Genomic DNA, 72089 nt, shown 5'->3' with positions numbered 1-72089 from the left:
AGTCTGTCTATATCAGCAAAAAAATCTAAAAGAACTTGTAAACTTTAGATAAAACATCTCCACATTTCTGTTTTTCAACCTGTTTCTCCCTGCAGAGTTTTCAGTCTCTCTGTGTCCCTCCTGGATCTGATGCCTTACCCAGCATATCTGTCAATCCACACATATCTTTTCATTTTGTGAAGAATTTTGTATCTGAGGTGACAGAACAACTAGAGGATATCTGCAAGAAAGAAATTGCCAAACTGTCATGGGAAGGTAGGTGAGAAGTATCAAATAGACTTGTTTTTTACATGCCTCAAAATGAGCAGCAGTGGTTACCTTGAATGAATGTTGAACCATAGAGTTGACTGTAGTAATCCTTTGTATCTTGTTTGGGGTTTCTTGCATTTTCTTGCATTCATTTGTGTTGTTTTGATTGTGGTAAGAACAGTGAGCTCTCCCACCATCCACACTCACCATAGGTTCAAACATCTGTCTTTATAGAACACCTGATGTGTGTTTACCACCACCATCTGTCTGCCCCTGGTGGTCTGGTGTGTAATTGCCAAATAATAACAGATTATTAAATGCACCCACATTTTATTATGGGGACTTTCATTTCAATCTTCTGGGTTACTGAGGAATGGATACATAAACCTGTGATTTAAATAACTGTCAAAACACCAATTATCAAGCTGACTTAAATCAATCAGTGCATCTCTCCCTTAGCACCTCCCTCTGACTACTTCATGGATGCCATTCCACATACTTCTTATTACAATTCCAACCAATTGGCATGGCAGAGACCCAGCCCTCGCTGGATAACCCATCAACAATATTTTCAGAACATGCAAGCGACCTGCAGCACTGTGAGGCCCAATGTGTCTCACATGGTGACCCCTCATCGCATGGCCGCCCAGGTTGCACCTGCTGTAACCCCAGTGCACATGCCTCAGTACAAGTATGCTGCAGGAGTGCGCAAGCCTTCATACATTCCTACACTTCCCCAGGTTGTTAAGCAGCAGCCTGCTGTCCATGTGCAGGACCAGGAGCCTCTGACTGTCTCCAAGCTGGCTGCTGCTCCTCCTCAGGAACAGAAGGAAATGCTAGGTCAACGCCTCTACCCGCTCATCCAGAACATGCACCCCAGTCTGGCAGGAAAGATCACTGGCATGTTGCTGGAGATTGACAACTCTGAGCTGCTCTACATGCTGGAGTCTCCAGAGTGTCTCCGCTCCAAGGTGGATGAAGCTGTGACTGTGCTGCATGCTCACCAGGCCAAACAGGCAACAAAGAGACAAGAAAAACTAAAGAAAAGGAAATAATTTGATTCAGCTGGGTCCAGAGATCACCAGACAAAAATGGAAAATGGTCCAAATAAAACAGTCGGGGTATAATTACAACAGATAATGAAATTACTATGGCTGTCAAATGATACAAAAATGCAATTGAGTTCATCGCTGGATTTACTGTGATAAATTGCGATTTATTGCAAATTCTGAATTTGCTCAAATTGAGCCATATTTTTAAAACAATTGATACAAAAAGCATGACAAAAATATTGACATCTTGATTTTTTCCCAAACTAATGGTAAGTAGAATCCAGGTAAACAGATGAAGCACACTTTCTTTAACCGCAATGTCAACCTGTTTTGACATTACAGTGTTGTTTTTAGTTGAATATATTGTGTATTTTGGATGTTTTCAGTGTATTATGAACGCTTTCAGACAATACGATTAATCACAATTAAAAATCATTTGTGCACAAAAATTACAAACAGTTAACTGATTAACTCTGACAGCCCTAGAAATGACTGAAAGCATTCTTTTCTGGCACGTTATTCCTTTTAAATGTATGAATGCTTGGGATATTGAGAGTCTATGGCATTGTGAAATGTACAGTGCCTTCATAAATATAAGACTTATTCCACATTTTGTTGTGTTACAGCCTGAATCCATCTACACACAACACCCCATAGTGACAAATTGAAAACATGTTTTTAGACATTTATGCAAATTAATTGAAAATTAAAAATATAAATATCTCATTTAAATAAGTATTCACACCGCTGAGTCAATACTTTGTACAAGAACCTTTGGCAGTGATTACAGTTGAGAATCTTTCTGGGTAAGGGGTGGCAGGTTGCCTAGCAGTAAGAGCGTTGGACTTGTAACTGAAAGGTTGCAAGATTGAATCCCCGAGCTGACAAGGTAAAAATCTGTTGTTCTGCATCTGAACAAGTCAGTTAACCCACTGTTCCCTGGTAGGCTGTCATTGAAAATAAGAATTTGTTCGTAACTGACTTGCCTAGTTAAATAAAGGTTTTTTAAAAAGTCTCTAAGAGCTTTCCAGGTGCCACATTTGCCTATTATTATTTTGAAAACTCTTCAAGCTCGATTGTTGATCCTTGCTAAATAAACTTTTTCAGGACTTACCATAGGTTTTCAAGTAGATTTTAAGCCACAATTGTAACTCGGCCATTCAGGAACAATCACTGTCTTCTTAGTAAGTAACTCCAGTGTAGATTTAGCCTTGTGTTTTAGGTTATTGTCCTGCGGAAAGGTGAATTCATCTTTCAGTGTTTTTTAATTTATTTATTTTATTTAACCTTTATTTAACTAGGCAAGTCAGTTAAGAACATATTCTTATTTACAGCGACGACCTACCAAAAGGCAAAAGACCTCCTGCGGGGACTGGGGCTGGGTTTAAAAAAATAAAAATAACATATAAATATAGGACAAAACACATACCACAACAAGAGAGACAACACTACATAAATAGATACCTAAGACAACAACATAGCAAGGCAGCAACACATGACAACACAGCATGGTAGCAACACAACATGACAAGAACATGGTAGCAACACAAAATGGTAGCAGTACAAAACATGGTACAAACATTATTGGGCACAGACAACAGCACAAAGGGCTAGAAGGTAGAGACAACAATACATCACGCAAAGCAGCCACAACTGTCAGTAAGAGTGTCCATGATTGAGTCTTTGAATGAAGAGATTGAGATAAAACTGTCCCGTTTGAGTGTTTGTTGCATCTCGTTCCAGTTGCTAGCTGCAGCGAACTGAAAAGACGAGCAACCCAGGGATGTGTGTGCTTTGGGGACCTTTAACAGAATGTGACTGGCAGAACGGGTGTTGCATGTGGCGGATGAGGGCTGCAGTAGATATCTCTGGTGTGTCTGGTGGAAAGCAGACTGAACCAGGATTGCCTCTAGGATTTTGCCTGTGCTTAGCTCAATATAGTTTACTTTTTATCCTGAAAAACTCCCCAGTCCTTAACGATTACAAGCATACCCATAACATGATACAGTCACCACTATGCTTGAAAATATGGAGAGTGGTAGTCAGTAATGTGTTATATTAGATTTGCCCCAAACTTTGTATTCAGGACAAAAAGTTAATTACTTTGCCACATTTTCTTTGCAATATGACATTAGTGCCTTTTAGCAAAAATGATGCATGTTTTGGAAAATGTTCTATTCTTTATAGGCTTCCTTCTTTTTGCTCTGTCAATAAGGTTAGTATTTTGGAGTAACTACAATGTTGTTGATCAATGCTCAGTTTTCTCCTATCACAGCCATTAAACTCTGTAACTGTTTTAAAGTCACCATTGGCCTCATGGTGAAATCCCTGAGCAGTTTCCTTCCTCTCCGGCAACTGACATAGGAAGGACACCTGTATCGTTATAGTGACGGGTTCTATTGATACACTATCCAAAGTGTAATTAATAACTTCACCATGCTGAAAGGGATATTCAGTGTCTGTTTAAAAATGTTTTTTTTTACCCATCTCTCCTTTGTGAGGGATTGGAAAACCTCCCTAGTCTTTGTGGTTGAATCTGTTTGAAATTCAATGCTCGACTGAGGGACCTTACAATTATCTGTATGTGTGGGGTATAGAGATGAGGTAGCCTAGTGGTAAAATGTGTCGGGCCAGAAACTGAAATGTTGCTAGTTCAAATCCCCAAGTTGACTAGGTGAAATATATGTTGATGTGCTCTTGAGCAAGGCACTTAGTCCTGGTTGCTTTGGATAAGAGTGTCTGCTAAAATGTGAATGTTGTCATTCGAAAGTCATGTTGACCACTATTATTGCACAAAGAGTGAGTCCGTGCAATTTATTAAGCAGAATCTTTACTCCAGAACTTACAAAGGGGTCGAATACTTATTGACTCAAAACATTTCAGCTTTTCATTTTTAATTAATTTGTACAAATTTTGAAAACAAAATCCCACTTTGACATTATGGGGTATTGTGTGTACAGTGGAGCTTTCGTTAAAAGTTAGTGGTAGATAGTGGCATTCTGTCATTAAACCACGCTATCAAGGTGGAGTTAGAACGCTGATCTATCTGTGGAGGTGTTAATGGAGGTGTTTTCAGTCTGAGAGTCTCTCTTCTCTGGCACTAGAGTCCTGCATCAGGCAAAAAACCTGTCAGTGGTCCTGGAGCATTTAAAGCATATTGAAGCCTCTTAATGACTTCCGAGAGCCGATCTGTTATCCAACAATTATTATTATTATTATTATTATTAACCCTCTATTATAATTATATAAAAGCCCCTTAGATATTCTCACAGACCAGATTTATCCTAACGAAAAATGCCTCTTAGATATTAATTTAGAATCCTCCAATCCTCTAAATTTAATTAGACCTACAGTTTATTGATCTGCAGGTATTTTCATTTAGAAGCTGCCTCTTAATGAGTTCAATAATAGATTTGTACCACTGTAGATGCTGTCGTTTTATTTACAGTAGTGTATTAAGTACTCTAAAGTTTTACATTTCTATCTCCAAACCTCATACAACCGCAAAATGTAGGACAAAGCATTTAATGTACAGTATTTTTTCATCAACATCTTTATTTTTTCGTTAATAAAATATTGATAAAAATACTCTTTGGAAATGCAGATGTTTATTTCAACTACCATACATCTCAGCTACATAAACCCTAAATCTAACAGTATTTTTGAAATGTCTCCAGTAGATTTTTGTTCCTCCTGAAAGCCCTAATTGTCATGACCTGATCTGTTTCACCTGTCCTTGTGCTTGTCTCCATCCTCCTCCAGGTGTCGCTCATCTTCCCCATTATCCCCTAGGTACTTACACCTGAGTTCTCTGTTTGTCCGTTACCAGTTCGTCTTGTTTGCCAAGTCAACCAGCATTTTGTCTCAGCTCCTGCTTTTCCCCAGTCTCTCTTTTTCTCGCTTTCTTGGTTTTGACCTTTGCCTGTCCTGACTCTGAGCCCACGTGCCTGACCACTCTGCCTGCTACAGACCCTGAGCCTGCCTGCCGTCCTTTGCCTTTGCTACTACTCTGGATTATGGACCCCTGCCCACCTTGATCTGTTGTTTGCCTGCCCCTGTTAATGTAATACACATTGTTACTTCAACACAGTCGGCATTTGGGTCTTACCTGAAACTTGATAGTATGTACAGGCCATGACTGACCCAGCAGATTTGGACCAGCTCCGCAACGCCATCTCCTCCCAAGGAGCCACCATTAGTAGAGACGAGGAGATGCTTCGTGGTCTGATGGACAAACGTCACGGCCTAGCATTGGCCGCATCGCAGGATCAAATTCCGTGGGTTGCCTACCAGGCAGCCTACAATGACGGTAACGTCCCAGCCCCTCAGTAACCTGGCTGTTAGCAGCGCCGTCACCCAGGTTTCCCGGGAACCCCGTTTACCTTCCCCGTAGCGCTACGATGGAGATTCCAGAACCTGACGGTCCTTTCTCTCCCAGTGCTCCCTCGTTTTCGAGCTGCAGCCTTCTTCGATCCCCTCGGACCACTCAAAGATAGCGTGCATTATTGCGCAGATGTCCGGGAGGGCACTCGCCTGGGCCACGGAGGTGTGGGAGCAACAATCCGCCATCTGCCTCAGTCTGGAGGTATTCGTGGCGGAGGGGACAAAACATTTTCTAGGCTCCGGTGTCCAGGAGAGAGGCTGCCCAGAAGTTACTCCAGCTTCAGCAGGACTCCCTCAGTGTGGCCGATTATGCAGTGGATTTCCGCACGCTAGCAGCGGGGGGGGGCCTGGAACCCGGAAGTGCTGTTCGACACGTTCCTGCATGGATTATCGGGGGAATTAAAGGATGAGCTTGCAGCCTTGGAACTACCGACGGATCTCGACTCACTCATCACTTTAACGATGGTTGGCTACGGGAATGTAGGAGGGAGAAGAGGTCTGATTGTGGTCCCAATCGCTCACTCAAGGATCCCACCTTGCATTTAATGAACTCCGGAAGTCCCCTAGAGGATTTGAGCTTACCCGAGTTCCTTCATGAGCCTCCGATGACTGCCGATTTGCCTCTTCCTGAGCCGATGAAGCTCGGCAGGGCTAGGCTGTCTCCAGCCTAACACGTACGCAGACTTAACACCCAGAGTTATCTGTATTGCAGTACTGCCGGTCATTATGTGTCAACCTGTCCCTTCAAGAGGCCTAGCTCTTTGGTAGGAATGAGTACTCCGGTGGGTCTTAAGGATAATTTTTCTTCTCCCCCTACTCGCCCCCCTCTCCATGCCACCCTGCGGTAGGGCAACCAGTCCAAGTCTCTCCAGATACTCATCGACTCTGGCGTCCGAGCTGGACGTCCCCACTCAACCCCTCTCCATTCCCATGAATGTTAGTGTGCTGGACGGGCGCTCTATGGGCCGGGTCACCCACCATACCACCCCATCAACCTACGTCTGTCGGGGAACCACAGCGAGATGATCCAATTCCTGCTAATTGAGTCTCCGCAGGTATCTGTGGTATTGGGATTCTCTTGGCTCCAGCGACACAATCCCTCGATTGCCTGGTCTACTGATGCCATTCTGGGCTGGAGCCCATTCTACCACGCTCATTGCTGAAATCAGCCCCGGGACGTCTTCCTGGGGGCATGGAAATTGCCTGGGGGCATGGAAATTGCCATTCCCACAGAGTACCAGGACCTCCAGGAGGGGTTCAGTAAGGCCTGGGCCACTTAGCTTCCACAACACCGACCGGTACCCAAGGATGTTAAGCCGGGGGCGCTGGCACACCACTATAGCCCCGCGGCTACACCCCCAGAAGCTGAGACCTTTTCCCCCTGCTCCAGAGTCATTAGCCCCTCTGCTGTTCATCCTCTGTTGCCCAGTACCCTCCGTATACTTCCTACTTGTCATGTGTCTAGATGTAAACCCATGTCTCACAGCCCTTTGTCTCCTGTTTCCCATCTTCCCCATTATCCACTGGGTACTTATATCCGTGTCCTCTATTTTTCCGTTGCCAGTTAGTCTTGTTTGTCAAGTCAACCAGCGTTTTGTCTCAGCTCCTACTTTTCCCCAGTCTCTCTTTTTCTCGCTCTCTTGGTTTTGACCTTTGCCTGTCCTGAATCTGAGCCTGCCTGCCTGACCACTCTGCCTACTCTTGACCTTAAGCCTGCCTCCCATCCTATGCCTTTGGCACCACCTTGGATTATCGACCTCTTCCTGCTTGATCTGTCGTTTGCCTGCCCCTGTTGCTGTAATAAACATTGTTACTTCAACACAGTCAGCATTTGGGTCTTACCTGAATCATACTAATCTGCTCATTTAAATGAATAGAGATCCAGGTCATGGTGCTACAGTATGTTGTTACAGCATAATCAAAGTGAGGACAATCGGTGATCTGCTGTATACTTATGGCCTATTGTAACCTGGAGTCACACCTTTCCAGCACTCCTCACCCCACCCCAAACTCCACCCGTAACACAGTTACCATTCAAAAACGAGCTGTTTATCTTTGAAAAATGACATTGCGACCAAAGAGAACAGACTAAATGGACATAGTTTTCATCATGCCAGCTTCTGTGTTTTTGTTCGATGGCCAATATTAAAAACAGTCAAATGCATTTGTTAATTATTTAAGGCTCCTTTCTCTTCTCTGTGCTGAAGTTATTTTAAGAATACAAAAGAATCCTTCCACCCTTGATGGGCTATCGGCAGGACAATAGACTCTTGCCGAGGGGATTTCCCTCTCTCACTCTCTCCCTCTATCTCTCTGCCTTTCTCTCTGCGCTGGCTGACACCTCGTTCGTAGCCCAAAGGCTCTCATTCCGATGCGCTTCCTACATGATCAACCATACATACAAATACATGCATTTGTCCCTGGAGAATCTAGAACAGGCCCGCTCTGTTTTACTATGGGATTTCATGAGCTATGTCAAATGTAGATGACTGTCCGCAATGATTAAAATGGATACATGTTGATAGTCATAGTGTCACGCCTGCCCCCGCTCCCCCTCTCTGGTGCTCGAGGGCGCCAGGCTGCCCATCATTACGCACACCTGTCACCATCATTACCCGCATCAGCGCTTCATTGGACTCACTTGGACTCCATCACTTTCTTGATTGCCTCCTCTTTATCTGTCTATTCCTCAGTTTGATCCCCGTGTCAGCATTAATGTCATTTTGTTTCCCCTGTCCAGACGCTGTCCGTGTTCTGTTTCATGTCCGTTATTTATTAAATGTTCACTCCCTGTACTTGCTTCCTGTCTCCCAGCATCTGTCGTTACACATAGTCATATGTAAAACATATTTATGGAGTGTTTGGCGATGTGCATCTCCGACGTCTATTAAAGATTCATTCCTCAACTGAATAATGAGAAAATGAGTTATTGTTTCATGACTTGCCTAGTTAAATAAAGGTTAAATACATTTCTTTTATGATTTAAAAAAATATATGTTTCATGTTAAAGACATGGCAGCTTATTGTAATGGAGTGAATGTATTGTAATATGGTGAATTATACGGACTTGTTAAGCCAAGATTCTCTCTGGCGCCACCCGGCGTCCCACCTGCGCGAGCCAGATGGGCGCTGGACAAGCCGGCTGGGGGCGTAGAAGCCCGATGAACCGGCTGAGGCGTGGGAGCCTGTCGAGCCAACTGAGGCGTGGGAGCCTGTCGAGCCAACTGAGGCGTGGGAGCCTGTCGAGCCAACTGAGGCGTGGGAGCCTGTCGAGCCAACTGAGGCGTGGGGGCCTGTCGAGCCGACTGAGGCGTGGGGGCCTGGCAAGCCGGCTGAGGCGTGGGGGCCTGGCAAGCCGGCTGAGGCGTGGGGGCCTGGCAAGCCGGCTGAGGCGTGGGGGCCTGGCAAGCCGGCTGAGGCGTGGGGGCCTGGCAAGCCGGCTGAGGCGTGGGGGCCTGGCAAGCCGGCTGAGGCGTGGGGGCCTGGCAAGCCGGCTGAGGCGTGGGGGCCTGGCAAGCCGGCTGAGGCGTGGGAGCCTGTCGAGCCAACTGAGGCGTGGGAGCCTGATGGACCGGCTGAAGCATGATGTGGAGTGAGCGCCTGCCGAGCCCACCGAGGCAAGAAGACCTCTCAGCCAGCTAAGGTGTGGAAGCCCTCTATTTTTCCGTTGCCAGTTAGTCTTGTTTATCAAGTCAACCAGCGTTTTGTCTCAGCTCCTACTTTTCCCCAGTCTCTCTTTTTCTCGCTCTCTTGGTTTTGACCTTTGCCTGTCCTGAATCTGAGCCTGCCTGCCTGACCACTCTGCCTACCCTTGACCTTAAGCCTGCCTCCCATCCTATGCCTTTGCCGCCACCTTGGCAAAGGCATAGGCAACAGTCAAATGTATTCCTGAACTCAATCACTTCAGACGACATATTGAGGTTTATTCATTGTTTAAATATTCAAGGCTACCTTTGTTATTTCATTTTATAACAAAAATGCTTGCATGTATTTAAAGACATGGATGACTTCTACACTGTGTGATGACATGCACAAATGAATGAATGATTGATTGATATACTGTATATTGAAGTAGGTCTGTATGCCAATAAATAAGTTATGCTAAAACAGCTACTGTACAGTAAACAGGACTCTTAGGTCCACAGCTCCATGTCATTTCATTAACTTAACTTCTCAAAGATGCCCTCTGGTGGTCAAACTAGCATTAACTAGCATTAATGTCAACAATTGCTGACACTTAAATAACGTGCCATAGAATTCTGTGGCACCCAGTACCTGCAGTGTGATGCAACTTTTAAAGGAAGAACCACTGGAGAGGATGGTGAAGGAGGTGCAGAGGCTAAAGGAGACCGTGGAGCAGCTGAAGAGAGCCTGCTTGGAGTGCAGGATGAGCAAGATGGAGAGGAAGAGAGAGAGGCTGGGGGACAGAGTGAGGGAGAAAGAAGAAAGAGGGGAAGAAGGAGGTAGAGAGACAGGGAGACAGAGAAAGTAAGATGGAGATGGACAAGGAGGGAGAGGGGGCAAGAGACAGGGAGAGAACAATTGTGGAAGAGAGGGAGTGGAGAGGGCCAAGGAGATTGAGACAAAATCTCAATTTAATAAATGTTTTATTCAGGCTGTAACACAACAAAATGTGGAAAAGGTAAAGGGGTGTGAATACTTTCTGGAGGCACTGTATGTCTCTCTTTTCATTTGTGGGAATACTTGGGAACAGATTTCCTGAATTAACCTGTTAGATGTACAGTAATCTAAAACGATATATATGTCAGTGGTCCACTTGATGTACTTACACAGAATCATTCAAACAAACTCTACCAATGTAATCATTGTGGTTTTGACTTGTCTTTAAATACATTAAGTCGGGGGTTTTCAAACTTGGGTCCGCAGCCCCCTAGGTGTCCGCGGAGATAGCCTACTGCAGGGGGTCCATGAATGTAAAATACATTTCTTATGTGAAACCTTTTTTTTAAATTAATATTGCTAGCTGTAACAGAACACCATTGTGTATACAATTTTTACATTACATTTTAGTAATTTAGCAGGCGCTCTTATCCAGAGCGACTTACAAGAGCAATTAGGGTTAAGTGTCTTGATCAAGGACACAACAACAGATTTTTCACCTACTCAGCTCAAGGATTTAAACCAGTGACCTTTCAGTTACTAGGTAAACACTCTTAAATGCTAGGCTATGTCTCTGGGTCCAGTATGAAGGAAGTTAGAGGTAGTTTCACGAGCCAATGCTTACTTGCGTTAGCTCAATATCTGGAATTATACAGGAACCGTTAGCATGCTAGCTGTTCCTGTTCATCCGACTCTGGGGAAGTAGATAAATGGCTTCATTGTCAAAATCTCAAACTATCCATTTCATATGGAGAAAATGACTGTCATTTGAGCTAATTACAAGGGGGTTTCTGTATAGAACATTCTTAGGCGGGCCGTCAAAGTGTACATTTTTTGGGATGGAACAACAGTTTCAGTGTCAGCTTAAGAAACTACAATGAGACAGAAAGCATACATAAAAGATATTGACCTACACTATATATACAAAAGAATGTGGACACCCCTTCAAACTAGTGGATTCGGCTATTTCAGCCACACCCATTGCTGACAGGTGTATAAAATCGAGCACACAGCCATGCAATCTCCATAACAATATTGGCAGTAGAATGGCCTTACTGAAGAGTAACGTGGCACCGTCATAGGATGCCACCTTTCCAACAAGTTAGCTCATCAAATTTCTTTACTTTTAGAGCTGCCCTGGGCAACTGTAAATGCTGTTATTGTGAAGTGGAAACGTCTGGGATCAAAAATCGTCTGTCCTCGGTTGCAACACTCACTTTTGAGTTCCAAACTGCCTCTGGAAGCAACGTCAGCAGAACTGTTAAGAACTGTTAGTTGGGAGCTTCATGAAGTGGGTTTCCATGGCCGAGCAGCCGCACACAAGCCTATGATCTCCATGCGCAACTTTACAGTTGGCACTATGCATTTGGGCAGGTAGCGTTCTCCTAAAATCCACCAAACCCAGAATCGTCCATCAGAAATGCCAGATGGTGAAGCATGATTCATCACCAGAGAACGGGTTTCAACTGCTCCAGAGTCCAATGGTGTTGAACTTTACATCACTCCAGCCGACGTGGTGGAGTGGTGTAAAGGCTCATGCTCCAATGATGGAAAATCTTAGTGCTACAGTATACAACAGGGATCATCAACTAGATTCAGCTGCGGGCTGGCAGATGGTCGGGGGGTCGGAACATAATTGCAAATAATTTGTAGACTGCAAGAAGCCCACACTGATATGTTTGACTAAAACATAATAATTTCAAACTTGCTTACATATCTATACGATCACGCTGTGTCTCTCTATTATGTGTGGGAATACTTGGGAACAGATTTATTCAAGTAAAATCACTTGGAGCTGATTTCCTGGTGTTTTTTATAGTCTTTTATGTCGAACATTGAAAATTCCACACACATTTAAAAAAAAATGTTTTGCTCAGAAAACTTGGGGGCCCAAATAAAACCATGAGGTCCACACAGAAATGGTTTGTTGAGATTGGTGTGGAAGAACTTGACTGGCCTGCACAGAGCCCTAACCTCAACCACATCGAACACCTTTGGAATGAACTGGAACGCCGACTGCGAGCCAGGCCTACTCGTCCAACATCAGTGCCCTACCTCTAATGCTCTTGTGGCTGAATGGAAGCAAGTCCCTGGAGCAATGTTCCAACATTGCTGGTTTTGGTTTTGTGCGGGCTTATTCCTCTCTGTCAGTGGTAGATTTTTGTTTTGCTTATACGTATTTTTGCTGTTCGTTATTTTCCCTGGTTTTGGGGGACTTAACTGTTTATTGGTTGTTGTGCCTGTTAGTTGGCTAGACCCAGCTGAATAAATACGTCTACATTGGAAGCTTTGCTCTCTGCGCCTGACTCCACACCCACCACTCCTAGCTTTCGTGACATATATCTTGAACTGTATGGCGAGTATGAAATTAATAGCTTACTTTGAATAAGCAAACGCTACTGTAGGCATTGAGGCATGAAAAAAGAAAATCATTATGCATAATACAACGGATGTGAATACACTAGCTCATTAGAATCAGTAAACATCAACGTGGCCGACCAAGGCAGACATGAAGACATGATATCATCATATATAGCCTATTATCACGGTGGGTATGAATATAGTGGTTCACCCGGAATCAAACACATAAAGGCAGGCATGAAAGCATTAGGCTAAATCCTAAATAAACAGCATTCAGGCTTCTTGTGTGTTTCACGTTTTACAGCACAAGGCATAGACGCCTAGGCTTGGTGTTGAAGATGGAGATTATTTCATAGTCCAAAGAGTCACTGTATTCCCTTTCAAAGGACAATAGGACTAGATTGTTGAGACATACAGTCAGCATGCAAGATCTGATGAATGTTGTAATACGACATGTAGTGAAGTAGAGTCTCTCAACAGTATGAAGTCATAGGAAGGTTGTGAATGGCCCTTAGTAGTCTATTGATGTTGGGGAAAATGTCAGGGCTGCAACTGTCCAAAACTTCAATAAAGGATGGAAATTCCTGACCTCCCACCACTTTCCTACGCAGTTGCTGAATAAACACTGCCAATTCAGCATCCTCAACAGACATATGATAGTTATCGCACGAGGCCAGCAGTGATTCTTTCAATTCAAAAGTCCTAGACCCTGGCAGACAGGCAGCTGTTGCTCTCATTACTCCATATTGATCTTCCTGGAACCTCCTGGAACGGGTGTGAGCTTCATTTAGACTATTTCGAATTTTGGGATCATATTTGTGATACCATATGATCCCAGGAACATCAAATCAAATTTTCAAATCAAATGTATTTATAAAGCCCTTCTTACTTCAGCTGATGTCACAAAGTGCTGTAAGGAAACACAGGCTAAAACCCCAAACAGCAAGCAATTCAGGTGTAGAAGCACAGTGGCTAGGAAAAACTCCCTAGAAAGGCTGGAACCTAGGAAGAAACCTAGAGAGGATCCAGGCTATGAGGGGTGGCCAGTCCTCTTCTGGCTGTGCCCGGTGGAGATTATAACAGAACATGGCCAAGATGTTCAAACGTTCATAGATGACCAGCAGGGTCAAATAATAATAATCACAGTTGTTGTAGAGGGTGCAATAGGTCAGCACCTCAGGAGTAAATGTCAGTTGGCTTTTCATAGCTGATCATTCAGAGTATCTCTACCGCTCTTGCTGTCTCTAGAGAGTTGAAAACAGCAGGTCTGGGACAGGTAGCACGTCCGGTGAACAGGTCAGGGTTCCATAGCCTCAGGCAGAACAGTTGAAACTGGAGCAGCAGCACGACCAGGTGGACTGGGGACAGCAAGGAGTCATCAGGCCATGTAGTCCTGAGGCATGGTCCTAGGGCTCAGGTCCTCCGAGAGAAAGCAAGAAAGAAAGAGAGAGAGAGAATTAGAGCATACTAAAATTCACACAGGACACCGGATAAGACAGGAGAAATACTCCAGATATAACAGACTGACCCAAGCCCCCCGACACATGAACTACTGCAGCATAAATACTGGAGGCTGAGACAGGAAGGGTCGGGAGACATTGTGGCCCCGTCCGACGATAGCCCCGTACAGGGCCAAACAGGAAGGATATAACCCCACCCACTTTGCCAAAGTACAGCCCACACACCACTACAGGGATATGTTAAACCACCAACTTACTATCCTGAGACAAGGCTGAGTATAGCCCACGAAGATCTCCCCCACGGCACGAACCAAAGGGGGGGCGCCAACCCTGACAGGAAGATCACGTCAGTGACTCAACCCACTGAAGTGACACACCCCTCTAACCCGTAATAGGGTTAGAGGCAGAGAATCCCAGTGGAGAGAGGGGAACCAGCCAGGCAGACAGCAAGGATGGTTCGTTGCTCCAGTGCCTTTCCGTTTACCTTCACACTCCTGGGCCAGACTACACTCAATCATAGGACCTACTGAAGAGATGAGTCTTCAATAAAGACTTAAAGGTCGAGACCGAGTCTGCGTCTCTCACATGGATAGGCAGACTATTCCATAAAATGGAGCTCTATAGGAGAAAGCCCTGCCTCCAGCTGTTTGCTTAGAATTCTAGGGACAGTAAGGAGGCCTGCGTCTTGTGACCGTAGCGTACGTGTAGGTATGTATGGCAGGACCAAATCGGAAAGATATGTAGGAGCAAGACCATGTAATGCTTTGTAGGTTAGCAGATAAACCTTGAAATCAGCCCTAGCCTTAACAGGAAGCCAGTGTAGAGAGGCTAGCACTGGGGTAATATGATCACATTTTTTTGGTTCTAGTCATGATTCTAGCAGCTTTGTTTAGCACTAACTGAAGTTTATTTAGTGCTTTATCCAGGTAGTCGGAAAGTAGAGCATTGCAGTAGTCTAACCTTGTCATTCCATTTGTTTTGTCTTGTTTTCCCACACACCTGGTTTACATTCCCTCATTACTTGTTGTGTATACAACCCTCTGTTCCCCCATGTCTGTGTGTGAAATTGTTTATTGTTCAGGTTGGTACACTTACGGCTGGTGTACGCCGGGTTTTGTTTTGTACACCGTGCTTTGTGGCAGCCGGTACTTTGTACTTGGTTGTGTGTACTTTCTGCTGCCTCACTTGTTCTTTGGGTATTTGTTTCTTGTGACACGGTTGTGTCCTGTTTTAAATATTGCCTGAGTAAAGTGCTTTGTCCACTCATCTCTGCTCTCCTGTGCCTGACTTCCATGCACCAGCTACACCCACCGTTTGACAAACCTAGAAGTGACAAAAGCATGGATTAATTTTTCTGCATCATTTTTGGACATAAAGTTTCAGATTTCTGCATTGCTACGAAGATGGAAAAAAGCTGTCCTTGAAACAGTCTTGATATGTTTGTCGAAAGAGACATCAGGTTCCAGAGTAACGCCGAGGTCCTTCACAGTTTTATTTGAGACGACTGTTCAACCATCAAGATTGATTGTCAGATTCAACAGATCTCTTTGTTTCTTGGAACCTAGAACTAGCATCACTGTTTTGACAGAGTTTAAAAGTAGAACATTTGCCGCCATTCACTTCCTTATGTCTAAAACACAGGCTTTAAGGGAGGGCAATTTTGGGGCTTCACCATTTTTCATGGTTTTTCAACATTTCTGATTAGTCAGGAGACAATAGGTTGTTATCAAACGTCACAATAAGGTGCAGAGCAGTCGATTTACCTCCTGGAGGGCAAGGAGACCCCAAGTTCCATTAAAATCATTGACAACCGTGTGCCGTTTTCCAGGGATTGGTAAATAACTTAACTATTTTGTTTTAATATCATCACCTCTTGAAGAGCATAGTCAGAAATACACATTTCTGATTATTTCATGAAAAACAATTGCGCACATCTAGCTCTAGGCCTATCATTATAAAGCAAGTAACTGCATATGTTTCATGATCAGTAAACATCAATTGACATAGCAGAATGAAATACTGGTGCTGAAGGTGCTGCAGCACCCCCTGTTAGTGAGATGGTAAAACTGCAAGAATTTGTGTTGTTACAATAAAAAATGATTAAACTATTTTTCTGATACATTATTGATATACATGATAATGGTATTGGAGTGGGGAAGAGAAATACAACATGGGCTATTTATATATGGGCCCCATTCTGCCTTAGGGAGCTCTCAGCTCTGTTCTGTAAGTAGTGCACTCATGATATGCTCTTATCTATTCAGTTTACATACACTTAGGTTGGAGTCATTAAAACTCGTTTTTCGACCACTCCACAAATTTCTTGTTAACAAACTATAGTTTTGGCAAGTTGGTTAGGACATCTACTTTGTGGATGACAAAATACATTTTTCGAACAATTGTTTAACAGAGATTATTTCACTTATAATTCACTGTATCACAATTCCAGTGGGTCAGAAGTTCACATACACTAAGTTGACTGTGCCTTTAAACAGCTTGGAAAATTCCAGAAATTGATGTCATGGCTTTAGAAACTTCTGATAGGCTAATTGACATCATTTGAGTCAATTGGAGGTGTACCTGTGGATGTATTTCAAGGCCTACCTTCAAACTCAGTGCCACTTTGCTTGACATCATGGGAAAATCTAAATAAATCAGGCAAGACCTCAGAAAAAAAATTGTAGACCTCCACAAGTCTGGTTCATCCTTGGGAGCAATTTCCAAACGCCTGAAGGTACCACGTTCATCTGTACAAACAATAGTATGCAAGTATAAACACCATGGGACCATGCAGCCGTCATACTGCTCAGGAAGGAGATGCGTTCTGTCTCCTAGAGATGAACGTACTTTGGTGTGAAAAGTGCAAATCAATCCCAGAACAACAGCAAAGGACAGTGTGAAGATGCTGGAGGAAACAGTTACAAAAGTATCTATATCCACAGTAAAACAAGTCCTATATCAACAGAACCTGAAAGGACGCTCAGCAAGGAAGAAGCCACTGCTACAAAACCGCCATAAAAAAGCCAGACTACGGTTTGCAACTGCACATGGGGACAAAGATCGTACTTTTTGGAGAAATGTCCTCTGGTCTGATGAAACAAAAATAGAACTGTTTGGCCATAATGACCATCATTATGTTTGGAAGAAAAAGGGGGAGTCTTGCAAGCCAAAGAACACCATCCTAACCGTGAAGCACGGGGGTGGCAGCATCATGTTGTGGGGGTGCTTTGCTGTGGGGACTTGTGCACTTCACAAAATAGATGGCATCATGAGGATGGAAAATGATGTGGATATATTGAAGCAACATCCCAAGACATCAGTCAGGAAGTTAATGCTTGGTCCAAATGGGTCTTCCAAATGGACAATGACCCCAAGCATACTACCAAAGTTGTGGCAAAATGGCTTAAGGACAACAAAGTCAAGGTATTGGAGGGCCATCACAAAGCCATGACCTCAAGTCTATAGAAAATGTGTGGGCAGAACTGAAAAAGCGTGTGTGAGCAAGGAGGCCTACAAACCTGACAGCTCTGTCAGGAGGAATGGGCCAAAATTCACCCAACTTATTGTGGGAAGCTTGTGGAAGGCTACCCGAAACGTTTGACCTGAGTTAAACAATTTAAGGGCAATGCTACCAAATACTAATTGAGTGTATGTAAACTTTTGACCCACTGGGAATGTGATGAAAGAAATAAAAGCTGAAGTAAATCATTCTCTCTACTATTATTCTGACATTTCACATTCTTAAAATAAAGTGGTGATCCTAACTGACCTAAGACGGGGAATTTTTACTAGGATTAAATGTCAGGAATTGTGAAAAACTGAGTTTAAATGTATTTGGCTAAGGTGTATGTAAACTTTCGACTTCAACTGTACACCTGTATTTGTATTTTACCCCCATTTTTTCTCCTCAATCTTAATCTTGTTTCATGCTTACTTTCGGTTACTTCTGGCGCCGACAGAGATGGCCGCCTCGCTTCGCGTTCCTAGGAAACTATGCAGTACAAAGAAATGTGCGCTCTTTTCAGAATTGTCTAATCCTAGGCTGCACCTGAGTTTCAAGTTTGTGAGTTTCAAGTTTGGGGAAGCTTACAATTTAATTTCTTCTATCATTTCTACCAATCTGCGTGCCAGTCATGATTTTCATATGTGCATTTTCTTGGAACAGTTTCATTTCAATAATAACTTTGCGTTTCTCAAGATCATTGTCACTTGCTTAATAATACAAATTGAATTAAAATCATAAAGTTAAAGTTAAAATTCCACTAATGGGTGAGCACCAGCCTCTGCTATATGGACACATTGATGCACCATGAGTGCATGGAACTAAGAGATAGCCTAGGCCAATGTAGTAGTAGGCCTATAATTGTCAACTAATTAAAAATAGCCTACAAAAACAATGACACATACAAACTGATATATCCTGATGAAAATGCAGGTTCTTTCAATCACATGAATCTTTCTACTTTGCCTGTCTGCTTCCCTTTCTACACTCTTAGAAAAAAATGTGCTATCTTTAACCTTAAAGTGTTCTTTGGCTGTCCTCATAAGATAACCCTTTGAAGAACCATTTTTTGTTGCAGGTTGAACCTTTTGTATAGAGGGTTCTACATGTAACCCAAAATTGGTCTACCTGGAACCAAAAAGGGTTCTACCTGAAACCAAAAAGGGTCATCCAGTGGGGACAGCCAAAGAACCATTTTTTCTAAGAGTGGATCTGTCTTAACTTGAGCTATCACTAGTGAAGTGCATCATTGTAGTCTATCAAATCAACTGGGTCCAACCCAATAACTGTGAAGGTCCAGCCCAAAGCTGTGGCTAGCGAACTTGCAACAGGTACCACGTTTACATGCGCATAGTATTCCAGATAGTAGCTCATATCCTGCTTAAGGTCTTATTCGGGATAAGCTGTTTACCTGCACCTTTGATATCCCAATCATGAATATCCCTATACCTGTGAATAAACTGAATATTCCTTATTGAAGTTCATATGGAATTATGCAACAAATATATATATATATTTGTATTTTACCCCCATTTTTTCTCCCCAATCTTAATCTTGTTTCATGCTTACTTTCGGTTACTTCCGGCGCCGACAGAGATGGCCGCCTCGCTTCGCGTTCCTAGGAAACTATGCAGTTTTTCGTTTTTTTTACGTGTTATTTCTTACATTAGTACCCCAGGTCATCTTAGGTTTCATTACATACAGTCGAGAAGAACTACTGAATATAAGAGCAGCGTCAACTCACCGTCAGTACGACCAAGAATAGGACTTTCGCGAAGTGGATCCTGTGTTCTGCCTTACTTTATATATATATTTTTATTTTAATTTTAATTTTACCACTTTTTTCTCCCCAATTTCGTGGTATCCAATTGTTGTAGTAGCTACTATCTTGTCTCATCGCTACAACTCCCATACAGGCTCGGGAGAGACAAAGGTTGAAAGTCATGCGTCCTCCGATACACAACCCAACCAGCCGTACTGCTTCTTAACACAGCGCGCATCCAACCCGGAAGCCAGCCGCACCAATGTGTCGGAGGGTACACCGTGCACCTGGCAACCTTGGTTAGTGCGCACTGCGCCCGGCCCGCCACAGGAGTCGCTGGTGCGCGATGAGACAAGGACATCCCTACCGACAATGCCCTCCCTAACCCGGACGACGCTAGGCCAATTGTGCGTCGCCCCACGGACCTCCCGGTCGCGGCCGGTTACGACAGAGCCTGGGCGCGAACCCAGGGACTCTGATGGCACAGCTGGCGCTGCAGTACAGTGCCCTTAACTACTGCGACACCCGGGAGGCCCGTGTTCTGCCTTTCACCCAGGACAACGGAATGGATCCCAGCCGGCGACCCAAAAAAACGACTTCGTAAAAGAGGGAAACGAAGCGGTCTTCTGGTCAGACTCCGGAGACGGGCACATCGTGCACCACTCCCTAGTATACTTCTCGCCAATGTCCAGTCTCTTGCAAACAAGGTTGATGAAATCCGAGCAAGGGTAGCATTCCAGAGGGACATCAGAGACTGTAACGTTCTTTGCTTCACGGAAACATGGCTCACTGGAGAGACGCTATCGGAGTCGGTGCAGCCAGCTGGTTTCTCCACGCATTGCGCCGACAGAAACAAACATCTTTCTGGTAAGAAGAGGGGCGGGGGTGTATGCTTCATGGTTAACGGGACGTGGTGTGCCCACAACAACATACAGGAACTCAAGTCCTTCTGTTCACCTGATTTAGAATTCCTCACAATCAAATGTCGACCGCATTATCTACCAAGGGAATTCTCTTCGATTATAATCACAGCCGTATATATTCCCCCCCAAGCAGACACATCGATGGCTCTGAACGAACTTTATTTGACTCTTTGCAAACTGGAATCCATACATCCTGAGGCTGCATTCATTGTAGCTGGGGATTTTAACAAGGCTAATCTGAAAACAAGACTCCCTAAATTGTATCAGCATATCGATTGCGCAACCAGGGCTGGCAAAACCTTGGATCATTGCTATTCTAACTTCTGCGACGCATATAAGGCCCTGCCCCGCCCTCCTTTCGGAAAAGCTGACCACGACTCCATTTTGTTGATCCCTGCCTACAGACAGAAACTAAAACAAGAAGCTCCCACACTGAGGTCTGTCCAACGCTGGTCCGACCAATCTGATTCCACACTCCAAGACTGCTTCCATCACGTGGACTGGGATATGTTTCGTATTGCGTCAGACAACAACATTGACGAATATGCTGATTCGGTGTGCGAGTTCATTAGAACGTGCGTTGAAGATGTCATTCCCATAGCAACGATTAAAACATTCCCAAATCAGAAACCGTGGATTGATGGCAGCATTCGCGTGAAACTGAAAGCTCAAACCACTGCTTTTAATCAGGGCAAGGTGACCGGAAACATGACCGAATACAAACAGTGTAACTATTCCCTCCGCAAGGCAATCAAACAAGCTAAGCGTCAGTATAGAGACAAAGTAGAATCTCAATTCAACGGCTCAGACACAAGAGGTATGTGGCAGGGTCTACAGTCAATCACAGATTACAAAAAGAAAACCAGCCCCGTCACGGACCAGGATGTCTTGCTCCCAGGCAGACTAAATAACTTTTTTGCCCGCTTTGAGGACAATACAGTGCCACTGACACGGCCTGCAACCAAAACATGCGGCCTCTCCTTCACTGCAGCCAAGGTGAGTAAAACATTTAAACGTGTTAACCCTCGCAAGGCTGCAGGCCCAGATGGCATCCCCAGCCGCGCCCTCAGAGCATGCGCAGACCAGCTGGCTGGTGTGTTTACGGACATATTCAATCAATCCCTATCCCAGTCTGCTGTTCCCACATGCTTCAAGAGGGCCACCATTGTTCCTGTTCCCAAGAAAGCTAAGGTAACTGAGCTAAACGACTACCGCCCCATAGCACTCACTTCCGTCATCATGAAGTGCTTTGAGAGACTAGTCAAGGACCATATCACCTCCACCCTACCTGACACCCTAGACCCACTCCAATTTGCTTACCGCCCAAATAAGTCCACAGACGATGCAATCTCAACCACACTGCACACTGCCCTAACCCATCTGGACAAGAGGAATACCTATTTGAGAATGCTGAATACTGAAGAGTACTGAACTTCCTGCAACTGGGGAACTTCCCCAGGTGGTGAGGGTAGGTAACAACATCTCCACCCTGCTGATCCTCAACACTGGGGCCCCACAAGGGTGCATTCTGAGCCCTCTCCTGTACTCCCTGTTCACCCACGACTGCGTGGCCACGCACGCCTCCAACTCAATCATCAAGTTTGCGGACGACACAACAGTGGTAGGCTTGATTACCAACAACGACGAGGCGGCCTACAGGGAGGAGGTGAGGGCCCTCGGAGTGTGGTGTCAGGAAAATAACCTCACACTCAACGTCAACAAAACTAAGGAGATGATTGTGGACTTCAGGAAGCAGCAGAGGGAACACCCCCCTATCCACATCGATGGAACAGTAGTGGAGAGGGTAGTAAGTTTTAAGTTCCTCGGCATACACATCACAGACAAACTGAATTGGTCCACCCACACAGACAGCATCGTGAAGAAGGCGCAGCAGCGCCTCTTCAACCTCAGGAGGCTGAAGAAATTTGGCTTGTCACCAAAAGCACTCACAAACTTCTACAGATGCACAATCGAGAGCATCCTGGCGGGCTGTATCAATGCCTGGTACGGCAACTCCTCCGCCCACAACCGTAAGGCTCTCCAGAGGGTAGTGAGGTCTGCACAACGCATCACCGGGGGCAAACTACCTGCCCTCCAGGACACCTACACCACCCGATGTTACAGGAAGGCCATAAAGATCATCAAGGACAACAACCACCTGAGCCATTGCCTGTTCACCCCGCTATCATCCAGAAGGCGAGGTCAGTACAGGTGCATCAAAGCTGGGACCGAGAGACTGAAAAACAGCTTCTATCTCAAGGTCATCAGACTGTTAAACAGCCAACACTAACATTGAGTGGCTGCTGCCAACACACTGACTCAACTCCAGCCACTTTAATAATGGGAATTGATGGGAAATTATGTAAAATATATCACTAGCCACTTTAAACAATGCTACCTAATATAATGTTTACATACCCTACATTATTCATCTCATATGTATACGTATATACTGTACTCTATATCATCTACTGCATCTTTATGTAATACATGTATCACTAGCCACTTTAACTATGCCACTTTGTTTACATACTCATCTCATATGTATATACTGTACTCGATACCATCTACTGTATCTTGCCTATGCCGCTCTGTACCATCACTCATTCATATATCTTTATGTACATATTCTTTATCCCCCTATACTTGTGTGTATAAGACAGTAGTTCTGGAATTGTTAGTTAGATTACTTGTTGGTTATTACTGCATTGTCAGAACTAGAAGCACAAGCATTTCGCTACACTCACATTAACATCTGCTAACCATGTGTATGTGACAAATAAAATTTGATTTGATTTTCTGCAACTCCCCAACGGCCTGGGAGAGGTGAAGGTCAAGTCATGCCTCCTCCAAAATATGACCCTCCAAACCACGCTTCTTTACACCAGCCCGATTATTAGTGCTGGTGAAAAGATGTTCAACTGAAGACTGAAGTCAGCCTGCAGGTGCTCAGCCGCCACAAGGAGTCGCAATGAGCCAAGTAAATCCCTCCCTGCCAAACCCTCCTCTATCCAGACGACGTAGGGCCAATTGTACGCAGCCCCATGGGACCCCGGGTCACTGCAGGTTGTGACACAGCCTGGGATTGAACCCGAGTCTGTAGTGACGCCTCAAGCACGGCATTGCCTTAGATCGCTGTGCCACTCATGAGGCCGGAATTATGCGTTTCTTGCAGTAAAATGATTTAATAAATGTTAATTTTGTCTCTGGAACAGGAGTGGAGAAATATGATTTCTTTCTTTCAGCGTCAGCATCTCTTGAGAAAATGCAAAGGTGCATGTAGCCTAATGGGTAATCTTTGACTGTTATGCAAGCAGACAGTATTTCAACCACATAAAATATGCACCCAAGACAAACTGAAGTCTTATCAGAAACATGTTTAATCATTTTTCTCAGCTTTTAATTTCCTTAAAATTGGTCAAACGGATGACATTGGACATTTAGCACAGGACCAATCTTTCCACTATTTTGGAGTTATGACATAAAATAAGCTGCATGTATCTATCTATAGTGTCCCTGTACCTTGAATAAACAGAATATTATATATCCTCATTTAAGTTCATATGGGTTAAATGGAATAGTAACTGAATGAACACTGACTTTAGGCCTATATATATGTAGCGTAATATAATATTAACTCCAGCAGAATTATGCATTTCTTGCAGTAAAATGAAACAACAAATGTAGGTTACATTTTGTCTCAGGAACAGAAGTGGAAAAAAATGATTTATTTCTAACTGTTGTAGTTGACAAACAAATGGACTACCAAATGTCGGAAATTATAAGCAAGAACGTTTGTAAATTAGGGGTGAAAGTAGCGAGTATGGTATATTATGGTGGATCGAACTGTGCAGGTAGACAACTTTTTAAAGTGATTTGTTTGACAATCAGATGAAAACATCATAACATAACACCATAGACTACACAACACCCAGGATATGCGCCACTGAGCCTGCGCAGACCGCGAAAAATAACAGTAAACGGGATCAAATGTTTATATGCCACAGCATCCCGTTAAAATCAGCATACCCCTGGCATTTTGTCCTGGTTTAACATAACCTGGATACAAGGTTTTTTGATTATCTCAAAAACAGAATACTTTAGTATCCCGAATAATAACGGGATATTAATGTGCCTATTCCAGGCCCTCAAAGTTCCCCGCGTCAGTGATCTCTGGACAGACACAGCCGTTTTTGAAAAGGGAAATCAAATAAATGTATAACTAACCCAAGATAATTAATCTCTGTCGTTTACATGAGAGCAAATGAAGCACCGTGAGCAGAACAAGCAAGGAGGTTCAAAACCAAGCACGAGTTTAATGGCGCGTTGTAGCACCTATTTGCATATTTCCGTTAGGGAACCCCTCCTCTGTGAAGTGCGCGTGCGCACAAACTCAATTCGACCTTGTACTCCTGCTAAAAAATCTTTGGCATAGCGTCAAGTCTAGAAATTTTAGGGCACTGTGTTCGTAACAGATTTGTAGTTTTGGGAACAGAAAATGTATTGAGATCAGATGTTTAATCGATGAGACAATGTGCAGAAGATCGGACCAGTTTCACCTAGGTGCATCTTTTCCCGATACCGACTGAACTTCCTCTCACTATCATATTTGGTAGTGAGAAAACGTTCTAAACGGTTAATAGCCCACGTGACGTGTCTGAGTTAACCGTTCACTGTGGGGAAAAATTTCAGGCATTTTATGAAATTTCCACTGGCTATATGGGATCCTCAGAGAGTTACATTATACTATTTCACACTGTGAGAATATATTATCATTCACAATGGATTAAAATAAAAGAATTTCATTGATTTTCCAGAGGACCACTAACTTGTAGCGAATTGGGCGAAACCAAAAATAAAAAAATGTGGTGGTCCTAAAAAAGGTTATTATCTTTAAAATAATTTCTGAGGAAAGTGATTATGTATAAAATCTCAAACCTTTTAATATTTACGTTATTAAATACGGCCAATTACATTTATTACGTCTTCTCATATTAATGTTAATTGTTTTTGTACCCCCCCACCAAGCACGGCTTTTCCTACGTCGTCAGTTTGAAATGGTTGGCCAGACAAAGGCAGCACAGCGTAGCCACGGGAAGAAGCGCCATGAATCCATCAACAGAACTGAAATGCTAATATAAACGGTGCCCTTTTACCCATTACACAGAAGAAAAGAATACTGCGGGTTTAAGAGATACATTTTCAGTTTTTATTTTGAAAATGAACGACCGACTGGATCCACTTGAAGAACGACAACCGTCATCTGACTTGAACATGGGTAGAGTCGCCTGACCGTCTCTGTTTTCCGCCTTCTGGTTCGCTAGCTAGCCTAGGCTACTAGCCAGGCAAGCTAACGCCAGCTAGTTGTCTACGTTTTCATGGGAAGCAGTTAGCTAACTATCTCAGTTGATTTGGAATAATATAACACAACCTGAAAACTTCGCGTTGGATTTTCAGATATGTATTATGTAAAGCTGGCTTGGGATTCCTGGACTTTGAACATGTTCTTTTTCTGAGTTACATTAGCTAACTTCGCGAACAGTTAACGTTAGCTAGGCTACTCGAATAATAGGATACCTGGTTAGTTTTGGCTAACCTCTCCCCTTCCAAACATGTTTGAAATGGAGACACACATATCTGGCCTTTTCCCGGAAATTTTAGCTATGATTTTCAGTTACTTGGACGTAAGGGACAAAGGTAGGGTGGCCCAAGTGTGTGCGGCCTGGAGGGACGCTTCGTACCACAAGTCTGTGTGGAGGGGGGTGGAAGCGAAGCTTCATCTGCGGAGGGCCAATCCGTCCCTGTTCCCCAGCCTCCATACCCGGGGCATCAAGAAGGTCCAGATCCTCAGCCTGCGGCGCAGCCTGAGTTACGTGATCCAGGGGATGCCAAACATTGAAAGCCTTAACCTATGTGGCTGTTTTAACCTCACGGACAATGGCCTCGGACATGCTTTTGTTCAGGACATCCCTTCCTTGCGGATCCTCAACCTCAGCCTCTGCAAACCAATCACAGACTCAAGCCTGGGCAGGATTGCCCAGTATCTGAAAAATCTGGAGGTGCTGGAACTCGGTGGCCTCAGTAACATCACCAACACAGGCCTTTTGCTCATTGCCTGGGGCTTGCACAAACTCAAGAGCCTTAATTTGCGGAGCTGCAGGCATGTGTCAGACGTGGGCATCGGTCACCTGGCTGGGATGACCCGAAGCGCTGCCGAAGGCTGCCTCTCTCTGGAGCAGCTGACCCTGCAAGACTGCCAAAAGCTGACGGACCTGTCCCTCAAACACGTCTCCAAGGGACTGGCCAATCTCAAGGTGCTCAACCTCAGCTTTTGCGGAGGAATATCGGACGCCGGTATGATCCACCTGTCGAATATGACTCACCTGTGGAGCCTCAACCTGCGGTCGTGTGACAACATAAGTGACACAGGCATCATGCACTTGGCAATGGGTTCTCTACAGCTTTCTGGCCTCGACGTGTCCTTCTGCGACAAGATAGGTGACCAGAGCCTGGCCTACATTGCCCAGGGGCTGTACCAGCTCAAGTCTCTGTCCCTGTGCTCCTGCCACATCAGTGACGACGGGATCAACCGGATGGTGCGCCAGATGCACGAGCTCAAGACCCTGAACATCGGGCAGTGCGTACGCATCACTGACAAGGGGCTGGAGCTAATCGCCGACCACCTGACGCAGCTCACCGGTATCGACCTGTACGGGTGTACCAAAATCACCAAGCGGGGGCTGGAGAGGATAACGCAGCTCCCGTGCCTTAAAGTGTTAAACCTGGGACTCTGGCAAATGACGGAGAGTGAGAAAGTGAGGTGAAAGCCAAGCTGGGAGGAAGAAGTGGGGGTTTTCACCGTGGAAGGTGTATTATTTTTCATCTTCATAGAATACCAGAGCGGGTCAGTTTATATACTTTTACATTACCTTTTAATAACTATAATACTGTGACTTTAATTTTAGTAGAAGGGATCAACCCTTTTTAAACATTCACTGTCATAGCATTATTCCACCCCTTATTTTGGTATAATTGCTTTCTCCCTTATTTCCATGTTAACTATCCTGTCATTGTATCACATTTTATAAGGTTTTTACTAGCTACCTCATTCATTGAAGAAACTGGAGTGCCTGGGACACAACCCCACTGTCTTTCCATGCAAACAAAAAAATATGGGATATCTGCCACATTTTTCAACTTTCCCTTTAACTGTTTACCAGTATTGACTCATGTAAAACAACTATGTTCTAACACAGTCCCTCTTAACACTGCACATGAAGGCCTTAATGCCTTGGATTGAAGCTTTGACTAAGAAGTATTTTTCTTATGTTAATAAATATATGTTTTATAATGAATGGCTGTAAGCCAGAACATTGTACTTCAAATTGAAGTGAATAGTTTGTTTTTGAAGTACACCTTTTTGAATTGGTAGTTTCAATGCCTGAGGAGTTGTACTGTATCTAACATTGTAATCTGCCTTTCCTAATTCCTTCTGGTAAACATGAACAGTGTGGATATGACAGGGGTAAACTATCTGCCTTCTCCCCCCTGGGGACTTTAGAATGGAGAGTGGCAAAATAGACTATCTTGCCCTTGGTTATCAAGAGCATGTATTTGAAGTCTATGCAACATATCAATAACCTACATCATATTTTCTCCTGTAACGCCTTCATGGAAAGATCATTGGTGTGTTTTTTAAAAAGGGTCATTTAAAATGGTTTTATATTCATACAACAGTGATATTTATTAATAAAAATGCTGACATTTTTTTTGCGAAATGGTTTATTTTGAGTTCTGTCGCCCATTTGAGGTTTATAGGAGGGCCTTAATATGAAAAAGCAGGTACTAAATATGGCAGAAGGTGCAGGGTGTTCAGAACATTAGGGGCCATTCCATTATCTTACTCTAATACAAATTATGCTGGTCCAGAAACAACCATTTGGGGTCGCACACTTCATATGTATAACCTCCCAGTAATTTATTGGGTAAAAAACAAAAACATTTCAGCATCACTGTGCTGTTTATCCGGTGTGTGACAAATCATTTTGTTTTATGTTACACTTAATTATGCTGATAAATATGCACAATGGCAGTACTGTAAACAAAAATCCCCACAGAGAGTGAAAGACTGATAGGATATGTTTATTTACATACATACAAAATGCAAATACTCAAACGTGTCTGTTTTGCTTTAATTTTACGTAACATTTTTCATCATTAACACAGACGGAAGGCAGTACATTTCTTTAACAAATGCAAAAGAAAGTTTAAAAAAAATAAAACGAGAACCATGACTTTAGAAGTAGCCCCTTTAACAGCACTGTGTTCCTGAATGAAGAGTTGAAAACAAAGTTATCACAGACTGGTGAGTCCACAGACATTAAGGCAAGGGCAGGGATACACAGGCTAGGGCCCCGTTGCAACTTTTTTGAAAGACACATTTTTTTCCCTCCTTCCTGAAATAAAACTGTTCTCATGACCTGGATAGGTGAAAGCTGACCAGTGAAACCCTTTGCTTTTACCTCTACGATTTTATCAGGTCAGTAATGACTTCTGGAAAGGGAGATGGCCATAGAGAGTACTTTAGTATCACATCCTGGTTTATGGACAAGGGGCAGGATAAGATAACCTAAACAGTAGCCTAGTCTTCAACTCTGGTCCTGGAGACCAAGCTGATTTGTAACATCATTGTTCAACCATGGACAGATTGAAATAGAAATGTACTGTACAGAGCAGTTCTAAATGCCAGAGACTGGCAGCGTGCTCTGTAAATCAGGCCACTGAATATCAGGAGAACCATGGTTGGAGACCGTTCTGTCCTAAACGGTCAGACTACTGTGTGAGACATGTGGAGAACAGGGGAACACAGTCTAGGGGGCGTCATTCCCACAAACATCTCGGATATATGAAATAACTCAACACTGGAACCTCAGGGTAATACGTTTACATCGTGGAAAAAGTATACATAAAAAATTCAAGAAATATACATAAATGAAAGAAAATAAAAAGTACTCTCCCTCTACATAGTCACAGTTTGAAAACATGTAATTTGACATTTATAAAAGTGTTTTTTTTTATTTTTTAGAAATATTTCTCCAGTTTTTGCTGAAGACACTAGAACGGTCTGCCATTTTGTTCAGAGAGCCTTGCTCCTCACGATTCTGTGCAAACATTCAATGCATATATATCCATATGGTCAACATCATACTTTTATATGTATATATATTTATAGAACATGACTTTCTGCAATTTATGGCAGTACGGTCATATCTTTTGTCTTCAGACAAATTGAGACACACACACAAAATAGACAACTAACTGCACTGCTTTTAGCTTCTCACTTTGTTTTTTTTACAGAATTCACAACATCTTCCACTGGGTTACATTTATGTAGTCACTACTAGGGTTGAACGGTGGGAACCCAGTTACCGGGATTTACCTCTAAAAATCACTCGCTTTTCCCTGGGATAAATAACTGCGAGAAACCGGTAAATTATAATAAATTATTTATATGAACAGCATGGTGTGAAATGGAACTGTTATATTATATGCTATATCTAAATCTGGCTTCTCTACGGCCTCTGCATGAATCAGCGCTCAGGGTGGGGACAGACAGCAGCCCATCTCAGTATGGAGCACAGTTCATAATGCATGTAGACCTATCATCTCAACTTTTTGTTCTTGTGACAGGTGGGACTACATTTGCTGCAGCGTGGCCTATGTTACAGCAATATAAAGATCTAATTTACCCATCTCCTTCTGGCTTACGGGGTCTTGTTTTTCTCTGTCGCTCTCCATCAACTCCATCCAAAATAGATAATCCTGTTCTAGATTGATATATAGCCCTATATATAGAGATGTTCTAGCCTACCTTCTACGGGTAATACGTTCAATGAAGTATTAGCCTTATATTTAGCTAATTAATGATGGGTTATGCATAATAAGCTTCTAACTTATAGCCTCTGTCTCTTATCCAATACGCAAAGCACCTGTGCTCCGCTGACCTCTATCCTTAAAAAAAACACTCCTTAGCTCTTGGAGTCCCATGCAGGAAAGGCTAGACCAGAATAGCTTGCTGGAATTTTTTTAGCATTTTTTATACCAATAGACTATTTGAAGAGGGATGCCTTCTCTTTTTAGCTGAATGTTATACACAGAAGTCAATAGAACTCATGGGTAATTTGAAAGATGAGTGAACTCGCGGTGGCGGTAGGCTATAGCAGTTATTTATTTAGACCCATAACCATTCAATCTTTGTGAAGCGAAGTGAAAGCCTGTTGCATCTAATTCTAGTCCTATATTATTCAAGGATGTCATTAGAATGATGAAGATAAGGACAACAAAACGCATTTAATTGAATTGTTGAAAGCACGGAAAGAATGAGAGAAAGAGGATAACATTCAGGGTTTATAAACAGGTAGGTATAGAAATATGTCAGCCTACTAATTATACAAATAGGCCCAATTATATTTCAAAATTAAAATCAAATTCGCTAGCCAATACTTTGAACTTTGTAGGCCGCATGTGCTGCACCAGAATTGCATGTTCTCTTCTGCTTCATCATGGTTTCAATGACGTGCCTAATTCCAGTCCATATAATACAATACAGTCCACAGTCAAAAAGATTAGCCTACTGGAGCTAGTTTCATTTATTTACCCAAGAGAGCTTAGGCTATAGCTGGCTACATCTAGGGGCTTCTATGTTTTTCTGTCACGCATAATGTGCAGTAGCCTTTATCATACATGTATTGGATAAGGGCATAATCATAATGGCATCATTAAATGTTAATGTAGGGCTCATAAATTTAAAAAAAAATATATGGCTCATCAGGCTCAGGTAGATTCAGGTTAGAATTTTCATGCTGATCAAAGCTCTAATCAAATCCAAACATATATTCTTTTGAATGAAACCTCCGGTTTTGGTGGGAAACACCAGGTTACCCAGGAGAAAAGGGATTTATTTTTGGGACGGAACATTTCTAAAACACCGGGAAAATATTCAACCCTAGTCACTACGTATTTAATGAGTCATTTACTAATTGATTTAAAAAAAAGGTTCAAACCCACTGGGAAGGGACTTTCATATCCTTTTAAGTAGGATTCACTATCATTTCATTACAAGAACCGTACACTCGGAAGCTTTGGAAAAATGCACAAAAGGGGCAACGTCAATCTCAGGGAACATAATTCAATCATAAATTAAACAATGATAATGTTTTACAAAGTCATATCTATAGAAACTTTGGATGAGATCCTATGACTGGTAATCTCTTCATGTCTTATGTCAAGCTGTAGCACCAATAGAACTGAGGAATAAAAAGATCCCTCATGTAGGTCCAGTATTGATCCCTTTGCACACTCAAAGGCCACTCTATCGTACCGTCCCCAAATGACACCATATTCCATATAGTGCACTACAGTGGAGGGTGCTGAGGGGAGGACGGCTCATAATAAGGCATGGAACGGAGTAAATGGAATGGATTCAAACACATGGAAACCATGTTTTTGATACCATTCCCCTACAGCCATTACCACGAGCCTGTCCTCACCCATTAAGGTGCCACCAACCTCCTGTGGTCCACTACTAGAAGTGTACGTGGCTAAAATAAACTAACGTTGCATACCACATATTGAAGAGGGTGCTGTGTGCAAAACCATCTAAAACCAACCACTGCCTGCCTGTCTCCCCCCCCCATGTCAAAATCCTTACTTGATATAAATCAGACACTGATGTCAATGGGAGATGTGTGTGGAAGTTCAAGTTAGGATATTGAGTTAGGATTCCTCCCTCTTATGTCTTAAGATACGTTCACAGAACATGCAGTAAGTCAGCCAGAGATAAAGCCCCACAAGCCCTAAAACCCAGCTAGTCTCTCTCTCTCTGTGTGTGTGGTTGAGGGGGAAATGGGAAAGTTTTGTTGTCCAGAAACTCACATAGGAGATTCTTAATGTCAAACATAGGAAATAACACATAATATATGCTAAATGTTTTTGTTTTAATGGTCACTGGTTTCTAAACATTTCCATGCCATGACTCCCCACCATTCAGAAAAAACACTGGTTTAGATACAAAGAGAAAACAACGGTTGTGTCAGTAGGGACAAAAACTGAGAAAACTTTGAAAAAAATGAAACAGGGAGGTGCTACCTTAACTTTGTTTTCTCTTTCAAAACGTTTTTGTGCGATGTGCACTACTGAACACAACCCATGACCAGCATGCATCTACATCCTTCCACCATTAGCCCACTGTGTGACTGTTCTTCATCAGTTAATCATCATCATCATCATCATCTCAGGCTGGTGAATCTTCCCAGGAATGAGAATTGAGCATGTGGGGGTGTAGTATGATCGCTCAGTCCTCCCTCCGCCAAGATCACGTGTGGATAGATGGGAGGAAGGTTGTCTGAAGCTCATGCAGGGTCCTGGGGTCATCAGGGGGTGGTCTATAAAGGTGAGAGTTCAGCAGGACTCCTCCAGCGCGTTGACCACCTGCTCCAGGATGTCAGGGCAGTAGTCAGCGATCTGCTGCAGCACTGAGTTGGCATACTCCTGCAGCTCCCCGCTCTCCTTCTCACACAACTCCAACTCCAGTTCCAACTAAGGAGGAAGGGGGGGGAGAAAAAGGGACAGAGGGAGAGATAATGAGTTAGCATACTTCTCCTCCCCCACCATCTCCCTTGGGGCTTTAAAAACTTCACTCATTCCTGTTAAGAGTAAGATATGACAGAGCACAGAAAGAAAGATAGAGGGTGAGAAAGAGACGGGGAACAAGAGAGAGAGAAAACACCAGAGGGTCGGGACTCCTCTGTTACCTGCTCCAAAGTCATCTTGTGTAGCTCCTCCTCCCAGGCTGGTGGGTTGGCGTGGTGATAGTGGGGGGGTGGGGTCAGGACGCTGAGGATGCTGGGGTCTCGGTCGTGGCAGAGGTCAGTCAGGTGGGCAATGTAGAGCTTAAGCTTATTGCGATTCTCACTCAGGGACAGGAGAGGGGGGATCATCTGGAGGGGAGAGATGCAAGGGGGGAGAGGAAAGGGAGAAAGAAATGGAAGAGCCAATTGGATAAGAGAGAGATAAGAAAAATGACATTCGGTCCCTGTGTGTTTTCAGAGACTAAAACCATGCTAAACCAAAATCATGGAGCATGCAGAAGGAGGAAAAAGGCTGCATCTCACATGCATTAGATCACAAGGAGAAAAGATTGTGGAGTCTGGTATGTGGGACAGAAGTGTGTCGTGTGTGTCTGCCTATTTGATTGACTCAGTTGTTCACAAACAGTGTCCAAGCTACAGTACATGGTGGGCAGACAAACACTGAAACACCATCCAAGGTAACAAAGTAACAACAGAAATATCATTCCCGCAAAAAATACAAATATGAGAACAGATGACATGTACCAAACACTGCACGGACCAACTCACTGCACCAACATAAAATGGTGAGAGGAGAAACGGATGACAAAACAAAATGGAGGAGCAAAACGGGACACACTGACGATGGAGTGAGAGACGGGCATACATGCCAGGAAGGTGGTGAAAAAATGGACAGATGACTCGGACATTCATTTGTGCTCTCACCCTTCTGAACAAAATGGCTGAGAGAGAGGGGAGGGGGGCGCGGGGTTGGCTATGCCCAAATACCCTCCTCATCATCCTATTGGACAGATGGTTTAGCCAATTGCAGCATTAGAAAAAAACACTTGGTTAGTGTGTGTGTATGTGTGTGTGAGAGAGAGTGTGACAGAGAAAAATAGGAGTGCGAGACAGAAAACTGACCAAAAATCAATGTCTGTGGACGTTGAAATCAAGGCCGGTCTGGACAATGCCAAAAAAAGATGTCCACAAGGCATCTGCGTCAGTCCGTGCTTACTGAGGTGTAGCCTACCATGTCTGCATGTTATGAATGCCCATTCATGTGGTAGGACCACCATTTGTAAAAACAGGCTGTTGTATTGGCTTTATTAGTCCTGATTCCTGTGAATAATCAATTTGGCTATTTAAATTCTGTATATCAGCTACTCAACTTTATCAGGAGTTATCGTGAGCCTGTTTGCAATGTGTTTACACGGCGGGGAAAGCAGAATGATTTTCTTTTTCACTATGACCAGCTTGTACAGATACAAACTTTAAACCATTGATCATGACAAAGGGGTGAAACTCCTGGACAACAGCTGTGATTGTCCATTCCATTTTGTCCATTTTACTTTGTTTGACCTGTCCTGTTTTTAGGATATGTTGTTTGTTAAAATTACAGCACATATTTTATTTGATTTAGCACCATTTAGGTTAGTTATGCAATTTGATCGGAGAAACCTACATGATGTAAAAAGTGTCCATCTCATTACATTGTCATATATTTTATCTCCAGCCTGCAAGCTACAGAAAAGGCCACATACTCTTTCTACCATATCCTATATCCGAGTTTCCCAAACTCGGTCCTGGGGCAGAAAACAAAAAGTTCACCCAGTTTGACCCAGTTTGGGAAACCCTACTCTATATCTGCTACATGATTTATGTTAGATTATTTTTTTGACGGAACGTTGGTGGAGTGCTGCAGCGATGAGTCTCTCCAACAGCACCCTGGGGAGGCACGCTGGAGAAGCAAAATATTTTGGGCCCCTACCTTTGACAAAGTGGCCACTGTTTATCACAGGGCGGCATCAGCAATCACCTAAAAAGCCCATATGCCACTGGTTGAGAGAAATTGTCATTGTATTTGAGCAGAATAATGTGAGGTTTTATTTGTTGTTGGAGGTGTGTCTAGGTCAGTTTAGTTCAGAAGATGCCGCCCTCATCAATCTGCCGCCATAGGTGGCTGCCAAATTCAATTTCAATCAAATGTATTTATAAAGCCCTTCTGTCATCAGCTGATGTCACAAAGTGCTGTACAGAAACCCAGCCGAAAACCCCAAACAGCAAGCATGCAGGTGTAATCCAGCCTAATGAGCTGTCCGTCCGTGATAACTTTATATACTGGAGAAAGATGGTATATTCTGGTTAAGCTACACGTGTGTTCTCACAATAATAGCATCTAGATAGCCTTCAACTGCAAAAAATATGATTCTGTTTGGTTGACTGTGTACCCACCTGATCTGGAGAAGGTTTGTGATTGGTCTGGTCGGGAGCGGTCTTCAAGTGGTCATCCTCATAGTTGTCCGCCATTAGCTTCATACGGTTCTGAGTCTGAGTGGGAGAGATAGAGAGAGAGAGATCTTATCCAAAGCGACTTACAGGTGCAATTAGGGTTAAATGCTTTTCTCAAGGGCACAGACAGATTTCGCACCTAGTCTTCTTGGGGATTTGAACCAGGGAACTTTTGGTTACTGGCCCAACGCTCTTAACCGCCACGCTACCTGCCACCCTAATCATGGTGTATTGAGCAGACAGCTCAGAGAAGTTTATGGATGCCTACTTTTTGATTTTGGCACTTGCTGCAAAGTTAAAAGCTATACCTATAAACTGTCTTGAGGTCTGTTTAGTCTCCCCCCATTTCAGGTGAAGGAGATGAGTAGAGGAAGTGACTTTACAGAGGCCTATGTTGCTGGACCTAGGTAACATGACGAGGGATTGTTCCCTACCTGCTGTTTGAGCTGTTGTACCAGACGGTCCTTCTCTCTCTTTAGCAGAGCCACCTCGTCCTGCGTCTTCTTCTTCTTGGACGAGGACAGCTCCAGCAGGGCAATGTTGGCGTCCTTCTCACTGATGGCTGCCAGCAGCGCCTCCTGTCTGCACCAAGGAGGTATTACAGGGTGGCATTTTAGAATGCGTCATTTACAGGATATTCTATTACCTGACTGTATTACAGCATTACCTGACTACCAAGTCAGCAGACATGTTGCAAAATGTGAAAGTGGAGGGAATGGGTGTATATACAGTGTATGATGCGTGTGTCTTCATGCGTGTCTTACTTCATTTCCAGCACCTCCTCCAGGTGTTTCCTGCGTTCGGCCCTCAAAGTGGTCAGGTGAGTCTCCTTCTCACACAGGGACTGTTGGGTAGATGATAGCTTGGCCCTCATAGACTCCAGCTCCTGTTTTACCTTCTCCATGGCCCCCAGCAGCTCCTCAATCTGTACACACGCACACATAATAAAAATAAGACGATACAAAGACAAGCAGAGCGAGTGAAAATGTATTAGATCATGTTTATCATTCAAAGACATAACCTTCCTCAAGTACAGACCCATTTTGATGAGCTGTCAATCAAAGGCACACAAGAAAGAACCCCTAGCCCCTACACCCGTGGCACTAGCCCTTACACCAGGGTTACCCATCTGGCAGACTGCAGGCCAAATATTTGCCACCGATAAGTTTTCTAATGTTCATTGTTGGACATAAAAGACTGGAAAAAAAGTCAGGAAATCAGCTCCAAGTTATATAATTTTGTAAATCTGTTCCCAAGTAAAATAGAGAGACACACATGATCATATACAAATATAAGCAAGGACTGAAATTATTTAGTCAAACATTACATCAGTTTGGGCTTCTTGTGTTGAATTTGCAGTCTACAAATGATTTGTAATTAGATTCCGGTCCCCTGAACATCCACGAAAGAAACAAAATGGTCCCGCGGCTGCTCTAGTTGATGATTCCTGACTTACACCCTATCCCCTTGGCACTATCTCTTACACCCTATCCCCTTGGCACTATCTCTTACACCCTATCCCCTTGGCACTAGCTCGTACACCCTATCCCCTTGGCACTAGCTCGTACACCCTATCCCCTTGGCACTAGCTCGTACACCCTATCCCCTTGGCACTAGCTCGTACACCCTATCCCCTTGGCACTAGCTCGTACACCCTATCCCCTTGGCACTAGCTCGTACACCCTATCCCCTTGGCACTAGCTCGTACACCCTATCCCCTTGGCACTAGCTCGTACACCCTATCCCTTGGCACTAGCTTGTACACCCTATCCCCTTGGCACTAGCTCGTACACCCTATCCCCTTGGCACTAGCTCGTACACCCTATCCCCTTGGCACTAGCTCGTACACCCTATCCCCTTGGCACTAGCTCGTACACCCTATCCCCTTGGCACTAGCTCGTACACCCTATCCCCTTGGCACTAGCTCGTACACCCTATCCCCTTGGCACTAGCTCTTACACCCTATCCCCTTGGCACTAGCTCTTACACCCTATCCCCTTGGCACTAGCTCGTACACCCTATCCCCTTGGCACTAGCTCGTACACCCTATCCCCTTGGCACTATCCCCTTGGCACTCTTACACCCTATCCCCTTGGCACTAGCTCGTACACCCTATCCTCTTGGCACTAGCTCGTACACCCTATCCCCTTGGCACTAGCTCGTACACCCTATCCCCTTGGCACTAGCTCGTACACCCTATCCCCTTGGCACTAGCTCGTACACCCTATCCCCTTGGCACTAGCTCGTACACCCTATCCCCTTGGCACTAGCTCGTACACCCTATCCCCTTGGCACTAGCTCGTACACCCTATCCCCTTGGCACTAGCTCTTACACCCTATCCCCTTGGCACTAGCTCTTACACCCTATCCCCTTGGCACTAGCTCGTACACCCTATCCTCTTGGCACTAGCTCGTACACCCTATCCCCTTGGCACTAGCTCGTACACCCTATCCCCTTGGCACTAGCTCGTACACCCTATCCCCTTGGCACTAGCTCGTACACCCTATCCCCTTGGCACTAGCTCGTACACCCTATCCCCTTGGCACTAGCTCGTACACCCTATCCCCTTGGCACTAGCTCGTACACCCTATCCCCTTGGCACTAGCTCTTACACCCTATCCCCTTGGCACTAGCTCTTACACCCTATCCCCTTGGCACTAGCTCGTACACCCTATTCTCTTGGCACTAGCTCGTACACCCTATCCCCTTGGCACTAGCTCGTACACCCTATCCCCTTGGCACTAGCTCGTACACCCTATCCCCTTGGTACTAGCTCGTACACCCTATCCCCTTCCACTAGCTCTTACACCCTATCCCCTTGGCACTAGCTTGTACACCCTATTCTCTTGGCACTAGCTCGTACACCCTATCCCCTTGGCACTAGCTCGTACACCCTATCCCCTTGGCACTAGCTCGTACACCCTATCCCCTTGGCACTAGCTCGTACACCCTATCCCCTTGGCACTAGCTCGTACACCCTATCCCCTTGGCACTAGCTCTTACACCCTATCCCCTTGGCACTAGCTCTTACACCCTATCCCCTTGGCACTAGCTCGTACACCCTATTCTCTTGGCACTAGCTCGTACACCCTATCCCCTTGGCACTAGCTCGTACACCCTATCCCCTTGGCACTAGCTCGTACACCCTATCCCCTTGGTACTAGCTCGTACACCCTATCCCCTTCCACTAGCTCTTACACCCTATCCCCTTGGCACTAGCTTGTACACCCTATTCTCTTGGCACTAGCTTGTACACCCTATCCCCTTGGCACTAGCTTACACCCTATCCCCTTGGCACTAGCTCGTACACCCTATCCCCTTGGCACTAGCTCGTACACCCTATCCCCTTGGCACTAGCTCGTACACCCTATCCCCTTGGCACTAGCTCGTACACCCTATCCCCTTGGCACTAGCTCTTACACCCTATAGCACCTAGGTACTAGTGTAACTCTGAACGGATTGATGGGTAATAGACCAGCAATATGGTGAACAGGGCTAGGGGTTGTTTCTGGATCCAACCCCACTGAGGTGTTGAACGTACAACAAGGGGCTCCAATGACAGATCTAAACAGCAATAAAAGGTACGACTTCACTGTAGTACTTTCATTTAACTGACATTTACTTAGAAGTCACATGGTTAATAGTACAACCCAACATTGCTAAATAATAACTATTGACTTTCTCTGAGGTGCAATGTTGGTATCATTGGTTACCAACAAGTTACAGATTGGCGTCACGAGAAAGAAGTATCAGATGGTTCTGGTTTAGTTTACACCATGTCATTTCAAAGTGAATAGTAGGTAAATGGTACATGATAACATGGTCTAAAGAGCTACTGATCCAAAAGGGTGAAATACAACAGAGGAGGATCATTACGTCATACCTTAGACCACTTAAAGTGGACGTGGTTGGACTCATGCATTGGTTTGTGTGAGTGCTTCTGAGAGGCAGTAAGTAACAGAGAAGACAGGAGAAAATGAGAGACAAGAAAACTGAGAAAAGGTGGGACAGCAGGTAGGAAGGGAGGGACAGAGTGAAATGTGGCCAGCAGATAGGATGAGAGGAGAAAGGATATCGAAGCTGTATTTGTGTTACACATGTGTGCGTGTGTTTTGCGTGTGTACCCTTGTGTTGCGCGTTTCACTTCATCTCCAACACCTCCTCCAGGTGTTTGTGCATGTGTACCTGTTTCTCCTGGTGGTTCCTGGCAGCTTCCTCCTGTGCCAGCACCATCTCTCTCTCTGCTGTAATCTGAACACTCTCCCTCAGAGCCTCCTCTAACTCCTCGATACGCTCAGTCTTCAACCGCAGAGAGTCCTAGATGGGAGGGGAGAGAAGACTGAGGTAGATAAAGACATTTTACATAAAGGATATTTATAGTAACAGTCAAAAGCTTGGACACACATACTCATTTAAGGGTTTTTACTTGTACTATTTTCAACATTGTAGAATAATAGTGAGGAGATCAAAACTATGAAATAACACATATGGAATCATGTAGTAACCAAAAAAGTGTTAAACAAATCAAAATATATTTTAGATTTGAGATTCTTCAAAGTAGCCAACCTTTGCCTTGATGACAGCTTTGCACACTCTTGGCAATCTCTTAACCAGCATAACCTGGAATGCTTTTCCAACAGTCTTGAAGGAGTTCCCACATATGCTGAGCACTTGTTGGCTGCTTTTCCTTCACTCTGCAGTCCAACTCATCCCAAACCATCTCAATTGGATTGAGGTCAGGTGATTGTCAAGGCCAGGTCATCTGATGCAGCACTCCATCACTCTCCTTCTTGGTCAAATAACCCTTACACCGCCTGGAGGTCATGCAGCAGAGGTAACTCTGGGTCTTCCTTTCCTGTGGCAGTCCTCATTGCGATCCAGTTTCATCATATCACTTGATGTTTTTGCAACTGCACTTGAAGAAACTTTTACAATTCTTGAAATGTTCCAGATTGACTGACCTTCATGTCTTAAAGTAATGATGGACTGTCGTTTTTCTTTGCTTATTTGAGTTGACTTGCCATAATATGGACTTGGTCTTTTACCACCCATACCTTGTCACAACACAACTGATTGGCTCAAATGCATTAAGAAGAAAATAAATTCCACAAATTAACAATGCACACCTGTTAATTGAAATTAATTTCAGGTGACTACCTCATGAAGCTGGTTGAGAGAATGCCAAGAGTGTGCAAAGTTGTCATCAAGGCAAAGGGTGGCTACTTTGAAGAATCTCAAATCTAAAATATATTTTGATTTGTTTAACACTTTTTTGGTTACTACATGATTCCATATGTGTTATTTCATAGTCTTGATGTCTTTACTACTATTCTACAACTTAGAAAATTTTAACAAATAAATAAAAACCCTTGAATTAGTAGGTGTCCAAACTTTTGACTGGTTCTGTATGTCGAAAAAAAATTGTGCAACAAGAAGAGCTTTCTATATCAGTGTTGTTATTAGTCACACATCCATAGACCCCCCCCCCACACACACACACGCACCTTACCTTGACCTGTTGGGAGCTCTCTGAGATGTTGTCCTCTCTCTTTTTAGCTTCGTCCACCAGTCGGGCGTTCCTACTCTTCTCCACCTGCTCCTTATGTTTCAGGGACGCTACCTTCTTACTCTGGTCCTTGGTCTGCCTGCAAGGCACCATGGGACACAAGAGGACTGGGTTACAGACATTCCCATAAGGTTACACTCATAACACTAAAGCATCACAGAGGGAGAGGGGGTTAGAGAGAGGGGGGGTGAAGTGGGATAAAGTGAAGAGAGTGGTGAAAGTGAGAGGGCAGGGAGAGCAAAAGCAATTGAGATTAAAAGAGAGTGGGGGTGGTGGGGGAAAGGTAGGAAGTCCAGCCAGTAGACAGAGCAGAGAACATGTTACTAACCTGGAGGACTGACTGGAGAGGAGACAAGAAAGTTCCAGCATAAAGACAAGAAGGCAAGAGAAACAGATTCAGAGAGCAAGAAGACAAGATGACAGGAAGGAGAAGAGGAGGACCGTGTGGTATTTCAGAGGAAAACACCTACATTAGACCAGGTACACATGTATATAGATAAAGTGCTGTTTACAGAGACTGAGTTAGTCACAAACAAGTAGAGTCAGGGTCAGAGAAAGACACCCATACTTCTCCAGCTCGTTGATCTTGCGGTCCTTGTCGTTTTTCTCATTCTCCATCTCTCTCAGGATCTCCAGCAGCCGGTCCACCTCCGCCTGAGCCTTGCCAGAATCCTCTCTGTGTCGGGTCACTTCCTGCTCCAGGGAGGTGATGCGTTCTGACAGCTCCGTGTTCGCCTTGGCCTCCAAAGTCGCATTCTGGGCCTGAAAACACACACAGTCAGGCACATTTCTTTTCTATGATCAGACAAGTAAGTAAACGTGGCCTTATATCATTGTCTAGGGGCAACATCTCACCCTCTTAAGATGGTTCTCCAGTTTGAGACACTCCTCCTTCTTATGGTCCAGAGAGATCTCCATACTCTTCAGCTTGGAGTCCTTCTTCAGCCCCGAGGAGGCCAGGGATGATGCATGCTCCTTTAGGTCCAACAGATTGGTCTGGAGAGGGGGTTCATAAATTAAAGAGTTTCATTCCAAAATGCTATAAATCCATTTCAGAAATGTTGGTAAATTAGCTTTTATTGTTTAAAGAAATTATGAAAGGGATGTGTGTTTTTTCACTAATCATGGCATGGGGTTGTTCAATGACAGGTTTGAAACAAATACATGTCTATCACTTGATGGTTTCATTTCAGAGACAAATAATCATGTTTTTTTGTTGCTAAATTCTACATACACTGAGTGTACAAAACATTAAGAACACCTTCCTAATATTGAGTTGCACCCCCGCCTTTTGCCCTCAATTTGTCGGGGCATGGACTCTACAAGGTGTCAAAAGCTTTCCACAGGGATGTTGACTCCAATGCTTTCCACAGTTGTGTCAAGTTGGCTGGGTGTGTTGGACCATTCTTGATACACACGGGAAACTGTTGAGCGTGAAAACCCCCACAGCGTTGCAGTTCCTGACACACTACAACAGGTGCACCTGGCACCTACTACCATACCCGTTCAAAAGGCATTTCAACCTTTTGTCTTGCCCATTCACCCTCTGAATGATACACACAACCCATGTCTCAATTGTCTCAAGGCTTAAAAATCCTTCTTTAACCTGTCTCCTCCCCTTCATCTACACTGATTGAAGTGGATTTAACAAGTGACATCAATAAGGGATCATAGCATTCACCTGGATTCACCTGGTCAGTCTGTCATGGAAATGTTTTGTACACTCAGTGTAAATGACTCACTCTCAGGGAAATAAGGAGTACTTCTTGGTTTTACAAAGTAAAATGTAACAAATAACTACATTACATTTTTTTAAAATACATTTGTGATATCAATATTTACATTTAAAAAATAATAATTCTATACAGTAATATGACCTCTATGTAAAACATTTACATTTGACATTAGTCATTTAGGAGATGCCCTTATCCAGAGAGACTTACAGTTAGTGCATGCATCTTAAGATAGCTAGGTGAGACAACCACGTATCACAGTCAAATATACAGGATATGAACATTCCGTTCCAGCTAAACAATGGATATATTGTGTTTTTCCCAACAACAACACAAAATTATTATTAATCTTTTAATAAAAAATAATTAAAAAAAAAACATGAAACATTTGTTGATATAGCGTTTTGAAAAAATAATAAAATATATATTTTTAAAACTGTGTCAACAGTGTCACTACATTTTGGGTGTGTGTGTGTACCTCTCTGTCAGACAGATCTCCCTGCAGCAGACTGACTTTCTCCTTCAGATCCTTCAGTTCTTTCTTGTTGCTGTCGATCTCCTCAGTCTTCTCCCTGTCGTCTCTGTCTCTCTGCTCCTTCAGACGCTCGATGATGCGCTCCTACAGAGGCGTCATTTCAGAGTCCATATGAGAGTACAAACACCCCGGACAGAAACAGCACTGCTCATGAGTCTCTGTCGGAGTTGGACAGTGTGTGTGTATGTGTTCGAGCACTGCATCGGGTACCGAAGGTTCCCCACGGGTGACCCACAACAACAACAAAAAGTCTGCTAGCGGGTGGAATGAGTTCAGAACAATTATATTGCGGGTCAGAAATGTTTTAAATCATGCTTATACAATTTGTACAAACCCAGCAGCTTGTTTTATTGGTGTAAATCCCATTGTGTGAGCGGTGCCAGACCCAGCCACAGTGAGAGTGTGGAGCTGTTTTATTGGTGTAAATCCCATTGTGTCGGGGCATGGACTCTACAAGGTGTCAAAAGCTTTCCACAGGGATGTTGACTCCAATGCTTTCCACAGTTGTGTCAAGTCTGGTGCCAGACCCAGCCACAGTGAGAGTGTGGAGCTGTTTTATTGGTGTAAATCCCATTGTGTGAGCGGTGTCAGACCCAGCCACAGTGAGAGTGTGGAGCTGTTTTATTGGTGTAAATCCCATTGTGTGAGCGGTGTCAGACTCAGCCACAGTGAGAGTGTGGAGCTGTTTTATTGGTGTAAATCCCATTGTGTGAGCGGTGTCAGACTCAGCCACAGTGAGAGTGTGGAGCTGTTTTATTGGTGTAAATCCCATTGTGTGAGCGGTGTCAGACCCAGCCACAGTGAGAGTGTGGAGCTGTTTTATTGGTGTAAATCCCATTGTGTGAGCGGTGCCAGACCCAGCCACAGTGAGAGTGTGGAGCTGTTTTATTGGTGTAAATCCCATTGTGTGAGCGGTGTCAGACCCAGCCACAGTGAGAGTGTGGAGCAGGGAACTGTCCGTTATTGGGGCTGAAACATTTGAATTTGTCCACGTGCAGAGGCATTCGCAATTCAGACTTTCATTCACCATACACTGGCCATATAATTTGCATTTGACCGGTGACGCTGGAAAAGGTTTATGTATTTTTGTGGGCTATATTAAATTCGGGCAATTATTTATTTACGTTTCAATTAAACTATTTGAAAATCAAAACAATATTGAATGCAAAGGTCATGTTTTGTTATGTAGGCTAAGCCTATAGCTTTCTTTAGGTAAGAAGGCTCTCATTCAAAGCTATTTTTTTCAAAGCTAGCCAACTGTTGAATAGACATGGAGACAAATTCATTCTAGCAGGGAAAAGGAATAGCCTACTGTCTGGAGTCATAAAACAATTAAATAAATTGATGCAATTTGGTGGGTAATGGACCGGCTCTCGGGAACAATTCTAAGCGCGTGGGTCGGTTTTGGGAGAACAACCTGTCCTGATGTCAGGTAGGTATCGGAATTGATGTGGTAGGCGCGGCTCCAAAAAACTGACCAATGTAGGACTCTAGTGTGTGTGTACCTTCTCAGCGAGGGACTCCTCCAGTGTGTTAAGAGCTGTGTCTGTGTTAGAGGTGTCTGTCTGTAGAGACTTGACTCTCTCCTTCAGGCTGCTCATCTGCTTCTCCTTGTCTCTCAGCTGTTCCTGCAGGTTCTCAATCTGGACACACACACACACAAAATTAGGTGAGCTAGACGAAAAACATACACAAAACGCTTACTAAACAGGACGTAGTATGACTTTTGCATTATACAGCGTGATATATAGTCAAGCTCCACCTTCTTCTGCAGGACGTTGACCTTGCGCTCCTTGACCTCCAGCATGTCCTTGAGGTCATGGATCTCTCCGTTGAGCGTGCCCTTCTCCTCAGACATCTCCTGGATCTGTTTACTCTTCTTGTTCAGCGTGGTCTCCTTCTCCTCCAGACGCAGACGCAACGCATCCACCTGGCCAGCAGAGGGGAACCGCTCAGCATACTGGCTCTGTGTGTGTGTGCGTGTGTGTGTGTGTGTGTACCTCTGTCTGTAGGATGGCAGCTCGTTGTTCTTTAGCAGTCAGCGACTCCTTGAGGACCTCGATGTGCTGTTTGCTATCAGAGAACTGGTTGGTCAGAGTCTCCAGCTTGGTCTGTAAACCTAGCAGCTCTGTGTCCTTCCTGGACATGTCCTGCTTTACTTGGTCCATCTGAGAGAGAGAGAGGTGGAGGAAGAGGGAAAACAAGAGCAGGAGAGGGGAGAAGAGGAATGGTAGAGAAGTAGTGGGTGATGAGCAGAGGGAGAGGAAGGAGTGCATGGCTATGAAGAGAACATAATGAGAACACAAACAACTATAGAACAGATTGATATTGAGCTGAATTCTGACCTATCAGAACCAAGGGCAACTGAATTCAGACCAATGGGAACTGGTCTAACCTTGTTCTTCATGAACTTGGTGTGGCTGCGGTAGACCTCCATCTGTTTCATATCCTCCTGTCTCTCCTCACAGCTCAGCAGGCCGTTGGACTTGAGCATCATCACCTCCTCCTCCATGTCCCTCAGACCTCGCTCCAGAGAGTTGATCTTAGCATCCTGACACACACCAGAGAGATAAGGGGTTATGCCACAGACAAACACACTGACAGACACAGCCACATACAGAGACAGGTACCTTCATGTCGATGACTGTCTGTAGAGCCTTGGTTTTGGTGGACTCTGGGGTTCCCTCGTATCGACGATGCAGCTCCTAAAGAGAACAAGGTTGTCACAGCTCATACACATTGTCTACTACACAACACTCAATCCCAAATGGTTTGTATTGTGTCCCAACTAAAGCCCCTCTATGTGTTACCTTCCTCCGTCTCCCCTCTCTCCTCCTCATCTCTCCCAGTGTCCCTCACCTCTCGTAGAGCAGTCGTCTCCCTGTCTCTCTGGTCCAGTAGGGACTCTAGATGGTGTCTGTGCATCTCAGCATCAGCCAGTCTCCTGGTTCTCTCCTGGTCTTCCTCTGAGGCCTTAGCCGACGGCCCTGGAATACAACAATATGGTCATTTAGAAGATGCGTTAACATTGGAAAATGACTACTATGGGTTGCTGTTTGTGTCCCAGTAACCCACCTTTGCTCTGCAGCATCTCCAGCAGTTTCTTGATGGACTCGTCCCTGGCACCCAGGGTCTGTTTCTGGGTGTCTATCCTCAGCTCCATCTCCTCCAGGGTCTTTCTGAGCAGGAACAGCTCCTTGGCCTGACGCTCGTGGTCCCCATGAAGCCGCCGGTAGTTCTCCTCCGTGGGTTCAGAGTTCAGGGCCAGTTCGCGACCCTGGCTGGCAGGGTCCTGCTGGAGCAGCTGGTTCAGGTCTCTCTGGATCCTCAATTCATCCTGCAAGGCCTGGACCGTCATGTGGAGGTGCTAGAGAGAGAGCAAGAGATAAGGGGAGAAGTTATATGTATCAAAAAGGGGAGGAAAGGGGAGAGAAGAGAAGGATTGGTGGGTACAGCAACAAATACACCACCTACTCAATCAGGACATTTTGGCGTTCCCATGTAGTGAAATACAAAGAGCAAAAGCACAATCAGCCAGCATTCATTGTTTGCAGCCTGTACTGCCACAGTTCTTTGACAGAGTAGCTATGTGACAGAAATACAATGCTGTGCTCTATTCTCTGCTTTGGTTCAGCTGGGAGGTGTTTCAGACAACAGCACAAAGACAAGTCCGTGTCTGTATCCCTCGCTCCCTCGCGCTCCCCTCCTCACCCTCCCGTTTCTGTCACACGTTCCCTCATCCTCTCTCCTCCTCGCCCCTCCCAGACCCAGTGACTAAGTCTGACTCACTGATCCCTCGCTCCATTCCTCTCTCTCATGAGAAGACACAACAGAGAGGCGTTTAAGAGATTGGATACAGCAAGCTGATCTAAACAGAACACACACAACACACACACACACACACACAGTAGGCAAAGCTCTGCAGCACAACACACTGCAGTACAATGCTATATATGGGTCAAATGTACGATAAACACTAACATAACACTGACACTCCCTCTCTCTCTCTTTTTATATATTTATCCCTCCCTCCCATTTGTATTCATTCCCTATCTTACCACAAATCTCTTATACATCCACTTTAATATGAGCCAATTAAGCATTTTTAACATTTCTGGCATGACAAATGGTGTATCTGAGTGGCGAGGCGAGTGGTGTTTAGTGAGTAACAGGCAATATAAAATAGCTGAGTATCAGTCGTACTACTGTAGGAGATGGAAGATGACAGCCATTTTACAGCGCTCGCCACACATTCTGAGACTAATAGCAGTCACTTATCACTGGGGATGAAGGGGATCAATGTCTTCTATTTTCTACTGGGATGACAAGAGCTGCAACCAACGCACACGCACGCACACACACACCAGGAGAGTGGCTGTGTGAGGGGGCTGACAGTCTGAAAACAGCCATCTTTAAATTCGAGCACCCGCTGATTAGCCCTACAGTAGCCTCACTAGCTTCTAATGCTCTAATTTATAGATGGCTGTTTTCAGACTGTCAGCCCCCGACTGCACAGGCATCTGGGTAATTACCCTGTCCGTCTAACCGTCAGCCCCCTCACACAGCCACTCTCCCGTAGTGTGTGTGTGTGTGTGTGACTCAGCAGGGCATAATGGGCAGGAAAAGAAACACCAAATTATCCAGATCAGGCCATTAATCATTAAAGACATGCCTTATGTCAGGATGCCAGTGTTCAGAGGGGAAATACATTAATTTGATTAGTGAAGTCCAAAACATGAAGTGAAAAATCATCCATGTTTTCCAGACATCTGGATTATAGATGATTTCCTAAATACACTAGTTCTGAAACAGAATTGATCCCCATTTCTCATACAGTTAATCTCCTGTTAAACCAGGATTGCTATTGCTAGTTAACACACACACACACGATGACAGAAGGTTGGAGTGCAGAAAATCCCCCTGCCAGCATCCACACATTATACACACGCAGTGATGGGGTGCTGAGCTGGGCATTATCCTAAACGCAGAGGCAGCGTCTCCTCTCACTCTCTCTGAAGAGCAGGAGAAACAGAGAGGCGGGTAGCTGTGTTTAAAGCACCTGATGTGGAATTGAACTTGGCACAAACCCAAGGAGACAGGAGGGGGTAAGAATCAAATGCCATTGACTGCTAAAGTAGGAGTTTTGATGAATAAATAAGTTGGAGGCTTGACCCCTCACTAGCCAATCAGAATGTGCTCCTTGGCTAAATATGCAGTTGATTCAACTTGTGTATTTGAAGTCTTCTGTACCGTGTTGTCATCAATTCCAATTCGAATGTTAGTCTTTTATAGCCTAGTTTATTAAATAGTCTACAGAAACAAAATGTCGGCCTATCCCATCTTTGCATAATATGTTGAACAAGTTTGCAGTCCACATTGTTCTAGGTAATTGAATGGCTTCAATATTGAAATATATTTTTAAAACATAGCCTTCCTACTAATATAGGGAAAGGAAAGTGGGATACCTGGTCAGTTGTCCAACTGAAATGTGTCTTCCGCATTTAATCATGAGCCTATAAACCAGAGTTACACTGTTAGCACTGAGGCGGTGTGCAATAGTAGGAAGACATCTTTATGCAGCTCACCCTGCACTATCAGCTCCAATGTAAATAACATGAGTAAGTCTACCTCTGATAAGCTTCCCAGTAAAGCGTTAAAAACAATCAAACAACCCAGAAAAGCACTAAAAAAATAGCCCATTTTAACATATGTAGCCTAAGAAACAAGGTCCATGAAGTCAATAACTTGCTTGTAACAGATGACATTCATATTCTGACGATCTCTGAAACTCACTTAGATAATACCTATGATGTTACAGTGGTAGAAATACATGGTTATAACATCTACCGAAAAGACAAACGCCAACGGAGGGGGTGTTGCGGTCTATATTCAGAACCACATTCCTGTAAAGCTTAGAGACGATCTCATGTGAAATACTGTTGAAGTAATATGCCTACAGGTTCATCTGCCTCACCTAAAGCCCATTCTGGTGGGAAGCTGCTATAGACCACCAAGTGCTAACAGTCAGCATCTGGATAATGTGGGTGAAATGTTTGATAATGTATGTGATATCAACAGAGATGTATATTTTCTGGGTGATTTAAATATTGACTGGCTATCATCAAGCTGCCCACTCAGGAAAAAAATTCAAACTGTAATCATTGCCTGCAACCTGGTTCAGGTTGTCAGTCAACCTATCAGGGTAGTTACAAACAGCACAGGCATTAAATCATCAACATGTATTGATCATATCTTTATTAATGCTGCAGAAATTTGTTTGAAAGCAGTATCCAAATCCATAGGATGTAGTGATCACAATATAGTAGCCATATCTAGGAAAACCAAAGTTCCAAAGGCTGGGCCTAATATAGTGTATAAGAGGTCATACAAGAAGTTTTGTAGTGATTCATATGTTGATGATGTAAAGAATATTTGCTGGTCTGTGGTGTGTAATGAGGAGCAACCAGACGCTGCACTTGACACATTTATGAAACTACTTATTCCAGTTACTAATAACCACGCACCCATTAAGAAAATGACTGTAAAAACTGATAAATCCCCTTGGATTGATGAGAAAAAAATTGTATGGTTGAGAGGGATGAGGCAAAAGGTATGGCAATTAAGTCTGGCAGCCCAACTGATTGGCAAACGTACTCCAAATGAAGAAATCATGTGACTAAACTAAATAAAAATAAACTACACTATGAAACAAAGATAAATTATATAAAGAATGCTAGTAAAAGCTTTGGGGCACCTTAAATGAAATTTTGGGAAAAAAGGCAACTCGGCTCCTTCATTCATTGAATCAGATGGCTCATTCATCACAAAACCAACTGATATTGCAAACTATTTAATTACTTTTTCATTGGCAAGATAAGCAAACTTAGGGATGACATGTCAGCAACAAATGCTAACACTACACATCCCAAGTATACCGGACCAAATTATGAAAGACAAGAATTGTACATTTGAATTCGTAAAGTCAGTGTGGAAGAGGTGAAAAAAATGGGTGTCTATAAATAAATACATAATATAAACCCAACCCCTCTGAATCAGGGGATAAGACTACTGTAAATTGCATTATGTCTGAGCCAAGAACATGCCAAATATAGTCAATAAGCAAGATTTAATTTACTATTGACAAGGCCTAAAAAGAGGGAAAAATTTGAATAAAATTTAAATCAAAACTTGTTTTAAAATAGGCTATACATAAATATAGTTACAGGCACCATAAATTGTTCCCATGAGCATAATATAAGGCAATGCAGACAATGGAAGGTTTTACACACATCAAACTTTTCACAGAAGCTGGACAAAGCTCCAATATAAAGAGAACATCAACCGTTATACTGCTCCCAAATATGTTTCAGAAACATAATGGAGCCATCTTACAGATGGCATTCACACCAGAAATAACAGACGGTTCCTAAATTCCATTGCATGCGAGCTGGACGATCTCATCACAAAGCTAGGACGGTGAATCATTCTAATAAGTTGTTTTTTAATCAAATTAAAACAAAATCAGTCTTTTTTTTTTACAACAATATTTCTAAATAGCTTGGGGTCAGAACCATGATATCATAAAACCAACAGGATAAAAGAGACACGACGGACGTCTGTTGAACCAGCCTTTGTTACAGCCTATAAGTCTAGGGTGAGGGTAGCCTACGGAGGGAATGCTTTTTAATCATGTGTTGTTACAGCCTATAAGTCTAGGGTGAGGGTAGCCTACGGAGGGAATGTTCTTTAATCATGTGTTGTTACAGCCTATAAGTCTAGGGTGAGGGTAGCCTACGGAGGGAATGCTTTTTAATCATGTGTTGTTACAGCCTATAGGTCTAGGGTGAGGGTAGCCTACGGAGGGAATGCTTTTTAATCATGTGTTGTTACAGCCTATAGGTCTAGGGTGAGGGTAGCCTATGGAGGGAATGCTTTTTAATCATGTGTTGTTACAGCCTATAGGTCTAGGGTGAGGGTAGCCTATGGAGGGAATGCTTTTTAATCATGTGTTGTTACAGCCTATAGGTCTAGGGTGAGGGTAGCCTATGGAGGGAATGCTTTTTAATCATGTGTTGTTACAGCCTATAGGTCTAGGGTGAGGGTAGCCTATGGAGGGAATGCTTTTTAATCATGTGTTGTTACAGCCTATAGGTCTAGGGTGAGGGTAGCCTATGGAGGGAATGCTTTTTAATCATGTGTTGTTACAGCCTATAGGTCTAGGGTGAGGGTAGCCTACGGAGGGAAGGGTTACAGCCTATAAGTCTAGGGTGAGGGGAGGAGGGAATGCTTTTTAATCATGTGTTGTTACAGCCTATAGGTCTAGGGTGAGGGTAGCCTATGGAGGGAATGCTTTTTAATCATGTGTTGTTACAGCCTATAGGTCTAGGGTGAGGGTAGCCTATGGAGGGAATGCTTTTTAATCATGTGTTGTTACAGCCTATAGGTCTAGGGTGAGGGTAGCCTATGGAGGGAATGCTTTTTAATCATGTGTTGTTACAGCCTATAGGTCTAGGGTAGGGTGAGGGTAGCCTACGGAGGGAATGCTTTTTAATCATGTGTTGTTACAGCCTATAGGTCTAGGGTGAGGGTAGCCTACGGAGGGAATGCTTTTTAATCATGTGTTGTTACAGCCTATAGGTCTAGGGTGAGGGTAGCCTACGGAGGGAATGCTTTTTAATCATGTGTTGTTACAGCCTATAGGTCTAGGGTGAGGGTAGCCTACGGAGGGAATGCTTTTTAATCATGTGTTGTTACAGCCTATAGGTCTAGGGTGAGGGTAGCCTACGGAGGGAATGCTTTTTAATCATGTGTTGTTACAGCCTATAGGTCTATGAGGTCTAGGAGGGAATGCTTTTTAATCATGTGTTGTTACAGCCTATAGGTCTAGGGTGAGGGTAGCCTACGGAGGGAATGCTTTTTAATCATGTGTTGTTACAGCCTATAGGTCTAGGGTGAGGGTAGCCTACGGAGGGAATGCTTTTTAATCATGTGTTGTTACAGCCTATAGGTCTAGGGTGAGGGTAGCCTACGGAGGGAATGCTTTTTAATCATGTGTTGTTACAGCCTATAGGTCTAGGGTGAGGGTAGCCTATGGAGGGAATGCTTTTTAATCATGTGTTGTTACAGCCTATAGGTCTAGGGTGATGGGTAGCCTATGGAGGGAATGCTATTTTAATCTTTTTAATCATGTGTTGTTACAGCCTATAGGTCTAGGGTGAGGGTAGCCTACGGAGGGAATGTTCTTTAATCATGTGTTGTTACAGCCTATAAGTCTAGGGTGAGGGTAGCCTACGGAGGGAATGCTTTTTAATCATGTGTTGTTACAGCCTATAGGTCTAGGGTGAGGGTAGCCTACGGAGGGAATGCTTTTTAATCATGTGTTGTTACAGCCTATAGGTCTAGGGTGAGGGTAGCCTACGGAGGGAATGCTTTTTAATCATGTGTTGTTACAGCCTATAGGTCTAGGGTGAGGGTAGCCTACGGAGGGAATGCTTTTTAATCATGTGTTGTTACAGCCTATAGGTCTAGGGTGAGGGTAGCCTACGGAGGGAATGCTTTTTAATCATGTGTTGTTACAGCCTATAGGTCTAGGGTGAGGGTAGCCTACGGAGGGAATGCTTTTTAATCATGTGTTGTTACAGCCTATAGGTCTAGGGTGAGGGTAGCCTACGGAGGGAATGCTTTTTAATCATGTGTTGTTACAGCCTATAGGTCTAGGGTGAGGGTAGCCTACGGAGGGAATGCTTTTTAATCATGTGTTGTTACAGCCTATAGGTCTAGGGTGAGGGTAGCCTACGGAGGGAATGCTTTTTAATCATGTGTTGTTACAGCCTATAGGTCTAGGGTGAGGGTAGCCTACGGAGGGAATGCTTTTTAATCATGTGTTGTTACAGCCTATAGGTCTAGGGTGAGGGTAGCCTACGGAGGGAATGCTTTTTAATCATGTGTTGTTACAGCCTATAGGTCTAGGGTGAGGGTAGCCTACGGAGGGAATGCTTTTTAATCATGTGTTGTTACAGCCTATAGGTCTAGGGTGAGGGTAGCCTACGGAGGGAATGCTTTTTAATCATGTGTTGTTACAGCCTATAGGTCTAGGGTGAGGGTAGCCTATGGAGGGAATGCTTTTTAATCATGTGTTGTTACAGCCTATAGGTCTAGGGTGAGGGTAGCCTATGGAGGGAATGCTTTTTAATCATGTGTTGTTACAGCCTATAGGTCTAGGGTGAGGGTAGCCTATGGAGGGAATGCTTTTTAATCATGTGTTGTTACAGCCTATAGGTCTAGGGTGAGGGTAGCCTATGGAGGGAATGCTTTTTAATCATGTGTTGTTACAGCCTATAGGTCTAGGGTGAGGGTAGCCTATGGAGGGAATGTTCTTTAATCATGTGTTGTTACAGCCTATAGGTCTAGGGTGAGGGTAGCCTATGGAGGGAATGTTCTTTAATCATGTGTTGTTACAGCCTATAGGTCTAGGGTGAGGGTAGCCTACGGAGGGAATGCTTTTTAATCATGTGTTGTTACAGCCTATAGGTCTAGGGTGAGGGTAGCCTATGGAGGGAATGCTTTTTAATCATGTGTTGTTACAGCCTATAGGTCTAGGGTGAGGGTAGCCTACGGAGGGAATGCTTTTTAATCATGTGTTGTTACAGCCTATAGGTCTAGGGTGAGGGTAGCCTACGGAGGGAATGCTTTTTAATCATGTGTTGTTACAGCCTATAGGTCTAGGGTGAGGGTAGCCTATGGAGGGAATGCTTTTTAATCATGTGTTGTTACAGCCTATAGGTCTAGGGTGAGGGTAGCCTATGGAGGGAATGCTTTTTAATCATGTGAAATGGAAAACAAGCAATTGTTCGAGGAAAAGAAGTTCTAAACACAAGGGGCACCAGCATCATCTCATATCTCGTTTGGTGATGGGCATATGGACACATGTAGCCTATTTGGAGGTGGTTTACGCACACCCAAAATGAGAGCTGGCTAAAATAATGTAGGCCTACGCAACACATAAAAAGGGGATGTTGGCTCACTGTTTTGCTGCTCCCAAACTTGATATTTGAATAAAGCGTTGGAGATTAAGATTAATTTCAAAGCACTCTCACGAGTCAAACCCTTTCAGGCTTGAAAGCAGCATTAATTGAGGGGAGGCTATATGCTTGGTTTATTATTTTATTTATTTAAATAGGCAAGTCAGTTTATAGAACAAATTCTTATTTACAATGACAGCCTACTGGGGAAGTGGGTAAACTGCCTTGTTCAGGGGCAGAACAACAGATTTTTACCTTGTCAGCTCGGGGATTTGATCCAGCAACCTTTCAACGCTCTAACCACAAGGCTACCTACAAAAAAACACATCCCCTCTCTTGTTCGATGAGCATAAGGGCACTGTGCGTCACGGCTAGGTTGGTTGCCCTTCCACTCACAAAATCCATGCCATTACCAACCGCGTTACTGCTAAGACCTACCTGCTTTTCATTGGTCTTAAATCTCCCGATATGCACCTCATTAAATTCCATTTTGTGCTTGTTTTCAAGGACACACCTCAAACATTGCCATCTCTCCCACCTCAGCGCAAGTGAGCTGATATTAGGCATGAACCTGGCGCATGGGGCCAGTTTTTACATGCTGAAAATGCAAACTACCGTGTGTTCGGTACTCGCACCGCCGTAGCAGCAGCCAAAAATAGAGCCCTTGGTCTCTGATTAACAAGTTTGTCTTCAGTATGCCGAGTTGTGAGCTGTCACCACATAAGACAGCAATGTGAGGAAACTAAAAGCTTGCTCTCTCGCTCTCTCTCACACACAGGGGGGTGGGGGGGACTAAACGCTTGCTTTTATATGCTTTTCCCAAGAGCCTGCTATTTACTCTACGTCTTATCCCCAAGAGGCTGTTCTGCTGTTTCCATGATTTATTTTCTCTCTATGGCAGGTACAGTACAGTAGCGTTGTAACATCCCCCTAGCTCAATCTGAAGCTCATTTTTCACAGGTTTCCTCTCATATCTGCTCACTACATCCTCCCATTCCTTTAACAAAAGGGGGATGTTGTGTACAGACTTATGCAGCCATTAAACTAACACCCCTCTTTCATCTACAGTTTGTAGCATGAGCACATAGCTGCATATAAGAGGATTAGCTGATGTTGCTAAAGCTACACATCCTCCCTCAGACACACACTGCCGATAGCTATAGGATAGGTTACAGCCTACGTCTCTCCCCTGTCACACACACAGCCAATAGGCTCTAACCTTCCCTTTGCTCGAGGTAGTAAATTGCCCCCAATTCTTTCTTTAACAATTACATGGATGTAAAATATCACCCACACTAACCTGTGTCTCGTCTTGCACCACGCGGTATTGTTCCTTCCAGACAGTGATCTTGGACACCTCGTCCTTCCTTAGGGCTCTCTCCTTCTTCAGCTCAGGGCTCCAGAAGGTCTTTATGGAGTTCATGGAGGAACTCAGCTTGCTCTCCTTCACCTCCACCTCACGACACAGCAACTCATTCTCACGCAGAACCTGAGGGCAAGGAGACTCAGTCAGTCAAACATACCGTCTGACTTTCACTCACACACACTCTGCACCGAAACATTCTCACACAAACCTTGGAATGGCAGACACTAAGCAAAAGTCAAACTGGATGCGCTGCTCAAAATACGGTACATGTCAAACATGTCATTGCAAAATGTCCTTATGACATCACAGCTTCCAGTCTCACTAAAATATGCAAATCAGTAAATTAGATAGCTGCAACTGGGGCTACTGACCTCTTTGAGCTGGGCCTGCAGGTCCAGTATGGTGTTATCCCGGGCTTGTCTCAGGGAGTGGGGCACAGTAGAGGCCATGTGGTGATCCCCAAAAGCCAGGGAGTCACCTGCCATCATTCCCCCAGGGAGCACAGCGTTGGCTGGGGCCGACGTGGCGATGTTTGGTGTGCTGGCTGCCACGCCTCCACCCCCACCTGCGCTCGCCCTTGACCCGTATGTCACCCTCTGTCGCCCCATTGTGGTCATCTCCCGACCGCTCTTGTTAACGCGGTCGGACATGGCGACCTCGTTGTCGCTCAGGTACATGGGTCCTGAGGTGGCGTAGGCTGCATTGAGGGACTGGATGTTCTCCATGGAGAGGGTCTTACCCCCCGCTCCGCCTGGACATCCTCCGCTGCCCCCCGTGCTGTTTGTGCGACGGTGACCCATCCGTGGTGAGCGGGGGAGACGAGGGGAGCGCCCAGAACCCTGGCTGCTCCCCCCATCCCTCCCAGCGTCTCTCCCTCCTACGCTGTGGTTGGCATCCGCTCGGCCAACGGAACGGGCGCTGCCGTACATGTTCGCTGAAGCAGAGGAGTGGACGGCTGGATGGTGGGAAGAGGTGCAGTGTCCAAAACGTGGAGATGTAGCCTTGTCTAGTGTGTGACGGACTCAACTGAAGTAAGTGAGCGCTTGTTTCATGTGAAACAGCTGAGTGCTCTCTCAATCTCAGAAGGGACTGAGTGACAGCTGCTCTTGGAGTTAGATAACGACCATTCAGAGGGTCGATACACAGGAGACTGATCTGGAAGGAACAGAGTTGGCTAAATGAGAAAGTCCGTACACCGAAAGGCAAAAGCATACCATCGTTGCTTTACTGTAATATCGATCTAGCCATGATGCATGTGATGAGGAACACGTTGAATATCACACCTACTCATTTGGACACACGTAAGGGTTTATCTTTATTTATTTTTTTAAATATTTTCTACATTGTAGAATAATAATGAAGACATCAAAACTATGAAATAACACATATGGATTCATGTAGTAACCCCCCCAAAAAAAGTGTTAAACAAAACAAATTCTATGTTTGAGATTCTTCAAAATAGCCACCCTTCACCTTGACAGCTTTGCACACTCTTGGCATTCACTCAACCAACTTCACCTTGAATGCTTTTCCAACAGTCTTGAAGAAGTTCCCACATATGCGGAGCACTTGTTGGCTGCTTTTCCTTCACTCCCTAGTAGCGCAATGATCTAAGGCACTGCATCTCAGTGCTAGAAGCGTCACTACAGAACCTGGTTAGATTCCAGGCTGTATCACAACGGGCCGTGATTGGGAGTCCCATAGGGCGGCACACAATTGTCCTGTTGATAAAAAAAATGACAGTTGGAGGAAGCGCAAACCAGATGGGATGGCATCTCCCTGATGTTTTTCCTGGAGAGAAGTGGCTTCTTTGCTGCCCTTCTTAACACCAGGCCATCCTCCAAAAGTCTTCGCCTCACTGTGCGTGCAGATGCACTCACACCTGCCTGCTGCCATTCCTGAGCAAGCTCTGTTCTGGTGGTGCCCCGATCCTGCAGCTGAATCAACTTTAGGAGACAGTCCTGGAGCTTGCTGGACTTTCTTGGTCGCCCTGAAGCTTTCTTCACAACAATTGAACCGCTCTCCTTGAAGATCTTGATGATCCTATAAATGGTTGGTTTAGGTGCAATATTACTGGCAGCAATATCCTTGCCTGTGAAGCCCTTTTTGTGCAAAGCAATGATGACGGCACGTGTTTCCTTGCAGGTAACCATGCTTGACAAGAGGATGAACAATGATTCCAAGCACCACCCTCCTTTTGAAGTTTCCAGTCTGTTATTCGAACTCAATCAGCATGACAGACTGATCTCCAGCCTTGTCCTTGTCAACACTCACACCTGTGTTAACGAGAGAATCGCTGACATGTTGTCAGCTGGTCCTTTTGTGGCATGGCTGAAATTTAGTGGAAATGTTCTTTTGGGATTCAGTTCATTTGCATGGCAAATAGGGAATTAATTCATTGCAATTCATCTGATCACTCTTCATAACATTCTGGAGTATTTGCAAATTGCCATCGTACAAACTGAGGCAGCAGACTGTGAAAATTAATATTTGTGTCATTCTCAAAACTTTTGGCCACGACAGTACTCCAGGGTCCCTATACCAAGCGTGTAGGATGAGTGCCTCAAATGTCACAACTATGCAGACCGTAACCCCCAAAGAGCAAGCAGAGGTTATAGTGGCAAGAAAATAGAACTTTGTAGGCAGGAACTAGGAAGAAACAGACTCTAGATGAGTCTGTACCGTACACTCCAGAAGAGGTCATACTCATGTTTCTGCATTCAACAACACTACATTGTTGCCTTTCCAAATACAACAAAGACAAGCTGACTAAAGGAGAAACCAGAGTGGACACCAGACTACCTACCATGGGCATAATCTTCAATAAAACCTGCTCTAAGGTTTTTCAAAGGGCCAATGCATTTTGGCAGATGCTTTGAGCGTGTCCAGTAAGAAATTCCCATATAGACAGCCCACCAACTGGGTGTAGATATCCATTAAAACAGTGATATGGGAATTCTTCCATAGTAGCCATTATACCGTGGCTAGTAAAAAGTGTTTCAAGCAATTTTTCAAATGAACCTGTTTTAGCCGATACACTTTTCTACCGAATTGAGAACAAAGCATGCATCTTGTAAATGTCTGTGCTCAGTTGCAGGCGGTTCTCCAAAAACAAGAGAATATAATGAAAAATGGTCAAATCCACATTTTGTATGGAGTGAGAAATAGGGTTGGGCGGTATCCAGAGTTTCATACCATTCCTTTACCATACCAGGGTATACAGTATTACCAGTAGTGCACACAAAACTAATTTAGGCAGCAGGGATCTTGATCCAAGAGGTATTTGCTGTAACCAAGACGCTTGATCTAGCAAGCTTGCCACTTAGATGGAAAGTTAGCAAACCATATAGCTGGAACCCTGAACTGGAAACATATAGCTGGAACCCTGAACTGGAGATAACTATCTAAGAGGTGGCAAATAAATGAACTAATTAATGAGCAGTGGCGTAGCACTCACACCTGAGCTTTATGGCGCCCCTCTTGTATTTGTGTTGATTTTTGTTTTGGTTGCACTGTCATCTACTTCTACACATGGCCCCGGTTGTGTCACATAGAAACGATGTCGATAGAGTCATGTCATCTTACCATCCGAATGGAATGTATGCAGCCAGCTATACACTCGTATCCCCCGTGGACCGGTTCGTACATAAAACATTGTCCATTCAGGCTGCAAAGGCGTCGGTTTTCGCCTTCATTCGACTTAATGGAGAGAAGGCAAAAAGAAACGGGGAAAATATGCATACTTTCTTCATGAAACACCCTTTTCCCCCACCATGCTACAGTGGCTAATGCTAGTCCCGGATGTTGTGTATTATGTTTCATAAAGCAAGTATGTTATTTTTCCTGTTTTGCTCTGACTTCTCGCCGATTTGTTCCTGAAAATATTTTGGGAAATGTAAGATGTCCTGCAGATTAAAGGAGGGAACTCCTTACTTTGTGGAAAAATATGAATTTGACTATCTTTCTGAATATTCTCAGATTTTTGAGAACCACCTGCAACTGAATACGGGCATGTAAAATACGTTTCTTCCCAATAGAGAACGAAGAAAGTATCGACAAGAAAAGGTTAGTTGACATGTTTTATTTCTACTAGACAATGTATAAAGGCTACTAGGGAATAATTCCCATATTGCGGTGTTAATGTAGGCCTATTGCTACTATGAATGAATGTACAGTTGTATCAATACGTATGTGAAATCCGCTACACCTACAGTTCAATAGTAGACTCTGCAAAGACCGTTTTGTATAGATAATTTCGATTCCCCCCCCTTACGTTCAGCGTCAAATAGAATTTCAAGTAGGGACGCTGGTACGTTATGGTACAGTATGTGTCACGTCACCTGGCTAATGTAGGGAGGAGCGCCCCTTTTCAATTGTATCCAATGACTGCGAGTTGTGGGCCCAAAAATGCGACCGATAGTTCAGAATTCCCTAAGAAAATCCAAATACTATCTTTATCCGTGATACATTACACCACGGACCATTTCGATTGTAGACTCCTCATAAACGTATCCATAGCTAGTAGGAGTTTCAAATGGCAGCCTAGCGAAGAGCAAAAATGACGCTAATGTGACTTATCAAGCGTTACAATGTAACGTTTTGCTGCAATATCGATTTTTTTTTTATTGCAATGTAACACTGTTCCGAAATTGAATGTAGATGGATCTTGCACTAGCCTATATCGCGCACGGTAGCGTGTTACATTGTTTCTTGTTCGCTACGTTTGCTATGACTGAAAGAGCTGGCCATTTAAACATTGGGGAATAAAAACCTCATGGATGCAAGATAAACTGCTAACAAAACTGATAAATGGTCTGAAGGTAATACGATTGTCAACTTGGATGGCAAGACGTCTAAAATCTTTAGTAATGGACAACATCTTTTTAAAAAAAATCGTTAAATACAGGAGCCACCCAATCGCACCCTCTCAAATATCCATTCTTTTCCTCCTCCATTGCTGTAGGGCTGAACATCATTGGGGTTTTCCTTCATTTAAAGAAATTTGCTCCCCCCTAAAAAAGACTAACAATAATGCCGTTATTTACTTTCCAAAAATGTCATAATATTCTGATGCATACATATTCATAAATATGATATGGTCAAGCAGAATCCTTAGAAATGAACACAATGATGACGAAAATCACTTATAGAGTGAACTAGCCTACCGTGCTGTAGCTCTGTCTGATGGGGGTCAGTCAAGTCAGTTTGTTGTATCCTGCGTCAAATGGAAAACGGCACATATACGGACATTTTCCCTTATTTCCTCAGCATACCTCTATCTAATTTTCCCATATTTTTTGCCAACACAACCAGCGGCTCTCGCTCTGGAGAGCCTGGGCGCTTCAGTGACGTCAAGCCCGCGATGCGCGTTCACGACTGTCATCGCTACGCTTTAATCCCAAAGGCGTGTTCCCGACGACATACCATAATGTACAGAAAGTCGGTTTACGTTACAATTAATTTACTAGCCTTTTTACCTAAGTCTGTTATTTTGTGTAGCCTAGAACTGTTTCACCAGATAGGCCTAAAGTGTTTGAGAACCAATTTTAGGGTTGCAATATCCAAGAGGAGGATGGTAAAAATGAATTAATTTCCTTAAAAAAAAAAATTGAGTCAGATGTTTGATACCTGACATAATTCCTCGGTTTGGGCATTCTCCTCTAACTTTCTCTCTCTCCCTCTATCTCTCGGGCATGGTCCTAGATAGGTGGTGTGAGGGGCTGGGCATGGAGCGGACCCTGCAGCTGTACGTTGGGGTGCCCAAGTACAGCGTGGCAAACAGGCAGATGGACTGCCTCATGAACTGCTTGTTAGGGCAATAAGATAGAGGGGGTGGCCTCAACTGATTCTGAGGTACTGAGGGGATTCTGCTGAGCTAGCCTGTGTTGTACCGGGCTATGGCCCGTAACGTAAGGGGACAAAACCGGTGAGGGAGGCCTTCCCAGCTTAAATCGAACAGTAATCTGAGCCGCACGGTAATACTGTTAATATCTATTTTCCATAAAATATTCTGAACAAGAATATAAATGTAACATGAAACAATTTCAAATATTTTACTGAGTTACAGTTCATATGAGGAAATCAGTCAATTGAAATAAATACATTAAGCCTTAATCTATGGATTTCACATGACTGGGAATACAGATATACATCTGTGGTCACAAATAGCTTAAAAAATGGGCCTTGCATTGGGCCTCAAGATCTCGTCACGGTATATCTGTGCAATTGTGTTTGTTGTCCGTAGCTTATGCCTGCCCATACCATAACCCCATCGCCACCATGGGGCACTCTGTTCACAACATTGACATCAGCAAACTGCTTGCCCACATGACACCATACATCTGGTTTGCGGTTGTGAGGCGGGTTGGACATACTGCCAAATTTCCTAAAATGACGTTGGAGATGGTTTAAGGTAAATAAATTAACATTAAATTATTGGCAACAGCTCTGGTGGACATTCCTACAGTCAGCATGCCAATTGCACACTCCCTCAAAACCTGAGACATCTGTGGCATTGCGTTGTGTGACAAAACCACACATTTTAGAGTGGCCTTTTATTGTCCCCAGCACAAGGTGCACCTGTGTAATGATCATGCTGTTTAATCAGCTTATTGATATGCCACACCTGTCAGGTGAATGGATTATCTTGGCAAAGGAAAAATGCTCATTAACGGAGTTAAACAAATGTGTGCACAAAATTTGAGAGAAATAAGCTTTTCGTGCATATAGAACATTTCTGGGATCTTTTATTTCAGCTCATGAAACATGGGAACAACACTTTACATGATGCGTTTATTTTTTTGTCCACCCGGTGCAAACTCCGCCCACACGGGCAGCAGGGCCAGCTTAATCTAATTCACTCAGTGGTAGGGTGATTAAATAAATAAAAAATCCTTAGCAATCCATACACAATACCCCATAACGACAAAGCAAAAACATTTTTATTTTTTTATTTTTGCAAATGTATTAAAAATAAAAAACTGAAATACCTTATTTACATAAGTATTCAGACCCTTTGCTTTGAGAATCGAAATTGAGCACAGGTGCATCCTGTTTCCATTGATCATCCTTAAGATGCTTTTACAACTTGATTGGAGTCCACCTGTGGTAAATTTAATTGATTGGACATGATTTGGAAAGGCACACACCTGTCTATATAAGGTCTCACAGTTAACAGTGCATGTCAGAGCAAAACACAGTGGCCTCCATCATTCTTAAATTGAAGATGTTTGGAACCACCAATGGCCTTGTTCAGGCAGGTGACCAAGAACCCGATGGTCACTCTGACAGAGCTCTAGAGTTCCTCTGTGGAGATGGGAGAAACAGAAGAACAACCATCTCTGCAGCACTCCACCAATCAGGCCTTTTATGGTAGTGTGGACAGACGGAAGCCACTCCTCAGTAATAAGGCACATGACAGCCCGCTTGGAATTTGCCAAAAGGCACCTGAAGACTAAGACCATGAGAAACAAGAGTCTCTGGTCTGATGACATCAAGAAGGAGTTCCTCTACAGCAGAGGTAACTCTGGGTCTTTGTTCGAACCAGCCAATTGTGTTGTGACAAGGTAGGGGTGATATACAGAAGATAGCCCTATTTGGTAAAAGAGCAAGTCCATATAATGGCAAGAACAGCTCAAATAAGCAAAGAGAAACAACAGTCCATCATTACTTTAAGACATGAAGGTCAGTCAATGCAGAAAATTTCAAGAACTTTGAACAATTCTTCAAGTGCAGTCGCAAAAAAAAACATCAAGCACTATGATGAAACTGGCTCTCATGAGGACCGCAACAGAAAAGGAAGACTCAGAGTTACCTCTGCTGCAGAGGATAAGTTCATTACAGTTACCAGCCTAAGAAATTGCAGCCCAAATCAATGCTTCACAGAGTTCAAGTAATAGACACATCTCAACATCAAATGTTCAGAGGAGACTGCGTGAATCGGGCCTTCATGGTCAAATTGTAGCAAAGAAACAATTACTAAAGGACACCAATAATAAGAAGAGACTTGCTTGGGCCAAGAAACACGAGTAATGGATATTAGACCGGTGGAAATCTGTCCTTTGGTCTGATGAGTCCAAATTTGAGATTTTTGGTTCCAACGGCGGTCTCTCTGTGAGACGCAGAGTAGGTGAACGGATGATCTCCACATGTGTGATTCCCACCGTGAAGCATGGAGGACGTGGTGTGATGGTGTGGGGGTGTGATGGTCTGTGATTTATTTAGAATTAAAGGCACTCTTGACCAGCTTGGTTGCCACAGCATTCTGCAGCGATACTCCATCCCATCTGGTTCGCGCTTAGTGCGACTATCATTTGTTTTTCAACAGGACAATGACCCAACACACCTCCAGGCTGTGTAAGGGCTATTTGACCAAGAAGGAGAGTGGTGGAGTGATGCATCAGATGACCTGGAATCCACAATCACCCGAACTCAACCCAATTGAGATGGTTTTGGATGAGTTGGATCGCAGAGTGAAGGAAAAGCAGTCAACAAGTGCTCAGCATATGTGGGAACTCCTTTAAGTCTGTTGGGAAAGCATTCCAGGTGATGCTGGTTGAGAGAATACCAAGATCGTGCAAAGCTGTCATCAAGGCAAAGGTGGCTACTTTGAAGAATCTCAAATGTAAAATATTTTTTGATTTGTTTAACACTTTTTTGGTTAACACATATTGAATTATGTAGTATTTCATAGTGTTGATGTCTTCACTATTATTCTACAATAAAGAAAATATTTTAAAATAAAGAAAACCCATTGAATGTGGTGTGTCCAAGCTTTTGACTGGTACGGTACATGTAGGTAGGGGTAAAGTGACTATGCATAGTTAATAAACAGTGAGTAGCAGAAGAGTAAAAAAAATGGGGACGGGGTCAATGCAAATAGTTCAGGTAGCCATTTGATTAGCTGTTCAGCAGTCTTATGGCTTGGGGGTAGAAGCTGTTAAGATGCCTTTTGGACCTAGACTTGGCGTTCCTGGTACTGCTTGCCATGTGGTAGCAGAGAGAACAGTCTAGGTTGGCTGGAGACTTTGCCATTTTTAGGGCCTTACTCTGACACCGTCTGGTATAGAGGTCCTGATGGCAGGAAGCTTGGCCCCAGTGATGTACTGGGCCGCACGCACTACCCTCTGTATTTTTTAATATATATTTTTAATATAACCTTTTATTTAACTAGGCAAGTCAGTTAAGAACAAATTCTTATTTACAATGATGGCCTGTAGCTCCTTGCTGTGGGATTCCGAGCAGTTGCCATACCAGGCGGGGATGCAACCACTCAGGATGCTGTCAATGGTGCAGCTGTCAAACTTTTTGAGGATCTGAGGACCCATGCCAAATCATTTCAGTCTCCTAAGGGGAAATAGGCATTGTGGTGCTCTCTTCACAACTGTCATGGTGTGTTTGGACTATGATAGTTTGTTGGTGATGTGGACCCCAAGGAACTTGAAGCTCTCAACCTGATCCACTATAGCCTTTTTGATGAGAATGGGGGTGTGCTCAGCCCTCCTTTTCCTCTAGTCCACGATCAGCTCCTTTGTCTTGATCACGTTGAGGGAGAGGTTATTGTCCTGGCACCACACTTCCAGGTCTCTGACCTCCTACCTATAGGCTGTCTCATTGTTGTTGGTGATCAGGCTTATCACTGTTGTGTCGTCAGCAAACTTAATGATGGTGTTGGAGTCGTGCTTGGCCACGCAGTCATGAGTGAACAGGAAGTACAGTAGGGGACTAAGTACGCATACTTGAGAACGCACCACTGAGAACGCACAAGGCGCTATTTCTAAATTGGGTAGTGCACCATCAGTTCCTCTTGTCATGTTAGTCATTGCAGACCTTAGAGAGCTATTTATAACTTGTCATCAACTAGCCCATGTCAGCAAACGTTTTTTTATTTGTTGTTCCGCCCATAGATATTGTTGTAATTCTTTTGTCACTCAAATATCAAATTAATACAAATTAGACATGGTATAGAATTGCAAGAAAATGTGCTTCACAGTTGCAACATTTTCTTTGCAGCCCATGACAAAATGTGTACTATTGTAGGAATTAAACATTAAACCTTCAAAATTCTATCCACCAACGAGGGCTGTTTACAGTTTGTGTCATGAACAGTGCTTGTGCCCGTAGATATAGACGTGGAGCGCGCAGGCGGGGTACGGGATGTTCCCCAATGCTGGAAGGGGGACCCCAAATTAAAAAGTTTGGGAACCCCTGTTCTAATGTATATATAAATCATTGGAGGCAACCCAACTTTCTAAAGCAGTGGTGTCAAACTCAACCACGGCATGGGCCATATTGAAAAAAAACTACGAATTCGTGGGCTAGGCGTAGCCTAGAGAGACAGTTGGCCTGGCCTGCGACCTATGAAGTGGCTAGAGGCCCTTATGATAAAAGTGAGGCCTCAAGTCCACTGTTCCTTGAACCAAAAGCGATTGAACGTTCCCTGTAGAATGTCTACTCAAATTCTTGGTATGTTTTGTCCCGTTTTGTCATTGTTGTCTTGTGTGATTTTCTCTTCTACATTATCACGAACGTGTCATGATATATAGATAACGGAACATTATGCATTCTAAAACTCTGCCTAAATTTAATTTTCACCTGAAGGGGGTGGTCATGCTTACTTTTTCATCGTCAAATGGTTTACACCGGGTCTTCGTGTTTTTCTGGAGCAGCAGTGGACAGGACAGTAGGTCAATAGTATGGCAGGGACAGCGCCAAATATTTGGCCAAAGATAGGTGGACGTAGGTGGACAGATAGGTGGAAGTAGGTGGACAGAGCCAAGCACGAGCTAGTGAGATCCTATTGGCGCGTTCTAGCATTTATTTGCATATTTCCTTTATGGAACGCCTACCCCGTATGCAATTACGCAATATTCCCTTGCACTCCTTCTCGCAATTTTTTAAAACGTTGGCAAAGGGTGAAGTATACAAAACACAGTCTACTCTGTTTGTTTCCGTTTCTACTTTTGGAAACAGAAACCTGTTTAATCGATAAGAACATTTGCAGAATGTCAGCTTCATCTTCCCCAACTGCCTGCCACTGGGATTCCTCTCATCACCATATTTGGTAGTTAGTGGAACCGCTAACCGGTTGCTTCAAATTTATACATCTGGTGGAATATCTGGCTCATTGTTCTATCTGCATTCTTGGAGTGTGTATGAAAGTGGGCTTGTCAACAGAAGTGGGTGTATTGAAAGCGGATCATCTAATTGGGGAGATTTCTTGCCACTCAAGACCATTTTGCGTGGCTGATTGGGATGCAAGACAAGTTTATTGTTTAACTGTATCATTTTAGCTAAGCTTAACCTTTTTCCAAACTTTAACCTCATTCTACTAACCTGCCACGTTAATTATCCAAACCAGCTATACATTTTAGCAAAGCTAACCCCTTTCCTAACCTTAATTTTATTCTCCTAACCTGCCACCTCAATTATCCTAACCTGCTACGGTAGTTCTCTTAACTTGCACTGTAACTTTAGTGTTTATGTGAGGTTGCAGTATTCATTGATGATCACTGGCAAGCAGTGGTGCCTACATTTCAGGCCATTTAGTCGAATGACCATAGCTCACACATAGTAGTAGCTTATGTAGCCACAAGCAGGATGAATTCGGGGGAGTGCCCAGTTTTAAACTAGCTAGTGAACTGCTGTCATTAGCGGGAAGGAGGAGGTTCTAGGCCTCGGGTGGCACGAGAGTATCAAGACCCGCCTAGTCTGTTAGAATCAACGCTGAAGAAAGTGGACTTTGTCGCTTTTATAGCAATGGTGATAAATGGCACTGCACAAATTGAAAAGTGTTCTAGAAAGATTGACATCATTGTTTCTGCAGCTGAACTACACTGAACAAAAATATAAACGTAACATGTTTCATGAGCTGAAATAAATGATCCCAGAAATGTTCCATAGGGATGGTGGCAGGTTGCCTCCAGACGTTACGCTTGGCATTCAGGGCAAAGATTTCAATGTTGGTTTCATCAGACCAGAGAATCGTGTTTCTCAGGGTCTTAGTTGTCTTTAGCTGCCTTTTGGCAAATTCCAAGTTGGCTGTCATGTTTCTTTTACTGAGGAGTGGCTTCCATCTGGCCATTCTACCATAAAGGCCTGATTGGTGGAGTGCCGCAGAGATGGTTGTCCTTCTGGAAGGTTCTCCCATCTCCACAGAGGAACTCTAGAGCTCTGTCAGAAGGACCATCGGGTTCTTGGTCACCTTCCTGAACAAGGCCCTTCTTCCCCAATTGCTCAGTTTGGGTGGGTGGCCAGCTCTAGGAAGAGTCTTGGTGGTTCCAACTTTCTCCCATTTAAGAATGATGGAAGCCACTGTGTTCTTGGGGATCTTCAATGCTGCAGACATTTTTTGGTACCCTTCCTCAGATCTGTGCCTCGACACAATCCTGTCTTGGAGCTCTAGAGACAATTCCTTCGACCTCATGGCTTGGTTTTTGCTCCAACATGCACTGTCAACTGTGAGACCTTATATAGACAGGTGTGTGCCTTTACAAATAATGTCCAATCAATTGAATTTACCACAGGTGTAATCCAATCAAGTTGTAAAAACATCTCAAGGATGATCAATGGAAAAAGGATGCACCTGAGCTCAATTTCGATTCTCATAGCAAAGGGTCTGAATACTTATGTAAATAAGGTATTTCAGTTTTTAATTTTTAATACATTTGCAAAAAAACTATTATCTTTGTCATTATGAGGTATTGTGCATAGATTGCTGAGGTAGATTAGTAGATAGATTGCTGGGGTAGATTGTGCATAGATTGCTGATATTTTTTATTTAATACATTTTAGAATAAGGCTATAAGGTAACAAAATGTAGAAAAAGTCAAGGGGTCTGAATACTTTCCGAACTTCAGAAGGTTTTCATACCTGAATTAAAAATGGATTAAATGTACTCTATTTTTTCTCACCTATCTACACATACTAGGTCCTTGCCAAGGAGAGGATTGGTGCCTTCTAAACACAGAAAGGCAGAGTTGATTGTTCTTCTTTGGGTTTATTTGAGAACTACACGCAAAAATGTGTATTGTCGCCACCAACAGGTGTGAAAAATTCACTAAACAAAAGTAAATTCCACTGTCTACAGGAAAGATCAAATTAACATTATTCCACACAAACTATGAAAAAACGGGGAAAAAAACGATATATTTATTCCCGCTCCTTCAGTCATTTGAAACCTAAAATCCCCTGCTCAGGCTCGACAGGGTGGGACCACACGAGTCAGTACCAATGATGTACAGTGGCTTCAGAAAGTATTCAGGCCCCTTGACTTTTTACACATTTTGTTGTGTTACACCCTGAATTTAAAATGAAATCAATTTAGATTTTTTTGCAAAGAAGGGCACCTATTGGTTGATGGGTGACAGTGAAAACATGTTTTTGCAAATGTATTGAAAATGAAATAAAGAAATATATTTTTTAGATAAGTAGAAATATAAAATGTACATACAATACTTTGTGGAAGCAACTTTGGCAGCGATTACAGCTGTGAGTTTTTATGGGTAAGTCTGTCTCTAAGAGCGTTCCACACTTGGATTGTTTTGCCTGTGCTTAGCTTCATTCCATTTATTTTTTATCCTGAAAACTCCTCAGTCCTTAACAATTACAAGCATACCCATAACGTGATGCAGCCAACACTATGCTTGAAAATATGGAGAGTGGTACTCAGTAATGTGTTGTAATGGATTTGCCCCAATCATTACACTTTGTTTTCAGGACAAAAAGTTAATTCCTTTCCACATTTTTTTGCAGTATTACTTTAATGCCTTGTTGCAAACAGGATGCATGTTTTGGAATATTTGTATTCTTTACGGGCTTCCTTTTCACTCTGTCAATTAGGTTAGAATTGTGGAATAACTACAAAGTTGTTGATCAATCCCCAATCTATCAATAGGTGCCCTTCTTTGCGAGGCATTGGAAAACCTCCCTGGTCTTCATGGTTGAATCTGTGTTTGAAATGTACTGCTCGACTGAGGGACCTTACAGATAACTGCATGTGTGGGGTACAAAAAAAACACATTTTAACCACTATTATTGCACACAGTCCAATCAGCTGATTATGTGACTTGCTAAGCACATACAGTGCCTTGCGAAAGTATTCGGCCCCCTTGAACTTTGCGACCTTTTGCCACATTTCAGGCTTCAAACATAAAGATATAAAACTGTATTTTTTGTGAAGAATCAACAAGTGGGACACAATCATGAAGTGGAACGACATTTATTGGATATTTCAAAAAAATTTAACAAGTCAAAAACTGAAAAATTGGGCGTGCAAAATTATTCAGCCCCTTTACTTTCAGTGCAGCAAACTCTCTCCAGAAGTTCAGTGAGGATCTCTGAATGATCCAATGTTGACCTAAATGACTAATGATGATAAATACAATCCACCTGTGTGTAATCAAGTCTCCATATAAATGCACCTGCACTGTGATAGTCTCAGAGGTGCGTTAAAAGCGCAGAGAGCATCATGAAGAACAAGGAACACACCAGGCAGGTCCGAGATACTGTTGTGAAGAAGTTTAAAGCCGGATTTGGATACAAAAAGATTTCCCAAGCTTTAAACATCCCAAGGAGCACTGTGCAAGCGATAATATTGAAATGGAAGGAGTATCAGACCACTGCAGATCTACCAAGACCTGGCCGTCCCTCTAAACTTTCAGCTCATACAAGGAGAAGACTGATCAGAGATGCAGCCAAGAGGCCCATGATCACTCTGGATGAACTGCAGAGATCTACAGCTGAGGTGGGAGACTCTGTCCATAGGACAACAATCAGTCGTATATTGCACAAATCTGGCCTTTATGGAAGAGTGGCAAGAAGAAAGCCATTTCTTAAAGATATCCATAAAAAGTGTTGTTTAAAGTTTGCCACAAGCCACCTGGGAGACACACCAAACATGTGGAAGAAGGTGCTCTGGTCAGATGAAACCAAAATTGAACTTTTTGGCAACAATGCAAAATGTTATGTTTGGCGTAAAAGCAACACAGCTCATCACCCTGAACACACCATCCCCACTGTCAAACATGGTGGTGGCAGCATCATGGTTTGGGCCTGCTTTTCTTCAGCAGGGACAGGGAAGATGGTTAAAATTGATGGGAAGATGGATGGAGCCAAATACAGGACCATTCTGGAAGAAAACCTGATGGAGTCTGCAATTGACCTGAGACTGGGACGGAGATTTGTCTTCCAACAAGACAATGATCCAAAACATAAAGCAAAATCTACAATGGAATGGTTCAAAAATAAACATATCCAGGTGTTAGAATGGCCAAGTCAAAGTCCAGACCTGAATCCAATTGAGAATCTGTGGAAAGAACTGAAAACTGCTGTTCACAAATGCTCTCCATCCAACCTCACTGAGCTCGAGCTGTTTTGCAAGGAGGAATGGGAAAAAATTTCAGTCTCTCTGTCACGTAGAGTAGGCCAGATGGCTAAACTGGATAACCTAACCTCTATAAAAATAAAAAGATGGCGGAACCGCAAAAGTTCTTCTGTGCAAAGGTGTTTATTTACAAGTGATTCCGGAACAGAAAATAACAGTACTGCCATCAACGTCTACCTTATGGGACAGCTTAACAACAATGCTGCCCCATCCACAGCTCAATCCAAAAAAATCCCCCTTAGAGACTGGAGATAGGCTCCTTTTGTAGGGCTAGCCCCTCCCCTCAGAACAATTAACCCTAATTAATTAATCAATTAACAATACAAACCTACATTTTCCATGAACTAAACATCCTAAAGGATATACATTGCAACACGGTTTTAAACAATATCACAACATAACATTTACAACATTACATCATTACTGACAATATCTTTCAATATGCCCATATGCATTAATGAGCCATTTGGGACAGGCACTATAAAGCCAACCCAATTCCCTTAGCTCGGGTCCTTTTCCAGCATACCCAGAAGCTACAGAGATGCAGAGAGAGGAACAGAACAAACAAACAATGCGCTCATCCACAACATTGATAAGTATAATAATTATTGTATCTCTCAAATATGAACATTGACAAGTGTGAAATGCATGCACCAAGACAGAAGTTAAATTGTGTGTCGACCCACATTGTTAACTTATGGTATAATGGCGCAGGGAGGAGTGATGAATATGTGTGTGCGTTAAAGAACCAAATGCTGCCCGAGGCCAGTGACGGACTTCTACGTCACATTACCTTCCTCCTCTCCTGAAGCGACCATGTTCGGGAGCCTTGATAGGTAGTCCGCAGTAACGTTCTCTTTTCCTGCCTTGTGACGGACACAGAACCTGAAGGGCTGGAGCTCCAGATACCACCTGGTCACACGAGAATTCCGGTCCTTCATGGTCTGGATCCAGGTCAGTGCTCTGTGGTCCGTGTGCAGGTCAAATTCCCTCCCAAGAAGGTAGTAACGGAGGCTATCTAGGGCCCACTTTA

The 72089-nt window shown here is 43.7% G+C and overlaps 3 protein-coding genes across 8 annotated transcripts in view; 2 read left to right on the top strand and 1 right to left on the bottom strand.

Moving 5' to 3' along the window:
* LOC112245278 (polyadenylate-binding protein 1A) overlaps positions 1 to 1909 on the top strand; it is a 3546-nt gene extending 1637 nt beyond the window's left edge. Inside the window, exons 5-6 of one of the 3 annotated variants that reach the window (XM_042323223.1) lie at positions 96 to 255; positions 709 to 1909. In XM_042323223.1, coding sequence (XP_042179157.1) covers positions 96 to 255; positions 709 to 1304 — 756 coding nt within the window. In that variant the 3' untranslated portion in view covers positions 1305 to 1909. Of the gene's footprint in view, positions 1 to 95; positions 264 to 708 lie in introns of those variants that run through there. The other 2 variants (XM_042323221.1, XM_042323222.1) reach the window with 2 other exon arrangements.
* A 23437-nt stretch (positions 1910 to 25346) lies between these two features.
* Positions 25347 to 28079, top strand: LOC112252496 (F-box/LRR-repeat protein 14-like). Its single transcript, XM_024423758.2, has one exon. The coding sequence runs from the start codon at positions 25925 to 25927 to the stop codon at positions 27134 to 27136; it is 1212 nt and encodes a 403-aa protein (XP_024279526.1). The 5' UTR covers positions 25347 to 25924; the 3' UTR covers positions 27137 to 28079.
* A 359-nt stretch (positions 28080 to 28438) lies between these two features.
* On the bottom strand, positions 28439 to 61043 carry LOC112252494 (ELKS/Rab6-interacting/CAST family member 1). Of its 4 annotated transcripts, none has more exons than XM_024423754.2 (21): positions 60840 to 61042; positions 56046 to 56829; positions 55609 to 55797; positions 46363 to 46654; positions 46147 to 46274; positions 45918 to 45992; positions 45683 to 45838; positions 45288 to 45455; positions 45050 to 45217; positions 44793 to 44930; positions 43231 to 43371; positions 41875 to 42015; positions 41588 to 41781; positions 41348 to 41359; positions 40963 to 41098; positions 39639 to 39770; positions 36217 to 36377; positions 35887 to 36034; positions 35396 to 35491; positions 33125 to 33310; positions 28439 to 32909 (listed from the first exon to the last, which is right to left on the bottom strand). In XM_024423754.2, the coding sequence occupies exons 2-21, from the start codon at positions 56601 to 56603 to the stop codon at positions 32772 to 32774; spliced, it is 3357 nt and encodes a 1118-aa protein (XP_024279522.1). In that variant the 5' UTR covers positions 56604 to 56829; positions 60840 to 61042; the 3' UTR covers positions 28439 to 32771. The 4 variants fall into 4 exon arrangements, with proteins under 4 accessions (XP_024279522.1, XP_024279523.1, XP_024279524.1 ...); XM_024423755.2 differs by lacking the exon at positions 60840 to 61042 and adding an exon at positions 59260 to 59476; XM_024423757.2 differs by lacking the exon at positions 28439 to 32909 and adding an exon at positions 33887 to 33962 and having other exon boundaries at positions 33223 to 33310; positions 60840 to 61043.
* Positions 61044 to 72089: the final 11046 nt, after the last annotated feature.

Source organism: Oncorhynchus tshawytscha, linkage group LG06, assembly GCF_018296145.1.
Source record: "Oncorhynchus tshawytscha isolate Ot180627B linkage group LG06, Otsh_v2.0, whole genome shotgun sequence".
Classification (NCBI taxonomy): Eukaryota; Metazoa; Chordata; class Actinopteri; order Salmoniformes; family Salmonidae; genus Oncorhynchus; species Oncorhynchus tshawytscha.
Note: the sequence above shows the minus strand (reverse complement) of the source record. Positions and strands in the feature narration are given on the sequence as shown.

Bases quoted from the DNA above. Each gene is read 5' to 3' on its own strand.
- LOC112252496 (XM_024423758.2), top strand. From the start codon at position 25,925: ATGTTTGAAATGGAGACACACATATCTGGCCTTTTCCCGGAAATTTTA.
- LOC112252494 (XM_024423754.2), bottom strand. From the start codon at position 56,603: ATGTACGGCAGCGCCCGTTCCGTTGGCCGAGCGGATGCCAACCACAGC. The intron at 45,839-45,917 runs GTACCTGTCTCT...GGTGTGTGTCAG, and splicing joins AGACAGTCATCGACATGAAG to GATGCTAAGATCAACTCTCT. The intron at 45,456-45,682 runs GTTAGACCAGTT...TCTCTCTCTCAG, and splicing joins CCAAGTTCATGAAGAACAAG to ATGGACCAAGTAAAGCAGGA.